This window comes from Tursiops truncatus, chromosome 18 (assembly GCF_011762595.2).
Source record: "Tursiops truncatus isolate mTurTru1 chromosome 18, mTurTru1.mat.Y, whole genome shotgun sequence".
Taxonomy (NCBI): Eukaryota; Metazoa; Chordata; class Mammalia; order Artiodactyla; family Delphinidae; genus Tursiops; species Tursiops truncatus.
This window is the reverse complement of record NC_047051.1, coordinates 43,580,236-43,652,324: the sequence shown is the minus strand read 5'-3', so window position 1 is coordinate 43,652,324 and position 72,089 is coordinate 43,580,236. Positions and strand designations below refer to the sequence as shown.

Here is a 72,089-nt window from a genome sequence, read left to right as displayed (position 1 = left end):
ATTGAAGTTTTCTTTATGATTAGCAAATGTGTGTGTGTATACATGTAATTTTTAAGCCATTTTAGTAGTTAAGGAAAGCCAGTAAAGAAAGCATATTATCTGCTTATAACACAGATTGGAAGAACTCTAGCTATTAAAATATATGTCTATGATTTTATTTTTAAAATCATCTGTGCTCTTGCTTTTTGTCTATCTTTTCCTCCAATTCTAAGAGTTGTTAATGTTCCACTATCACTTGAATTTATTTATTTGGTGCTATAATGCTATTTATGGTGTTACCTTATCAAGTATTGATGTTTGAAAGAAGTAATTTCCCCAAAATGAATTGAAAACATTGACAATATTGTATTCATTTTGGAATATTTTATATAGCATGAATATTTAATGCATGCTTATGTATTTATTGCAAAAGTTGTCTTCTAAACATATAAGAGGTTCATTTCTGCTTAAACTTTGCTTTGAATTCTAAGATATATGGTTTGTTTCTTATACTTACACCAAAGGAGAATTAATTTCAAGATACCCTAATTGAAGTGGGGGGTTATGGAGAGAAAAAACACTGTGTGATTGAATGAGAAATATTCTCATCATCTTTATAGTGAATTTTATAGGACTGTGTTTTTAGATGTCTTCAATATAACCTGATGGCTTCATATCAAATTGCAACTCAGTAAAAGCAGTTTTATGGGAAGCCAATACAATCTAATCAAATGTGGGTATGAGGGTCCAACAAAGTGTTCTGTTCAGAAAAGCTGCCTGAGATTTACAAAAAAAAAAATCTAATCTGTGCTTTTGCAGAAGGGAGAGCTGTCAGAATCATGAGCAGTGTTTCCTTAGTCTTCTAAAGATTCATTATGGTCAGCTGTTTGGGGTTCAGATTTACATGAACATGGTTATTGGACTGGAGTGGTCCAAAGTGTTTTTTCTGATAATTTTCTGCATTCTATAAATCTTTGAAATTCATAGATTGAATTGTTGAATACTAGAAATCATTCACTCTTATTTTTGCTTTGACTGCCTTTATTATGTACATAACCTTGCACATTTCTCTTAGTGCACATTTATACCAATTTCTGTATGACTGTTTCTAAGAGTGGAATTTCAGGCTCAAATATTGTTATCTTACCTTTAATGTATGATACATAAATAATTTCCAAAAGATGTACCAATTATATTCCCACCAGCAGGGTATGAAAGTTTCTATTGCTTTATATCCTCAGCAAAACTTGATATTGTCAAGTTTTAGTTATAGCAATTCTGGTGGGTGTGTAGTATTATCTCAATATATATGTGTGTGTATGTGTTTTCCAGAAATATAATCGAACATGCTTTATTGTGTAAGAATACTATATAAAATACTATTGAAAATACCATTATTGAATTCTTCAGAAGTTTATAATTTTATTCAATTTTTGAACCCAGAAATCTTATATTTTTTTCTTATGAACAAAGATAACAATCAGTATTTGTGTTTATTGTTTAATGGTATGCATTATAAAACTCATTTACTCCTTTAACTGGGGAAAAATGTATTTTAAGATTTCTAAACACAGAATGGTTTGCATAATTTTTTTTTTTTTTTTTTTTTTTTTTTCTGTACGCAGGCCTATCACTGCTGTGGTCTCTCCGTTGCGGAGCACAGGCTCCGTACGCGCAGGCTCAGCGGCCATGGCTCACGGGTCCAGCCGCTCCGCGGCATGTGGGATCTTCCCGGACCGGGACACGAACCTGTGTCCCCTGCATCGGCAGGTGGACTCTCAACCACTGCGCCACCAGGGAAGCCCCATAATTTTTAATATATTATGATAACCACTTTCTATATGTTATAGAATTCTGGCATTTCAACATTATCATATTTAGCTTCCTACTACAGCACTATTTAAATCAATTCCATATATAGCTCTTAATTAATATAATATTAATGGAGAAAGCATGTTTAACACTATTAAATCATTTTTTATAAGGTTTTAAATGAGAGGAGTTTGTATTTCACTCTGAAACTCTAAATTTATCAGAATATAGTTCAGGCCATCAGTTTTATTTTCAGAAGCTAATTTCAAAGTAGGATATTAGTCTAAAGTGTTTCCAAAAATACAATTTTCCTGGGACTGAACAAATCAAGTCAAACCTTTCTATGACTAGTTGTGGAAGCCCTTTCAGAGAAACGTTGTAAAGTCAACCAAAAAAGGGATTTTTACCTTGGAATTTCTTTCAATAGTTCAAAACACCAACATAGTATCATGCCACATACCATGATACCCAGTCCTTCTGTAGTACATCCAACTCTCATGTTGAGACAGGCTGAGACCTGAAACCCTTAGTTGCAATGCTGCAATGCTTGCACCTGGACAAATGTCTCCTCAAGCTACAAATTACAAAGAAACTCTGTGGGACTAAAAATAACTGTGTGCATGCACAGTTGAGGCAAATTATGGACAAAAGACAAAAAAACCCCAAAAAACAAAAACAAACCCAACTGCTACTTCTGAAGAGCTGGGAGCAAAAACAGGATGTCGGGAGCAAAAGGCACTCCCCTTGGGGAGTGAGCAAGGGAACATGTTATTTGTTCTCGCTCCCTCCTGCTGCAGCAGGGGCTCCAATAAAGCGTTGCCTGAATTTCTTGACCGGCCTCTTATCAATTTCTATTGATTGGAGAAAGCCAAGGACCCTGGGCGGTAGCAATGTCATGCATACATTTGGTAAAAGACAGCATTAAACTTCCAGTGGTTCAATACTTTAAGTGAAAAATACCTGCCCAGCCATTTCCACCTACAATAGTAATGTGGTGTGCTGCCCAGATGTCTCCCTTCAGGAAGGAAGAACTGACTGCTTGGAATGTCGATGGCTGAAGGCTGTCTGCTTAGTTCTAAGTTCTCTCCCTGCAGTTGACCTTATCTGAAGAGAGCTGCCTTGCCCATAATTATGCTCACACCCTGGAGTGACCTGAATCCAATGACTGTCCAGTGTGGAGTAACAATATCCATGTCCCTTGCCCTAACTACAAGGAACTCTGTATGACCATCCCAGCTCCAGAACTCCCTGTGGGACTGACTGAAACTTTTTTTTTTTTTTTTTTTTTTTTGTGGTACGCGGGCCTCTCACTGCTGTGGCCTCTCCCGTTGCACAGGCTCCGGACGCGCAGGCTCAGCGGCCATGGCTCACAGGCCCAGCCGCTCCGCGGCATGTGGGATCCTCCCGGACCGGGGCACGAACCCATGTCCCCTGCATCAGCAGGCGGACTCTCAACCACTGCGCCACCAGGGAAGCCCATGACTGAAACTTTTATTATGACTTCATTCGAATTCAACTTCTCTCTTTTCCAAATCTTGTTTTCTTCATTTTTATAGGTAATCTCCAGTAACTTCCTACATGAATCTCCTTCTGAGTCTCCTTCTCATGGTTGGACCTAACCACTAAGTTAGCTGTGGGAGAGGTCCAAGAAAGACTCTAAACTAGGATTTTGAAGTTAGATCTTTGTCAGTCAGCTGACAATGAGGGCCCCATCACACTAGTCCTAGGTGTCATGTTCAGACTCCCTGGTATGTGGGAGCAGAACAATTATTCAAATGGTCACTGAACTAAGCTGCCATAATGGTAGAAGGAAATGTGCTGGTTGAGGCAACATATTGGGCATTTGAGTTGTATTAGGGGCACCAGAAATCTTAGTTAAAATGACAGTGGAATTAGATAGCTGTCACATAAAACTTTTGGAGAAAGACAACTGGAGGGTGAAAGCCAGAAGGCTTCCTTGAAATCTACAAGGAGACTCATTTCCTGCACCCACAGGGCAGAAAAAAGTGAAGTCTGGGCCTGGGCCTCGGTCATAGGAGTCAGCAGGAATCCACAGAAGCTTGAATCCTCTGTCCTGACAGGCCAGGGACTTGACTGAGAAGTAGAAGACTAACACATGTGATAGGAATATTTTCGTTGGTTTGAATTTCCAGATTTTCCTGAGAATCAAATTTCTCTACAGGTATGACCCACATCTCACTGTTAAAGCCTCCCCCTTTTTGGAAGGCAAGACCAAGACCTCTTCCTTGCGAGATACAAACTATTCCCTATTCTCAGAAACTATTTTCAATATTTAAACCAATAAATAGGATTAAGTAAAAAATAACCTTCCCAGCATAGTGAAAGACCTCCCAAGGAAGGAATGAATCTGTATCCCAAAAAAGGTACAGGAACTAGCCAAGATGCACCCATAGGAGTCAGAAAAAATACATATGGGACTGGACTGTGCAGGTGCTGAATCAAGAAAAGATGTGCAGAAAACAAAGTTAAGGGAGATTATCAATACGGAATTGAATATCCCAGCAAAGACACTTAGAGACGATGCTCTTAGGATGGCTACTAGAAGCATGAAGAAACAGATGGGCACACTAAATAAAGTAAAAATACCAGAACTGCTATGAGAGATGGTGGAAGAAAGACTCTAAAGGCCCAGATAATTGGGTATGTTAGTGTGGACTTACGATGTAAGGTTAAAAAACTCACATTATGACTATGTTCTGTGAAAGGGTCTGGAGAACATTGGATTTGTAAAATCAAAAAGAGATTGTTTATTAAGAGGGGCACCAACATCACTAAGAAAATCAGAGGTGGCAGTTCTCTCTAGGTCAGGGCTGATGGTAAGAGCTGCAGTAACTGGGTTCCCTTACTAGTCATGAGGATGATAGGAATTGGAAGTAACAGAGGCATTTTATTTACTTTTATTTTTATTTATTTATTTATTTTTTGCAGTACGCGGGCCTCTCACTGTTGTGGCCTCTCCCATTGCGGAGCACAGGCTCTGGACGTTCAGGTTCAGCGGTCATGGCTTACAGGCCTGCGGCATGTGGGATCTTCCCGGACTGGGGCACGAACCCATGTCCCCTGCATCAGCAGGTGGACTCTCAACCACTGTGCCACCAGGGAAGCCCAAGGCATTTTATTTTTTTAATTTTTACTTATTTAGTTTTTTAATATCTTTATTGGAGTATAATTGCTTTAAAATGGTGTGTTAGTTTCTGCTTTATAACAAAGTGAATCAGCTATACATATACATATATACAATATCTCTTCCCCCTTGGGTCTCCTTCCCTCACACAATCCCTATCCCACCTCTCTAGGTGGTCACAAAGCACCAAGCTGATCTCCCTGTGCTATGTGACTGCTTCCCACTAGCTATCTATTTTACATTTGGTAGTGTATATATGTCCATGCCACTCTCTCACTGCGTTCCAGCTTACCTTTTCCCCTCCAGATGTCCTCAAGTCCATACTCTAGTAGGTCTGCATCTTTATTCTGGTCCTGCCCCTAGGTCATTTATGACCTTTTTTTTTTTTTTTTAGATTCCATATATATGTGTTAGCATACAGTATTTGTTTTACTCTTTCTGAGGTACTTCACTCTGTGTGACACACACTAAGTCCATCCACCTCCACCTCACTATGAATAACTCAATTTCATTTCTTTTTATGGCTCAGTAATATTCCATTTTATATATGTGCCACATCTTCTTTATCCATTCATCTGTAGATGGACACTTAGTTGCTTCCATGTCCTGGCTATCATAAATACAGCTGCAATGAACATTGTGGTATGTGACTCTTTTTGAATTATGGTTTTCTCAGGATATATGCCCAGCAGTGGGATTACTGGGTCGTATGGTAGTTCTATTTTTAGTTTTTTAAGGAACCTCCATACTGTTCTCCATAGTGGCTGTATCAATTTACATTCCCACCAACAGTGCAAGAGTGTTCCCTTTTCTCCACATCGTCTCCAGCATTTATTGTTTCTAGATTTTTTATGATGGCCATTCTGACTGGTGTGAGATGACATCTCATTCTAGTTTTGATTTGCATTTCCCTAATGACTAATGATGTTGGGCATCCTTTCATGTGTTTGTTGGCAATCTATATATCTTCTTTGGAGAAATGTCTATTTAGGTCTTCTGCCCATTGGTGGATTGGGTTTTTTGTTTTTTTGATATTGAGCTACATGAGTTGCTTGTAAATTTTGGAGATTAATCCTTTATCAGTTACTTCATTTGCAAATATTTTCTCCCATTCTGAGGGGTGTCTTTTGGTCTTGTTTATGGTTACTTTGCTGTGCAAAAGCTTTTAAGTTTCATTAGGTCTCATTTGTTTATTTTTGTTTTTATTTCCATTTCTCTAGGAGGTGAGTCAAAAAGGGTCTTGCTGTGATTTATGTCATAGAGTGTTCTGCCTGTGTTTTCCTATAAGAGTTTGATAGTGTCTGGGCTTACATTTAGGTCTTTAATCCATTTTGAGTTTATTTTTCTGTATGGTGTTAAGGAGTGTCATAATTTCATTCTTTTACATGAAGCTGTCCAGTTTTCTGAGCACCACTTATTGAAGAGGCTGTCTCTTCTCCATTGTATATTCTTGCCTCCTTTATCAAAGATAAGGTGACCATATATGTGGGGGTTTAGCTCTGTGCTTTCTATCTTGTTCCATTGATCTATATTTCTGTTTTTGTGCCAGTTCCATGTTGTCTTGAATACTGTAGCTTTGTATTATTGTCTGAAGTCAGGGAGCCTGATTCCTCCAGCTCCATTTTTCATTCTCAAGGTTGCCTTGGCTATATGGGGTCTTTTGTGTTTCCATACAAATTGTGAAAAAATTTTTTCTAGTTCTGTGAAAATGCAATTGGTAGTTTGATATGGACTGCATTGAATCTGTAGATTCCTTTGGGTAGTATAGTCATTTTCACAATACTCATTCTTCCAATCCAAGACCATTGTATATCTCTCCATCTGTTTGTATCATCTTTCATTTCTTTCATCAGTGTCTTATACAATTTTGCATACAGGTCGTTTGTCTCCTTAGGTAGGTTTATTCCTAGGTATTTTATTATTTTGGTTGCAATTGTAAATGGGAAGGTTTCCTTAATTACTCTTTCAGATTTTTCATCATTAATATATAGGAATGCAAGAGATTTCTGTGCATTAATTTTGTATCCTGCTAATTTAACAAATTCATTCATTAGCTCTTGTAGATTTCTGGTAACATATTTAAGATTATCTATGTATAGATATATCATGTCATCTACAAACAGTGACAGTTTTACTTTTTCCTTTCTGATTTGGATTCCTTTAAATTCTTTTTCTTCTCTGATTGCTGTGGCTAAAACTTCCAAAACAGTGTTGAATAATAGTGCTAAGAATGGGCAACCTTGTCTTTTTCCTGATCTTAGTGAAAATGGTTTCAGTTTTTCAACATTGAGGATGATGATAGCTGTGGGTTTGTCATAAATGGCCTTTATTAAGTTGAGATAAGTTCCCTCTATGCCTACTTTCCAGAGGGTTTTTATCATAAATGGATGTTGAATTTTGTTAAAAGTTTTTCTTCATCTATCGAGTTGATCATGTGATTTTTATTCTTCAATTTGTTACTATGGTGTATCACATTGATTGATTTGTGTATAATGAAGAATCCTTGCGTTCCTGGGATAAATCCCATTTGGTCATGGTGTATGATCCTTTTAATGTGCTGTTGGATTCTGTTTGCTAGTATTTTGTTGAGGATTTTTGCATCTATGTTCATCAGTGATATTGGCCTGTAGTTTTCTTTCTTTGTGAAATCTTTGTCTGGTTTTGGTATCAGGGTGATGGTGGCCTCAGAGAATGAATTTGGGAGTCTTCTTCCCTCTGCTATATTTTGGAAGAGTTTGAGAAGGACGGGTGCTAGCTCTTCTCTAAATGTTTGATAGAATTCGCCTGTGAATCCATCTGGTCCTGGGCTTTTGTTTGTTGGACGATTTTAATCACAGTTTCAATTTCAGTGCTTGTGATTGGTCTGTTTATGTTTTCTATTTCTTCCTGGTTTCGTCTTGGAAAGTTGTGCTTTTCTAGGAATTTTTCCATTTCTTCCAGGTTGTCCATTTTATTGGCATATTGTTGCTTGTGGTAATCTCTCATGATCCTTTGTATTTCTGCAGTGCCAGTTGTTACTTCTCCTTTTTCATTTCTAATTCTATTGATTTGAGTCTTCTCCCTTTTTTTCTTGATGAGTCTGGCTAATGGTTTATCAATTTTGTTTATCTTCTCAAAAAACCAGCTTTTAATTTTATTGATCTTTGCTATCGTTTCCTTCATTTCTTTTTCATTTATTTGTGATCTGATCTTTATGATTTCTTCCCTTGTGCTAACTTTGGGGGTTTTTTTGTTCTTCTTTCTCTAATTGCTTTAGCTGTAAGTTTACATTGTTTATTTGAGATGTTTCTTGTTTCTTAAGGTAGGATTGTATTGTTATAAACTTCCCTCTTAGAACTGCTTTTGCTGCATCTCATAGGTTTTGGGTCATCTTGTTTCATTGTCATTTGTTTCTAGGTACTTTTTGATTTCCTCTGATTTCTTTTATTTTTTTAAAAATAAATTTATTTATTTATTTTTGGCTGCATTGGGTCCTTGTTGCTGGGTGCAGGCTTTCTCTAATTGCAGCGAGCGGGGGCTACTCTTCGTCATGGTGCTTGGGCCTCTCATTGCAGTGGTTTCTCTTGTTGTGGTGCATGGGCTCCAGGCACACGGGCTTCAGTAGTTGTGGCTCACGGGCTTAGTTGCTCCGCGGCATGTGGGATCTTCCCAGACCAGGGCTCGAACCCGTGTTCCCCACATTGGCAGGCAGATTCTTAACCACTGTGCCACCAGGGAAGTCCCTCCTCTGATTTCTTCAGTGATCTCTTGGTTATTGACTAGTGTATTGTTTAGCCTCCATGTGTTTGTATTTTTTACAGATTTTTCCTGTAATTGATATCTAGTCTCATAGCATTGTGGTCGGAAAAGATACTTGCTACGATTTCAATTTTCTTATATTTACCAAGGCTTGATTTGTGACCCAAGATATGATCTATCCTGGAGAATGTTCCATGAGCACTTGAGAGGAAAGTGTATTCTGTTGTTTTTGGATGGAGTGTCCTATAAATATCAATGAAGTCCATCTTGTTTAATGTATCATTGAAAGCCTGTGTTTCCTTATTTATTTTAATATTGGGTGATCTGTCTATTGGTGAAAGTGGGGTGTTAAATTCCCCTACTATGATTGTGTTTCTGTCAAGTTCCTTTTTTATAGCTGTTAGTATTTGCCTTATTTATTGAGGTGCTCCTATGTTGGGTGCATAAATATTTACAATTGTATATCTTCTTCTTGGATTGATCCCTTGATCATTATGTAGTGTCCTTCTTTGTCTCTTGTAATAGTCATTGCTTTAAAGTCTATTTTGTCTGATATGAGAATTCCTACTCCAGCCTCTTTTGATTTCCATTTGCATGAAATATCTTTTCCGTCCCCTCACTTTCAGTCTGTATGTGTCTGTAGGTCTGAAGTGGGTCTCTTGTAGACATCATATATATGGGTCTAGTTTTTGTATCCATTCAGCCAGTCTATTTCTTTTGGTTGGAGCATTTAATCCATTTACATTTAAGGTAATTATCAATATGTATGTTTCTATTACCATTTTTTAAATTGATTTGGGTTTGTTATTGTAGGTCTTTTCCTTCTCTTGTGCTTCCTGCCTAAAGTAGTTCCTTTAGCATTTGTTATAAAGCTGGTTTGGTGGTGCTGAATTCTTTTGGCTTTTGCTTATCTGTAAAGGTTTTAATTTCTTCATCAAATCTGAATGAGATCCTTGTTGTGTAGAGTAATCTTGGTTGTAGGTTTTTCCCTTTAAATATGTCCTGCCAGTCCCTTCTTGCTTGCAGAGTTTCTGCTGAAATATCAGCTGTTAACCCTATGGGGACTCCCTTGTAGGTTATTTGTTGTTTTCCCTTGCTGCTTATAATATTTTTTCTTTGTATTTAATTTTTGATTGTTTAATTAATATGTGTCTTGAAGTATTTCTCCTTGGATTTATCTTGTATGGGACTCTCTGTGCTTCCTGGACTGGATTAACTCTTTCCTTTCCCATATTAGGGAAGTTTTCATCTATAATCTCTTCAAATATTTTCCCAGTCCCTTTCTTTTTCTCTTCTTCTTCTGGGACCTCTATAATTCAAACGTTGGTGCATTTAATGTTGTCCTAGAGGTCTCTGAAACTCTCCTTAATTCTTTTCATTCATTTTTCTTTATTCTCCTGTACATTAGTTATTTCCACTATTTTATCTTCCTGGTCACTTATCCAACCTTCTGCCTCAGTTATTTTGCTATTGATGCCTTCTAGAGAATTTTTAATTTCAAATATTGTGTTGTTCATCATCGTTTGTTTGCTCTTTAGTTTTTCTAGGTCCCTGTTAAACGTTTCTTTTATTTTCTCTACTCTATTTCCAAGATTTTGGATCATCTTTACTATCAGTATTCTGAAATCTTTTTCAGGTAGACTTCCTATTTCCTCTTCATTTGTTAGGTCTGGTGGGTTTTTACCTTGCTTCTTCATCTGCTGTGTGCTTCTCTGTCTTCTTATTTTGCTTAACTTACTGTGTTTGGGGTGTCATTTTCGCAGGCTGCAGGTCTCTAGTTCCTGTTGTTTTTGGTGTCTGCCCCCAGTGGATACAATTGGTTCAGTCGGTTCTGTAGGCTTCCTGTTGGAGGGGACTGGTGCCTGTGTTCTGGTGGATGAGGCTAGATCTTGTCTTTCTGGTGGGCAGGTTCACATCTGGTGGTGTGTTTTGGGGTGTCTGTGACCTTATTATGATTTTAGACAGCCTCTCTGCTAATGGGTGGGAGTGTGTTCCTGTGTTCCTAGTTGTTTGGCAAAGGGTGTCCATCACCGTAGCTTGCTTGTCGTTGAGTGGAGCTGCGTCTTGGCGTTGAGCTGGAGATCTCTGGGAGATTTTCGCTGTTTGATATTATGTGTAGCTGGGAGGTCCCCGGTGACCAATGTCCTGAACTTGGCTCTCCCACCTCAGAGGCACAGCCCTAATGCCTGGCCGAACACCAAGACCCTGTCATCCACATGGCTCAGAACAAAAGGGAGAAAAAAAGAAAGAAAATAATAAATAAAATTAAAAGTTATTAAAATAAAAAATAATTATTAGAAATTTAAAAATATTTTAAAAGTCATTAAAAAAAAAGAAAGAACGAAGAGAGCAACCATACCAAAAAACAAACCCACCAATGATAACAAGCACTAAAAACTATACTAAAAAAAAAAGAAAAAGAGACCAGAGAGACGAAACCTAAGACAAATGGTAAAAGCAAAGCTATACAGACAAAGTCTCACACAGAAGCATACACTTAACACACTCACACAAAGAGAAAGAGGGAAAAAATATATATATATATCGTTGCTCCAAAAGTCCACTGCCTCAATTTGGGATGATTCACTGTCTATTCAGGTATTCCACAGATGCAGGGTACATTGAGTTGATTGTGGAGATTTAATCCACTGCTCCTTAGGCTGCTGGGAGAGATTTCCCTTTCTCTTCTTTGTTAGAACAGCTCCTGGGTTCAGCTTTGGATTTCACCCCGTCTCTGTTTGTAGGCCGCCTGAGGGCGTCTGTTCCTGCTCAGACAGGACGGGGTTAAAGGAGCAACTGATTGGGGGCTCTGGCTCATTCAGACCGTGGGTAGGGAGGGGTACGGATGTGGTGTGAGCCTGCAGTGGCAGAGACCAGCATGACATTGCAACAGCCTTAGGCACCGTGTGTTCTCCCAGGTAAGTTGTCCCTGGATCACAGGACCCTGGCAGGGGTGGACTGCACAGGCTCCCAGGAGGGGAGGTGTGGAGAGTGACCTGGGCTTGCACACAGGCTTCTTGGTGACTGCAGCAGCAGCCTTAGCGTCTCATGCCCATCTCTGGTGTCCGCACTGATAGCCGTGGCTCGCGTCCATCTCTGGTGCTCATTTAGGTGGTGCTCTGAATCCCCTTTCTTTCCGCACCAGGAAACAGAGGGAAGAAAAAGTCTCTTGCCTCTTCGGCAGCTCCAGACTTTTCCCCGGACTCCCTCCCGGCTAGCCGTGGCGCACTAACCCCTTCAGGCTGTGTTCACGCAGTCAACCCCAGTCCTCTCCCTGGGATCCGACCTCCAAAGCCCGAGCCTCAGCTTCCAGGCCCCACCCCTCCCCTGTGGGTGAGCAGACAAGCCTCTCGGGCTGGTGAGTGCCAGTCGGCACTCATCCTCTGTGCGGGAATCTCTCCGCTTTGCCCTCCACACCCCTGTTGCTGTGCTCTCCTTCGCGGCTCCGAAGCTTCCCCCCTCCGCACCCACAGTCTCCGCCTACTAAGGGGCTTCCTAGTGTGTGGAAACCTTTCCTTCTTCACAGCTCCCTTCCACTGGTGCAGGTCCCATCCCTATTCTTTTGTCTCTGTTTTTTCTTTTTTCTTTTGCCCTACCCAGGTTCGTGGGGAGTTTTTCTTGCCTTTTGGGAGGTCTGAGGTCTTCTGCCAGCGTTCAGTAGGTGTTCTGTAGGGGTTGTTCCACATGTAGATGTATCTCTGATGTATCTTTGGGGAGGAAGGTGATCTCCACGTCTTACTCTTCCGCCACCTTGAAACTTTTCCTAGAGGCCTTTTAAAATCAGCTCTATGTTATTTAGATGAGGTTCCACCTTTCTTTGAGCACTTTATTTTCTGGTGCATATTTTCCAGGTCCATCTTATATTTTTCTTCCCTAACCTAGGAATCAGTCGTTTCTCTCAGAAGTGCTGTTTACTTTTAGTATGCCAAATCAAATTTAGAAACCAATATCTGGATGCTAGGTGTGGGACTATCAGTGCTCCTCTGTCCTTTTAGTGGGCAGAGCAAGGGAATATATATATATATATACATCTACATTAACATCTGTGCTTATTTCTATATTGAACTACATGAGTTCTAACTGATTAATTCTAATGCAACATGACAGAAATTGTTCTTGTTTTTTCTTTTCTATATATGTAACTCCAGTAGTAAAATACCTGGCTCCCATTATCCTTAATATATTTACTTATTCATCAATCCAGCTCTATTTATTCAATCTCCCCTTGCTGAAGTTGTCCCTTCTCCTTACCACCCAGAGTTACTTTTTTCAGCCCATTTACACTCTGACAACTCATAACAGACCACCACCTCAACCTTTCTACATGACCCATGCATGTTCAGTTGGATGTTCAGTTACTCTGCACTATGATGCAATAGTTACAGTATTACAATATTACAGTCTTGAAAGGGTGATCTTTCATCAGTACATCATTATACAGACTTTGTGTGGTGTAACTAATGCCTTTGGTGGGAGAACTAGATTTGACTTTGATGTGGATGAAGTCATGTCTTTCCTGAGGGTGTACGGGCAGCTATCACCTTCATAGGAGGTGGGGCTGGAGATGCAGGACCTAGAGATGGATCCCAGTGTGAAGTAACACTTCCTTCTCCTTAGTGGCCATCACTACCCTATCAGGGGTGGGGTCTGATACCAAGTTGTTGGAGCAGAAACCACGAAGTCTGGGCCTGAGCTGGCTCTGTTCCCTTTAAGTGTGTGTTTTCCCCTCTCCCTTCACTGAGACCTTTGCCCCAGAGAGGTGGGAATGCTGAAGCAAGTGGGGTCTGTGTAAGCTCTCGGCTCATGGTGGCAACAGACAGAGGTCCAATGCAGCACCTGTTCAGCACCATGCCTGTGCTCAAACACAGCCTCAGGTCCAAGTCCCCTTTGCTCCTCACAACCAATCACTATCCCCAGCCTCTGCTGCCCTGTTGTGGAATCATTCAACAGGTCAGGCAGGGGGGCCTGTGTGGTCTCTCATCATGTATGGAGGGATGGTGAGCTATGGTGGAGGAGCCACCCACAGTCAGAGATCTGGGCTGCTTCTGAGGCACTGCTTGAGTAAGGGCCAACAATGACTGCTGAAGTCCCACCCAGATTCATCCCTGGTAGATTCTTTTCCCAAGAAGAAGAATCTTATCTTCCCCAGATCCAGTGCTGCTCTGTGCTGCTCTGTGGTGTGGAGTGAGTTGGGGCCTGAGTGTTCACTCGGCTCAGACTGGGGTTTGCAGTAAGGCTGGCCTGGGAAACCTGGCAGCATCTAAAGCAGGTCTTTCTCCACCGTACTTTGGGGCCAAGCCAGCGCACACATGCTCCTCACAGGTGGAGTCCAGGCTCCCCACAGCCCTCCTATTAGTCCCAGCTGTCCTCCAACTAGCCAAGGGGTCCTCTCTCCCCCACTTAAGACCCCAGGACTGGGGTGTCTAAACTGTGGTTCAAACCACTACTCCCCAGAGAAGGTGTCCCCACCACAACCTTCCTTTTCCTCAGAGTCCCGTCCCAGGGCACATGTGCCAATCTGATCCCTTTTCTTCCCATCCAACCAGATTACGTGCATGTATTTCTTACAGCCTTGGTCGTACAAGAATCCTTCTGTGACTTTCTAGTTAGTTTTTAGTGAGAATTGTTCCACATGTAGATGTAATTTTTTTTTAATGTTATGAAAGCTTGCCTTATTGGTCCAGATTTTCTGTAATTAATTAATTAGTTTATTTATTTATTTATTTTTGGCTGCATTGGGTCTTCGTTGCTGCGCACGGGCTTTCTCTAGTTGCGGCGAGCGGGGGCTACTATTTTTTTTTTTTTTTTTTTGCGGTACGCGGGCCTCTAGCTGTTGTGGCCTCTCCCGTTGCGGAGCACAGGCTCCGGATGCGCAGACTCAGCGGCCATGGCTCACGGGCCCAGCCGCTCCGCGGCATGTGGGATCCCCCCCAGACCAGGGCACGAATCCGTGTCCCCTGCATCGGCAGGAGGACTCTAAACCACTGCGCCACCAGGGAAGCCCCTGTAGATGTAATTTTGATGTGTTCTTGGTGGGTGGGTGGGTGGGGTGAGGTCCATGTCCTTTTACACTGCCATCTTTTTTTTTTTTTTTTTTTTTGCGGTACACGAGCCTCTCACTGTTGTGGCCTCTCCCGCTGCGGAGCACAGGCTCTAGACGTGCAGGCTCAGCGGCCATGGCTCACGGGCCCAGCTGCTCTGCAGCATGTGGGATCTTCCCAGTTCAGGGCATGAACCCGTGTCCCCTGCATCGGCAGGAGGACTCTAAACCACTGCGCCACCAGGGAAGCCCCTGTAGATGTAATTTTGATGTGTTCTTGGTGGGTGGGTGGGGTGAGGTCCATGTCCTTTTACGCTGCCATCTTTTTTTTTTTTTTTTTTGCGGTACACGAGCCTCTCACTGTTGTGGCCTCTCCCGCTGCGGAGCACAGGCTCTAGACGTGCAGGCTCAGCGGCCATGGCTCACGGGCCCAGCTGCTCTGCAGCATGTGGGATCTTCCCAGTTCAGGGCATGAACCCGTGTCCCCTGCATAGGCAGGCAGACTCTCAACCACTGCGCCACCAGGGAAGCCCTTACTCTGCCATCTTGATCTGAACTCCCCTATTCTCTGGATTTAGAAATCTAAGTTGAAAGTCATTCTCTTTTATCATTTATATATATATATATATATATATATATATATATATGCAGATATTCTGTCCTGATTTTGTCATTGGTAGCTTTCTTGCTTATTACCAATTCAACATGTATTAAAAATTTCAGAATGTACCTCTCCCATAACCTAGTGTTTGTGAAATATACCTAATACTAAGGAAGATGTTTACTCTTTTATTGGGCTACTGACTAAAATGTTAAATACAGGGTCTAGGGTCATCCCTGCTGGATTTTTAGGTTTTTCTATTTTTCTTCATTTGACCCTGATTAAGAGCTATGTAAAAAGAGACAAAATCTTGTGGTGTGAGGGAAAGGGTGAAAAATTATGGTATTGATTTTGTTCTAATCACAAATATTCTTTATGGAATGAGAGGTTTACTTACTATAACCACTAAAAGTAGTGTATTCAAATAAAGTGATTTATTTACATTAGCATTGCTTCTTCACACTGTAATTACTCAAAGTGTAATCCATATATAAATCAAATTAATTAATACCTTAAAACAATAGCCTAACAATTCCAATTTTTCTAGCAGTCTCAATCAATAATATGAAAATGAGGAAACAAATGAAAGTATAAAACCAGCATCTGTCAAAAGAAAGTAAGCACAAAAATACAGAAAAATCAATTACCATAAAAACTTGATTTATTCAGTAGGTGACATTTCACTATTATATTTGCTTAACTACATAAAATTAATAACTGTAAGCAGAGTAACTTAAAATAATAATGAAAATATATAAATAAAATGTTACATTATTGTCCAAGCTCTTAACTGTTATTAGAAAGAGAAAGAAAGAAAGAAACAAGAGTTAAAGACACTGAGAGAAACTGAGACAGAGGGGAGGGAGGAAGAAAAGAAGGAAAGGTGGAAGGGAAGAAAGAAGGAAGGAAGGAAGGAAGGAAGGAAGGAAAGAAGGGAGGGAGGGAGGGAGAGAGGGAGGGAGGGAGGGGGAAGGGAGGGAGGAAGGAAAGGAGGAAGGGAGGAAGGAAGGGAAGAAATTCACCTAAGACTTTAATTTCTGAACATTTCAAGTTTAAATATTGTATAGCTGATATTTTTTGAACTTTCTTTAGAATTCTCAAAATATCTGCATTATTAAATAATATTAACTATTTATCAGTGTGGACCATTTTATATCAGAGCTTGTGTATTACATAAAGAAATAATTCCCCAAATTAAGAATCTATGTGAAATCTCATTAAGTAGATCTGTCTAGCTTTTAATCATACTCCCATTTGCTAGGTATGAAAGGCTGAATCTTTATGGAGTTACTTTGATTTTAAATTTAGTTCCTAACAAGTTCCTTCCTGAATCATAAACATTTCATTACTCTAAGCTGTTGTTAACAAGTAATTATCAATTATCCTCTTTCTCATAAATGTTAACTTCCTTTGTCCAACTGAGTAGTTCCTATTCAAATCAAATTTGAGGCACTTTTAATGGCCTAAGTGTGGTCTTACCCTAATAAAATCGCTTAATATGCATAAGTTAACTCTCTTACTGTATCGTTTATTTGGTTTTATCTATATTATTATTTTTATTTTTATATATGGAAAATACCCCTGAAATGAAAAGGCCCTAACTTTGAATAATTGTTTTATTAAAGATGAAAAAACTGGAACTATATTACTGGTGTTAAGAGATAAAGTCCTATATTTGAAACTGTGTTTTACATCTCAGTAAGTGTTCAGAATGGGCTGGATTTGTCAAAATATATGCTAGAGGAAATACAAGCACATGATTGGTGATGTTTGTGAGGATCTGATCTAAGATGGATTTAAGTTATCTCTGATAACTGTTTGTAAATAATCAAATATTTGCTCTGATGCCTATGAAAAGTACTATGAAAGATAAAATGAAACATAAGATTTGATCTCAAGTATCATATAGTTCAGAGGTTACATGGAAAGGTAAGACATATGTTTGTTTATAAATTTATATAAATAAAATCCTGATTTCAAACAGGTTAAAGATGTATCCAATGAAAGCTATAAAATGTGTTATAGATTTTTTTTTTTTTTTTTTTTTTTTTTTTGGTGTATGCGGGCCTCTCACTGTTGTGGCCTCTCCCATTGTGGAGCACAGGCTCCGGACGCGCAGGCTCAGCGGCCATGGCTCACAGGCCCAGCCGCTCCGCGGCATGCGGGATCTTCCCAGACCAGGGCACGAACCCGTGTTCCCTGCATCAGCAGGCGGACTCTCAACCACTGCACCACCAGGGAAGCCCTGTTATAGATTTTTGAATGAAAGATCTTCTTTCCAAGTGGGCTATTCAGTGTAAGCTTCTTGGAGGGGGAGAAACCTCAGTTTCTTAGGGAGTACTTGGCTCAGGTCTGTCTTAGTTTGCAGATGTTTGATATTAGAACTGAATCCCAGGAATCAGATCTTGGTTAGGATGTGTAATGGTAAAATGGTAGAGTGAACTTTGTCACATAGCTGAAGTGTTTCTGTAGAAAGTAATGATGGCATAAGTAAAGATATTAACATATTCTTGCACACCAAAATGTTCACAGGAAGAAATGATGACAGAAACAAAGGGACTAGAAAGGGTAATAATACAAGAAGTCTCACCCCTTATGTAAAAATTAGCTCAAAATGAATCATGCTTACAAGTACAAACAGTAAAACTATAAAATGTAAATGTAAATTTTAAAACTATAAGTTTTTTATAAAAAGCATAGAAAAAAAATCTTTGGAATTTAGGTCTAGGCAAAAAGTTCTTAGACTTAACACTAAACCATAATTCATTAAAAAAGAAAAAAGAAAAAGTTGATGGTTTTGACTTAATCAAAATTAGAAACTTTTGCTCTCCGAAGGACTCTGTAAAGAGCCTGGAAGAAAATATACACAATCACATATTTAACAAAAGGTTAGTATCTGGAATACATAAACAACTCTCAAAATTCACCAATAAAAACCCAAAAGATCCAATTACAAAGTGGGCAAAATACATGAAGAGACATTTCCCTAAAAAATTATACATATGGCAAATAAGCACATGATAAAATCCTCAATATCATTGGCTGTTAGGGAAATGCAAATTAAAGCCACACACCTATGAGATATCACCACACACCTATGAAAAGAGATAGAATAAAAAATAGTGATGACACTAAATACTGGTGAAAATGTAGAGCAAGTGGATTTTTGCTTACGGGAATATAAAATTGTATAGTTATTCCTGAAAACTGATAGTTTCTTATACAACTGAACATGCAACTACCATCTGATCCAGTAATTGCACTCTTGGATATTTATCCTGAGACATCAAAATTTATGTTTACATAAAATCTGCTCATGAATGTGTTTAGCAATTTTATTCATAATAGTAAAAATATTAGAAGAAATGAACAGGATGTCCTTATATGTGTGAATGTTTAAACAAACTGTGGTACATCCATATTAAGTATTACCACTCAGTAGTATAAAGCAATCTGGAACAGATACATAATGTATGGTTTTAATTATATAATATTATTAAAGGACAAAATTACAGATATGGATAAAAGCTTAGTGGTTGTTGTGGTTAAGGAAGGAATAGGGGTAGGAAGGAAATTGATAAGGCTTATAAGGGCAACATGAGGGACCCTCGTCCTGATGGAAATGTTCTCTAGCTTACTGTATCACTGTCAATGTCCTAGTTGTGGTGTTGTCTTATAGTTTTACCACATGTTACCACTGGGGGAAACTGAATAATGGGGGCTACAGGAGTTCATGTTACCAAGGGAATTTAAATTGCTTACTTGATAATTCAACAGTCACACTAATACTCACATACTGTTCTAGATGTATTTCAGCCTATGTCTGCCATAGACATTTGCTGTGGATTTGATTTTCTCAGATACTTGACAAAGTTTTAGGCAAAACTTGGCATCCATTTTTATAGGATGGTTGGACATAGAGATTATCACACTAAGTGAAATAAGGCAGACAGAGAAAGACAAATATATGATATCACTTATATGTGGAATTTTAAAAAGTAATACAACTGAACTTATTTAGAAAACAGAAATAGACTCACAGACATAGAAAAAAAACATATGGTTATCAAAGGGGAAAGCAGGGGCAGGGATAAATTGGGAATTTAGGATTAATAGATACACACCACTAGAAAAATAGATAAGCAATAAGGACTTACTATATAGCACAGGGAACTATATTCAATATCTTGTAATAACTTATAAGGGAAAAGAATCTGAAAAAATATTATATATATATATATATCACTTTGCTGTACACCTGAAACATTGTAAATCAATAAATTTTTTTAATTTAAAAAAATGTTTTAAATTTCAATAAAATTTTTTTCAATACTTCAATAAATTATTTTTTTAAAAAAGAACAATAGTTCGTGTGTCAAAAAATGAAAATTAAAAAAATATAGAATGGTTCTTTTGCCTTTCTATGTCAAGCTTAGAATAATCTTTTCTATACTTACAACAATCTTTGCTGGGATTTTGACATGAATTGCATTAAACTGTATGTCAGCTTTAAGAAATTGACATCCATTTTTATGTTGACTCTTCTAATTCATGCACACTGTATGTCTCTCTATTTGTTTAGATCATCTTTGGTTTCTTTCACTGGTGTTGTACAGTTCTCAGCAGACAAGTCTTGCATATGTTTTGTTAGATTCGCCTCTATGTATTTGATTTATTGAATGATTGCATGTTCACATCTACATGTTCACTGGTAAAATATAGAAATACAATTTGTTTTTAATATTTCATATATATTATAATTATTTTATTATATATTATAAAATTTGCCATTTTATTCTTTTAAACAATACAATTCAGTGGCATTAATTCAATTTGCTGCTTTCTAAATAAGCTACAAGTGAAGGAATTTCCAAAGGAAATTATAAAATATTTTTAACTAACTTAAAAGAAAGACATTAAATATCAAAATTTGTGAGACATAGATAAAGCAGTGCTTCAAGAAAGTTTATAGGAATAAGTGCTTTTGTTAGAAAAAGCAATGGTCTAATATCAATAACCTAAAATTGCAACTTAAGAACCTGGGAAAAGTAAAATAAATGAACATGAAACTTAAGAACACAAATCATTAAGATAATAAATTAATGAAGTTGAAAACAGAAAATCAGTTTAGAAAATCAATGAAACCAAAAGTGGATTCTTTAAAAAATTCAATAAAATTGATAAGACCTCTAGCAAGACTGATAGAAGAAAAGACATAAATTCCCAATACCAAGACTGAGAAAATTCTCTACAGACCCAGAGACATCAAACGAATGATAAAAGAATACTGTGAAAAACTCTACACACATAAATTCAACACCTTGAATAAAATAGAGAGCAATAATTTAAAAAGTACAAATATACATAATCTGAATAACCCTAAACTGTTAAAGAAATTTAATTCATAGGTAAAGATCTGGGAAAAAAATCTCCGAGTATAGAGGATTTCATTGGTAAATTTTACCAAATCTTTAGGGAAAAAATAGTATCAGTTATATGCAATTTATTCCAGAAAGTAGAAGAGGAAAGAACATTTCCAAAAACATTTTATGAAGCCAGATTTACCCTGAAATCAAAATTTTAAAACAGTACAAAAAATAAAAGTATAGGCCAGTATCTTTGAATAATATAGATACCAATATCTTCTACAAAGTCTTAGCAAATAAAATCCAGAAATATATAAAAAGAATGCACCTCACCAAATTGAAATCCTTGCAGTTATGTACAACTGGTTCAGTTTTCACAAATCAATCAATATGATACACAATGTTAGCAAATTAAAGAAGAAAAAGCACATATATCAACAGGTGCAGAAAAACATTTGACAAAGATTCAACATCAATTCATGATAAAAACTCTTAGCATCCAGATTTAGAAAGAAACTTCTTTAACCCAATAAAGGGTATTGACAACATTCTTACAGCAAATGTCATACTTAATGGTGAAAGACGAAATAAATGCTTTCCCCCTGAAATTGGGAGTAAGACAAGAATATTCATTCTCACCACTCCTATCTAACACAGCAATGTATGTCTTAACCAGGCTAATAGACAAGGAAAAGGATTTAAAAGCATAGGGAATGGAAAGGTAAAAATAAAACTGCTCCTATTCACAAATGACATGATTTTCCATGTAGAAATTTCAGGAATTACAAAAACCCTCCTAGAAATAATGAGTGAGTTCAATAAGGGTATGAAATACAATGTGAACACTCAAAAATTAATATTTCTAATAGTCATATTTCTATAATCAAGCAATCAACAATTGGAAATCAGAATTTTAAAATATATATTCCCTTCACAATAACTAAACAATACAAGACAAAATATTTCAGAAATCACAGAGCCTATATAAATGGAGAAGGATTCCATGAGAGACTCAACATAACAAAGATGTCAGCTTTTCCCCAAGTGATAGACTTAATGCAGTACATATCCAAATCTCAGGATGATTTTTTTAATAGATATATAGAAATAGAATCTAAAATTTATATGGAAAACAAAGGAACTTGACTAGCAACAATAATTTGAAATAGAACAACCTTTGAAGAAACACACTACCCAATTTTAAGAATATTTAAGAATAAAGGTACTGACTAAAAAAAATAGTGTGGTATAAACACATGGATAGGTATATAGGTGAAGGGAACAGAAGAGTCCAGAAATAGACCAACACAATTATGGTTATTTGGTCTTCAACAAAAGTGCAAATTTAGGGGCTTCCCTGGTGGCGCAGTGGTTGAGAGTCCGCCTGCCGAGGCAAGGGACATGGGTTCGTGCCCCAGTCCGGGAAGATCTCACATGCCGCGGAGCGGCTGTGCCCGTGAGCCATGGCCGCTGAGCCTGCGTGTCCAGAGTCTGTGCTCCGCAACGGGAGAGGCCACAACAGTGAGAGGCCCGTGTACCGCAAAAAAAAAAAAAAAAAAAAAAAAAAAAGTGCATATTTAGGGAAATTTTAGAAGACGTGGCAAAGCTCTCCACTTGCTCACCTGTCACTGGGATATGAGGCATGTCTCCAGGGTTGTCCAAATTATCACCAGGCAGGACATCATCATTGGAGTGTTCTAGAGGTTGTCTCTAGAGAGTGTCCTGAGCAGTAATTCTATATTCTTGCTTTTTTTTTTTTTGGCCACACTCTGCGACATGCGTGAACTTAGTTCCCCAACCAGGGTTTGAACCTGTGCCCCCTGCATTGGGAGAATGGAGTCTTAACCACTGGACCACCAGGGAAGTCCCAGTAATTCTATATTCTTAACAGTCTAAGATCAACAGTGCAACTGATCCAGAAGTTCCTATGTGCCATGTAGAGGGAACTCAGAAATGCAGAGAAAATCTTCATTGGAATAGGCCTGGAATTGAGATAAGAAGGATCAAATTTGGGAAATTTCTTGAATAAAGACTCCACAGGGCTTTCAGATTTCAGTAACAGCTGCCATCACAATGCCCCCATATTAGGCAGGATCTGCCACACTGTTGTAATCCAGCACCAAAAACACTGATAGAGTGGCCTGAGGCATATCTTAGCAGAGGCTCGTGAAGACCCAGAAAACAGCAATACAATAAGTGGATGATCCATGCCTCTCCCTTGTCCCTCTATGAACGTACATAAACTTTCTTCTGAATCTATATGTTACTTTGGGAAGCTGGGCAGGGGAAAGAAGAGGGGAAACCTTTCCAATGGAAAAAATAACACTGATAGGTTTGAAATTTGTATCAATATCCTGGCAACATCTGTTTGAATCTGTTTCCTTACAGTTTGGAGGAATCAAATAGTAACATGATAATATAATTTGTGCACTAAATAATATGCGTCATACAGTTATTATTAAAAATCACCCACCAGAGTAAGTTAGTAAGTTAAAAGCAATATTTTCTTAGGGTTAAATTTGATTGTAATCATATACATTGCTAAGAGTCTATTTTATTGATTTCCACAGCTATTACAATGAAAGCAAATGAAAGCAAAAAACTTTTTTTTAAGCTTAAGCTTTTGTTTTGATAGACAATTTATCAAAGTATACAACATTTTAAAACTTAAACATGAATTAAATCACTTAAAGCAACAGTTTTTGGACAATGTGAATGCCAATTTATCCAAATTATATTTCAAATAAGTTAAAAGAAAGGAATTTTTAAGTATATTTTTGTTTCAGTTACTGGAACTTGAAAAAAATGAAAAAATATTTGAGGGGGAAACTTTACCTTTTCAAAGATAATCAAATTAAATAATCCATTTAAAATGTGCTTATATATTGAAATATTAGTAACGATATCAGGTGTCTCAACTGTGTAATACCACATACTACCACCAGATGGAGGTAGACAATCAACTAATATTAAATATCATTCATATAGTTGTGTTCCTGGCAATGTTTTAAGTTTTTGATCTTTTCAGTCTTTTTCATATCCAAATATTATGAATAATTTCCAACTTCTGTATAAATATCAACTTCTAAATATAGGACTGAAGTTACTGGGACCTTAAGTTTCCTAGACATAAAACAGTAAATAATAGAAGGAATAATTCTCAGCTTTTAAATTTTTAAAAAGCATGAACAAGAACACTTAGGAAAGAGGATTAAACAGCTAAGCAATCATTTGCTAAGTTTTCTCTTATTAAAAATATTCGGGAAAATATACTATGTACTGTATTTACATGTGCTATATATATTCTTTGTATTATGTATAATGTTCATAAAGAGAATGAAAGGATTTATTATGTGGAAGTGACTTATGAATGTACAAAAAGTTTGAAATGATTTTAATGTTATATCAATAATTTTATATGCAGCATTGCATAAATAATTGTTTCAAAGCATAGAAAGGCTTTGTAACATTTTCATATTGGGTACAATATGCACCAGTGACCCTGTTGGGAAGAAATGTGAGTGAAACGGAGAAAGTGTCAGGCTATACACTTCCAGGGCAGGCCTTTGTCTCAAGTAAATATGAATTTCATATTTTCTGACTCTTCCACTCTTTTTAAATTATTCCTCATTTTGACACATATCTATAATTCATGATTAACTTACTCCATTTAAATTTTTAATTGTCTTCACAGATCTGTTCATATAAAATTTTAGATGTTTAAAATTTTTTCAGTGTAAAATCTGAGGTTCTTGAGAGGATTTTCTTTTCATTTGCCACTTAAATTTCTTTAATATGTTCATTGATATTATCCTCAAGAATAAAAGAAAAATTATTGCAAGAGGTTTTTTTTTTTTTTTGAGAACTATCCAGTGCATTCTAGAGCAAGTTTTTTTTAGTTCTTTTTTTTATTGTATACTCTTATAAAACAGGATGTTTTAAATTTTCAAGAAGTTTCTTTTTTATATTTTTATGTTCTCTATGGACAAGAATATTCACAAATTGATCAGCTTTGGTCAATGTTCTGACAAAGAAGTTTGGGCAAAAATAGGTCGTAAAAAATAGGGTATATTTCAGATTTTACACTCTATGATATAACAGATGAGACTCATTTACATATTTATGATACTTTCTGATAAGTTTACATTTAATTTCAATAAGAATGTGTTTAATTTTATTTTAGTTCAATTGGACATGTGAAAATGATATTTGTATCATTAATCTACTGATAGAGGTATGGATATTGCCCTATATTTCTGATAAAACCTTCAAGTAAACAATAAGTATTAAAATATAATATTCCATTTCAAATACTTATATTTAATTAGCCAACTAACTAGGGCTTGACGGAAGTATTACAAACAACGGCCTATTAAAAATGAGGTGGGTCTAGATTTAAACTAGGTTTTATCCCATAAATGTAGAATAAAAAGCACTGAAATTTATTTGTCTTTGGCAATACCCGCCTTTATACCTAACTCTCCTCTTCCTTTTTATCTTTATTTTATTTTGTCTTTCTCCCATCACTATTTCCAGATACCTCCAAGCCAGCACTACATTCTCACCCCATATTTCTGTTCTGCAGCAATGTCCCATCCTGTTGACAATTTCAAACTTTGAGTCAGTGGCTCATAATGCAGACCATTAACCACTGGGCATATTTCAGTCCATCTTGTAAATGCTGCAGATAAAAATAATGTAATAATCCTCGTTTATCTTTTTTAATAAAAAAATTATCTATAAAAATGCCAAGTCTGATTTCTGCATGACAGCTATCAGCTTAGAGCTGAGTAGTTGCTGCCCTATTTAGATTGAGTATGTCTGACTAGTTCCTCAAACTTCTTATAACTGCTTTTTGGATTTCTGAAAATGGTCCTATATGTCAGTTATTACTTATTATCACGTTAGTGGTGTTACTCTTCCCTAGAGAAGTGAATTCTTTCTCTGTCCTTGTGTCTCTCTCAAAAATGAATGATCAAGAAAACACAGTAGCAGAAAAATGAGAAACAGCTTATGAATTTGTGTCAGTGAACAATATTTCTGTGCACTTAATATCAAGGTAACTTCTAGGCCCCCTTAGGAACAGAAATCTGTGACTCTTATTTAAAATCTATCCAACATGATACACTTCTTCAAAATTTTTTTGTTCCAGGAAAAGTGATGTGCCTACATTTTCACTTTAAAAAGTATAATTTGACCAATAGTTCCTAAATTGTTACTTGAAAACTCAGGGGTTACAAAAATACTTCTGTGTACCTCTAGGAATTCTTGGATTCTCAATTAACGAATATCTTTTCTCCTTCATATAACAAGTAACATATACATGCATTTAAACAGTTGCTTTCTAAGTAGATTTTGGTTCCCGTTCTAAAAGCATAACTATAATAGAAGATTTCAGGTACAGTGACAGGCCCATGAGATGTCTTGTAAAAAAAATAATCATGGATTTTCATTGCATATAAGACGTGCCAATCAACTTGGAATAATATATAGGGTTCTTTATTCCTTAGTGCCAGTCTAACTCTTTGAATTTTCAAGAGCTCCTGACCTTTAAAATGCATTCTGAGCTCTAGCCAAACTACTAAATAATCCCCAGTCATGACATATACAATCATATCTTCAAGAATTGTCTTCTAGTTCTTGAAATCAGAAACCTTCCTGAATTTCTACTAACCCTTCAAGATCTAGTTCAAAGATTGTTTTCTCAAAAGTTGTTCATGTTTCACTTCCAAAAATTAGTTGTTTTCTATATGTTCATAAGTGTTTTATCTAATTCTAATTATTATAACCTTTTGCTATATATTTACTTATATAAATGTCCAGCTCACATTTCACATTATAATTTCCCAGCACTGAACATAATCTTGGGCACATGATAGTGTTTAATAAACTTCTGATATAGGACAAGGATATAATAGTACAGTAATTTATGCATCAAAATAGATTTGAGACAGAGAGGAGAAGAGGCTGTATAATGTAAAATCTGCATCCTCAGGCTTTCTGCTTGTGTAGGAGGTACAGGCTCCAGGGCCTGACGGCCTAGGTGAAAATACTGACCACTCGTCTCTAGGTGGTCAATTTTCCTAACATTTCTGTGTTGCTTCTTATTGATAAAAAGATGATAATGATAGTCTTTACCTTTTAGAATTGTAATCAGACTTAAAATATTAATTTATGTAAAGAGCTTAGACAATACCGAGCAGTAATACATGCATACAAGTATTTCCTATTATCATTAACATGGAAAAAGCTGCTCTATAAAGCAGTAAGGATTTTTCTCCCCAATTTAAAATATTAATATAAAAATAAAATATTCTGAGAATCCTCGTGCCCCCCAAAAAGTGTTATTTTAAAATTAACTAAGATACCATGGATTACAACTCAGGGATAAAAAGGAAAAATCTATTGATGTGTGGAACAACTTGGATGAATTACCAGAGAATGATGTTAAGTGAAAAAAGCCAATCTCAAAAGGTTAACTACAGTATGATTCCATTTATATAACATTCATATAATTATAAAATTATACACATGGAGAACAGATCTGTGACTTCTAGGTTTAAGGACGGGGCTAGAATGAGGTGTGTTTCATGGTGATGGGAGAGTTCTCTATCTTAACTGTGGTGGTGGATATACATACATGGACCAAACATGTGACAAATATGCATAGAATTAAGTATACACACACACACACACGCATACATACACCACATACCATGAGTACAGATAAAGCTGGGAAATCTAAACAAGATTGGTATCTGTCAACTGTATCAATGTCAATATCCTGGTTATGAAATTGTACTGGTTTTCAAGATGTCATCATCAATGGAAACTGGGTAAAGGGTACACAAGATCTCTCTAAACTTTACAAGTACATGTGTATCCACAGTGATCTCAAAATTAAAGCTAAAATTAAATTATTTAAGGTTGGACTTACGTTTGGATCCAAAAGTAGTTATGGCTAAATATCTATTTCCAGCTAGCGATTAACTTTCAGGAAGTTCTATGTATAAACAGGTAGGATCAAAACTCTCATCTCATTACCATCTCTCTTATTTTGGTTGCATTTTCATGAACAATAAAGACTAGAAAAGATAAATTTAATCACATTTATATACTTCATTAAATTATGTTATTTTAAAATAACAACCCATATTTATTAGACTTAATTTAAATACAAAGTAATCTTCTTTCCTGCACTTGTCTAGCTGATTAATTCCTTTCACATTGTACTTTTATATGAGACATCTTCACCTTTGCAGTGTGATATTTTCTCTTCTACATTTGAAGTGGGAAATGACGGAATGAAAGCTAATCCCAGACAATGGCTGGGTAGCACACAGCAGGCAATTGTTTAGAACTTAAACCAACAAAAGATTATTCTGGATGAGGAGTATTTTATTACTGACATTGTTTTAAACTACCAGGTCAAGGTGAAAAGCAGACCAGCTTTTCCCTGATTTTATTGTTGTTGTTCAATTCTGCACAGATGACAAATGGTGCCTCCACACCCCACGCCCGGCCCCCATCCTCTCCCAGACGTAGACCACTGAGTCTTGCTCCCACTCCCTTCCCTGACCTCAGTGTGCAAATGGTCCTAGATCAAAACAGGAATCCTATCTGTCCTAGAGTCAATATAATCGTACTGTGGGAGACAGAAAAGGAATAGCAGATGCCTGGGCAGGAGTAGCAGATGCCTGGGCTGAGTAAAGAATGTGGCAATAAAAAGGAAAGAGAAGAATTTAAGTAATTAATTAAAAAGATTTAAAATATTACCTAAAAATGTTATAAGATCATGGGACATTTTTAGCTTTACCAATCAGGTTATAGTCATTATGCTTTCGAGTGTTGCCTCATTCTTTGAGTCATAGACTGGGGAGATTAATGACAAATTCAGAGTTAACGAATGCAAACTCCAAACTTGGACTCAGGTCCTTTACTGTCACTGGTTCGTACCCTCTCTTTGTGCTTAGAACATGGACCTCATAAATAAATGCCATCCTATGTTTTCATATTGTTTATTCATGACACAACAGAATCAGAAAAAAATATGCTTATTAATTAACTTATTTTACTGTTGTTTTGATTACATTTGCAAACAAATACTATCACTAACTGGAGAAAGAAAAGCTCACCTACCCCTTCTGTCCTTCATCACCTGTTTATTTATTATACAGCCCCCAAGGGAAGTCTCCTTTCCCTCCTCAGTGTTCAAAACACTGACTTGCTTCAGAGCCACTTACACTTAGTTTTTTTGTCATTTGTCCCCCTGTACCTCGTTGATCTAAGTTCCGAACTAAAGTCTCCCCAATAAAACAAGTTAAAGGGTTTTAAGATCCAGAAAGACATAAATTAAATGTGTGTTGCCTCCATGGGGCAATAAAACAAGAGCTATTTGACTCTATACATTTGTTGACCTTTTGATCTGCATTTGCAAAGGAAGTGCCTCTTAGTTAGGGTTTGGTCTTAGAATTTGCCTTTGAAAGGGGCCCACTGAACCTTTAATATTGCATTAGAACTTTCTGCTACTTATTGTATGTATACATCTCTCAAGCGGTTAGAATAATTCTATGTGTGAATTTTATTTAAGTGCTCATAAAAATGCTTTTTTGCCTTTAGTTTTCTTCAAAGTGTTCTTATTTTTTTCTTAGGGTTGGTGATAACCTGCAAGACAGAAGGGGTTTATATGCTTGAATGGAGACGATATTTCTGCGATAAAATAGAAGTTCAAGAAAGAGCTAACCATCATTTACTGATATAAAATATATAAGGTCTTATTTTTAAGCATTAAAAATTGAAACAGGTTCACTGCAGGATTCCAGATAAGTTCACTTGAGGTTGATCTGTTTTAGAGAAAAATGTGGTAAAGAAATGCATCCTGAGATCACCTACCTCCATTATCAATTTTTTAATCATTAAAAACCAGTGTTTTCAGAGGCTTCTCTTGACATTTTTATAAGAACGTGGCCATAATTGACAAACAGAATAAAGGCTAAAAGTAAAATTCCCCGTGGATTAAAATTTTTAGAAAAAGTGGGTATTACCAATGTGTTAAAATAATTTTTAACATCAAATTGCCAACACCATGGAAGCAACTTAAACTTTTATAAGGTCATTTGGTGTCATTCTCTATCATGATTGAATGGTCATACCCTCAGTGCAGACCAACAAGCTGAAAATAAAACTGGACAAAAGGTCTATGTTTCTGCAAGACAGTTCCAGAGATTTTACTGTTTTTTTAATCCTAGATATATTATAAATTATACATATATTAAAATTATACATATTACACAATGCATAATTATACTATTAATTTTCAAGTGAACAATGCAAATTAGAGTAGATATACAGCTCCCTGTCCCAAAATAAATTATTAACATAGTTAAATTCAAGAGGGCTTGTGTGATTCATAGATGGATCTGGGAGAAAGTATTGCAAAAGCTTTTTTTTTTTCTCTTCTAAATTGGCTTCTCTGCTATTCTTCAAACATCTAATATAGTCCAATATTAAAGAATGCAGATATTTTTCAAAACCAATTTGGAAGGTTTTCCTGATTTTTCTTATTGTGTCATGCCTTTTTTGAGTCATTGAATTGAAATCAAATGTTTATCTTTGATATAATTCAATGCAATGAGCATAAGTAGCATAAACACTATCATTTCCTACGGTGGTATTCATTCATTCTTCCACTTAGTCTTCCATTAATTTATTCAGCACCTATATCTTGGGTGGCCACTCTGTGTCAGGAATTGTGCCAAACATGAAGGAGACAAAAAATTAGGCTGTCAAGTTCTCTTTTTTTTCATGCAGCTTCTGATATAAAAGTGTAAGCAAACTCAACAAGCAGGTAGTTTGCAGTATACGTAATAATGAAATTCAAGGGTGCTATAGAAGCAAATATGCAAAATGACTGTTGGAAATCACAAAAGGCTGACCAAAGAAAGAGGAGTCTAAGTTGGCAACTGAAGGATTACTAGGATTCTAGATAGTCAATGCTTGGGAAGAGTGTTTCAGGTAGAAAAAACAAAAACTCAAAATAAAACAATAAGTGGGAAGACACAAAGAAAGATAACTATGGTTTAAATCTGGATTTTTATGGAGGAAATGGTGAAGGCAAAGAGCAAGGGCCAGATCACAATTATTTTGTATGAACTTTAAGGCAGGAACGATTAATTAAATACACAGGAACTTAGGAGAGTATGACCTTTCATTCAGCTAACAGGTACACACATTGGGCCACTTGTGTCTGTGATACACGTACTACACATGATATTTAAATATCACATTGGCATTGAGAAAACACACATCTATCCAGCATTCTACATTGCTAAGTGGGAAAAAAAATATCCCTTCAGGAGCTTAGCTCTAGGTCAGCCTTTGAAAGCTGAAAGTTCCATTTAGAGGTACCAAAGGAGAAAGATGGAAACAATAGAAGAAAATTCTTAGAAAAAAGTAAGGCATGCTAGTACCCAGATCAACACATTTTTCTTTCACATTTTTTTATATTATTTTTTTCTTCTGCAAATAAAAAGGCAATTAGAAAAAAGATATTTTTTATCTCCTGGATTCTATTTATTTCCTCCACGAACCCTCCACTATTCTTGTTTTTATAGTTATATGCATAATTCATTTATATATAATTATATAATGTATATTATTTATATAAAATCATATAGATATATAGAGAGATGTATGCAACATTTCGTAGATATATGCAGACTTCAGGAAGGGAAAACTGTCATTTGAATTAGCTGATAAGAAATAAAACTTATCTGTTCACTATGTTTTGGGGAATAAAATATTACAATTTTAAACTTTTATTAATTTAGGAGTTGTAAAGTACAATTTTTTGAAACTGATTTACAGTGATATGTCCAGCATTAGTGACAATTCAGTGTGCAAATTCAGAAAGCTCACTTTATAAATTGTCCAGAGTTTTTTCATTTTGTAACTTAAAGCTATCTATTAGGGCTATTGTCAGGCTTTTTTGGTTTTACCTAAGGCTGCTTCTAACCTCTATTTTCAAGACTCCTGGAATTAGACAATTAACAGCATTAGTATAGTTGATGGTCTTGTCTGCAGGAATGGTAATAGGCTTCAGAAGATTAATAACATGAGTAAGGTTTTACAATGGAACATCTGCAGAATAACCATTAAGCATATTTGTCATGGTAATTTTATTTGTGGCTCCTATAGCGGAGTTATCAGTAACCAGCTAATACTTTGTACTGACCAAATATGTATTTGAAAACCTGGTTTTCCCATGGATATGTGCTACAGAATGAGGCATTTGTATTTGGGTTATGAATAATTCAAGCAGAACATAATTGACCATTATAGTAGTAACATTACAATTTCAATTCACCTGTATTGTGCCTTGAATTGAATATTTAACAGAACCCAATAAACTTAACTAGCTAATTAATACTAATCAGTAAGAAAATTATATTAACACATTAATTCATTATAAATATGAACTGAACCAATATTTTAATGTTTTCTGATAATTTTAACAAGGGAAATATACTTTCAAGGTGAATTACATTTTCATTTCGTTAGGAATATAGATAGTAGCCACACCTTATATGATCCTTTCAAGCTCAGTAGGGTACAGTGATGCATGGTACCAGACAACACAAAGTAGCAAAGCCTCCATTTCTGAGCATCCCAAGTAATCACTGATGAATCCATTTCACATGTCCACCTGCAGATGAAAGGTCTGCCTTCACTTGAGTCCATTTTTTCTGTTTCAGTTCAATAGTAGAAGCTGAAGTTAATCAGCAGAGAAAATGACTGTGGTAGTACAGGAAGCCTCATACATGAACACAAATTCTAATCCTTGACTCTCATTTTGTCTTGGGTCCATATTTGTGGCTTCCCAATAAGAGATATGTACCATTTTCCAACACCTTCTTAGTTTCCTTGTGAAGTCACAAAATGTATTATCTGGGAGGAGATATTTGAGCTGAGTCAGCCTTTGCAGTGGTAAATCCAGATTCATGAAGTACTGGGTAGGTTTGTGAGGGTGATGAGAAGTTCAGTAGGGTGGGGTGACTCTGTGAGTGGTAAGTTGAAGAGAGGATGATGGCATGGTAAAGAGTTTATGATAAAGAGGTGGGCTGAGTGTAGAATATGAATATTTCTCTTTGCTGCATTAATGGGATTTGATATTAACTTGGAGGTAATGAGCATGATTATAAGGTAGGGTATTAACCATTCTGGTGGCTATATGAAAAATGACCTGAGAAAAGATTAGTAACCAAGAAAAATTTTAGGAAACTGCTGACCTCAACAAGATTGTAAATTGGAGAGATTGAGGGCCTAGGAAGGCAATAAATAGGGATTAAGAGATTCTAAGGCTCCTAGTGAGGTAGACTAGATAGGATTTGATGATGTAGGAAGTAAAAGTGAGGAATGGAGAATCTAAGATGCAGACAGTTTTTCCAGCGTAGGAGAGAGTGGAATGATCACTTTACTAGTATAACTGAAATTATAAACTGAAGAAAATGCTTAAGTGAGAGAAAAATAAGTTTGGTTTTTGATTTCAGTTTGAGGTCCCTATATAGAATATTTAAGTAAATAGGGACAGTTAATCCTATGTGGCAATGAAATTTGGGATAAAGATTGGATACTGAGATATAATCACAGCCATGGGAATGGATGACATCTTCCAAGAAGAACCAAGAGTAAAAACAGAGGAGTGGGAAATTTCACCTTAAATTTCACCTTGAAAGGGTGGGCAGAGGTAGGGGAACAGAAGGGGAGACCATGGTAGAATAGTCAGAGGTATTGAAGTAAAGGAGAAAAAAACTACTTTGAAAACAAAGAGTAGAATAAAGACTTTTAGGAATAACGTGAGTCAATACTGTTAGAGACTCTTAAGTCCTTTAGGATAATTAAATAAAACACAATTTTAGCCTTTGGCTATAGTAATTAGCAGAAAATAACATTAACAAAAACATTTTCTGTAAAGTGGTGATGGCAGTCAGTCGGTTTTTATCTGACTTATGGCTTCTAGCTTCTTTTATCAAAGAAAATTGTGAAATTTCTTTTTCAAATTAGACACATTGTTTTCAAAGCAGACACATGGCTCAAATAAACTGAATTATTTGGAATAGTTTAGATAGACATGGGAATAATTCTTACGCTTACCAAGGACTTATCTTGTTTAAATTTACCTGTTTGACAGTCTAGGACAATACAAATGATTTAAATAATAATTCAACCTTTTGTGTATTAGAGCTGACTTGATATTTATAGAACAAGAATGCCAGAAAGTATCAATAGGCCATTCCCTATGTCCCTATAATATGGCACAGCTAAGCAATTTGTATGCACATTACATTGACTTTTAACCTTGCAAAATTTATTTAGCACATTTATCAAACTAGTAGATGAATATACTACCTGAACTACAAGAAAGACTTTAGAATTAAAAACACAGAATGTTAAGGAATAAAAAGAAACTGAAAAAATCAACTTCCCAAAATATCAGATGTAGAAGGTTTAATTTACTAGATTAAGGGAACATATTTATTTATGGGAGAGTCAGACCTGGAACCTACATTACTACCCTTCATATGTTCTTATTTCTTCTAAAGAAAAGATACAAATCTTGGTGTCCCAATCAAGTTATTTAATTTAATACAAATGATTTTCTTCCACTCATTTGCACAAATGTGTATCATTTGTCTTAAAAATGCTTAAAAGTTAACACTCACTTTCTCAATGTACTTCCATTTTTTAAAAGGTGCTCTAATAGCAAAGTACTGTGATTTTAAAGCAAATTTAGATCAAAGTATTGACCAGTAATGAAAGACTACCTTTGCATAAAATTTACCAAACTAGAAATAGAGGTATAGTGTTAATTCTGTTGTGCTAAGTCTTCAAACATACAGAGCTGGAGAATATATCCAAAAAGTTTAAGGTGCAAATAACAGAGTATGAGATTTCCCTAGAGTGCAATGCTTGAGTCACCTGTTTCCAAAAATATCAAGAAGACCCAGTGTCTCTATTTACCCACTGTCTCTGTTTACCCCTTTCCTATTATGAACTCAGGGTTCCCATAGTACTTATAAATGTCTTGAAGGGGAAATTAATTCAGCTCAATTCTATCTTAATACATGTTCTGGTGAAATAGAATTGGCTACTAAAGAAAGAGGCAGGCAATGGTCAATCATGTCTAAAATCACAAATTTCCTTATGCCGTCCCTGTTCCAGTAGAACCATGGATTGTCTCCTTGTGGTCATGAATCTTAGAGGGTGGAATTCCTACTCACCAGTGTTATATTTACTGGATGAGATCTGAGTCTGACCAACCACAGTACCATAAACAAAAGAGGAAAGGAGGCCAGCATCATTTAAATTCCAGCTCTGTCAGTTCCCTTTATTACAGGAATAAGAGGGCAGGGACTGGGTTTTGCCAAGCCTGTTGCACTGTGTCAACACGGTAGATGATATCCAAAGTGGCTCAGGAATGTGAGTTTGACTGTTGCTAGGAGAATTCCAGATCCTTGAGCAGTTAGGGCATCAATTAATTTAGAGCAAGTGTCTGAGGCCCAAGGCTTCAAAGCTACCAGGAGGCATGGGGAATGTTGTTGACCAGGGTTCCTGGCCTCCTTAATGAATAGAAATTGATAAGAGACCAGGCAAAAAATTCAGGCAAGGCTTTATTGGGACTCCTGCTGCAGCAGGAGGGAAGGAGAACAAGCAACATGTTAACATGTTCCCTTGCTCACTTGCTCCCTGAGGTGGGTTGAGCTGCCTCCTTATATGGGGTGATGGTAGGGGTGGGTCTGGGAGTCGAGCTGGAGGTCTACTTAGGTAGTTTGCCCAAATCATCAGTGATACTGTGTGCAGGGTGCATGTACAGTGCCCTGCTTTTGCTCCAGGCTCCTCAGAAGTGGTAGAGTTTTTGATCTTTTTGTATCTTGTTGTTCATAATTTGCCCCAACTGGGCATGCACACAGTTATTTTTAAGCCCTTATAGTTTCTTTGTAGTTTGTTGCTCAAGAAAATGTTTGTCCCGGTGCCAGCACTGCAGCAAATGGTCCCAGGTCCCAGCCTGCCTCAGGAACACTCTTCAGAGCCCTGTTCATGTTGAAGCTCCTATGTCCTCATGAACATGAGCCTAAAGTGTTTCTATCAGTTTTAATAATCACCTTCTTCAGTTTACATAGAGAAACATTGGTGCAAGATTGTCCCTGGTCTTGGGCCAGACCAGATTCTATGTTACCAGTCTACAGATTCTGAAGGATGATTTTTATCTTCCTCTCAAAAGACTACACAACACATTCAAGAGGTACAGTGGCTTTTGAAATAGCTTGAATCACAAAAGGACTTGTTACACACCCATCTCCCAGAGGCATGTTCCACAAATATGTAAGCATAGATCAAGAAAAAGCAAAAGCAGCTTCTTCAATCCTAAAATTAAGGGAAAACATATCAAAATAAATTATCAGTAGGCATTAGATGCAGAGTCTTTCTCATCCAAGATCTGGAAAGACATACAAGCCCACATGTAAAAAGGCCACAATGGCAGACAGCTAACATCAGCATAGCTCTTGAACAGACCCTACTCAGTGTCTGTGCCAGTATCACCCTCATAAGGGTCTGAACCTCATTGTGTCCTATTGTCTATATTTTTAAATCATTTTCTCTGATTCACAGCTTTGTTTCTTAATTGCTTTATTCTCCTCTGATTTGCATAATACAAATTGCCAATACAGCAATTGACTTTCGTCTTCCAACTCTCACCCCAATCTGAATGCTTATTGCTTATGATTAAACAAAATACTTTGAAATCATCTAAAATACACTGGTTGAAAACTTGCACTGAATAATTAAGGTTATATTAACAGAATGATTCAAAACTTACAATAAAATTCTTCCCTAACCCTGCTTATTTGGAATAATGGGTGTAGAACTCTGCAGATGAAAGGAAAATAGTTATGATAAATGTTTTCTAGTTTTTAACATCTTTATTGGAATATAATTGCTTCACAATGTTGTGTGAGTTTCTGTTATATAACAAAGTGAATCAGCTATATGTATACATATATCCCCATATCCCCTCCCTCTTGAGCTTCCCTCCCACCCTCCCTATCCCACCTTTCTAGGTCTTTCAAAGCACCGAGCTGATCTCTCTGTGCTGTGCTGCTGCTTTCCACTAACTATCTATTTCACATTCAGTAGTGTATATAACTCCATGCTACTCTCACTTCGCCCCAGCTTCCCCCTCCCCTCATCTCCTCAAGTCCACTCTCTATGTCTATGTCTTTATTCCTGCCCTGCCACTAGGTTCATCAGTACCATTTTTTTTTTTTAGATTCCATATATATGTGTTAGCATACAGTATTTATTTTTCTCCTTCTGTCTTACTTCATTCTGTATGACAGACCGTAAGTCCATCCACATCTCTACAAAATCTCAATTTCAGTTCTTTTTATGGCTGAATAATATTCCATTGTATATATGTGCCACATCTTCTTTATCCATTCATCTGTCGATGGACATGTAGATTGCTTCCTTGTCCTGGCTATTGTAAACAGTGCTGCAATGAACATTGAGGTACATGTCTCTTTCTGAATTATGGTTTTCTCAGGGTATAGGCCCAGTAGTGGGACTGCTGGGTCATATGGCAGTTCCATTTTTAGAATTTTAAGGACCTCCGTACTGTTCTCCATAGTGGCTGTATCAATTTACATTCCCATCAACAGTGCAAGAGGGTTCCCTTTTCTCCACACCCACTCCAGCATTTATTGTTTATAGATATTTGATAATGACCATTCTGACCAGTGTGATGTGTAACCTCGTTGTGGTTTTGTTTTGCATTTCTCTAATTATTAGTGATGTGGAGCATCCTTTCATGTGTTTGCTGGCAATCTGTGTATCTTCTTTGGAGAAATGTCTATTTAGGTCTTCCACCCATTTTTGGATTCGGTGGTTTGTTTTATTGATATTGAGCTACATGAGCTGCTTGTATATTTTGGAGATTGATCCTTTGTCAGTTGCTTTGTTGGCAAATATTTTCTCTCATTCTGAGGGGTGTCTTTTCGTCTTGTTTATGGTTTCCTTTGCTGTGCAAAAGCTTTGAAGTTTCATTAGGTCCCATTTGTTTATTTTTGTTTTTATTTCCACTTTTCTAGGAGGTGGGTCAAAAAGGATCTTGCTGTGATTTACGTCATAGAGTGTTCTGCCTATGTTTTCCTCTAAGAGTTTTATAGTGCCTGGCCTTACATTTAGGTCTTTAATCGATTTTGAGTATGGTGTTAGGAAGTGTTCTAATTTCATTCTTTTACATGTAGTTGTCCAGTTTTCCTAGCACCACTTATTGAAGAGGCTGTCTTTTTTCCATTGTATATTCTTGCCTCCTTTGTCAAAGATAAGTTGACCATATATGTGTGGGTTTATCTCTGGGCTTTCTATCCTGTTCCATTGATCCATATTTTTGTTTTTGTGCCAGCACCATACTGGCACAAAAGACAGGCCCCTGTCTTCCCAGGTCTGTGTGATGCGGCCTGAGACGCGGTGGCTCAGCCAGGGCTGCGGCCCGCGTGCCGTGAGGGCCCCTGCTGCCCCTGCAGGAGGAGAGTCTCTGGGGCACGTCCAGCCTCCTGAGGGGGCTGAGGGAGGGAGCGCAGAACCAGCCGGCACGGGGCTGCCACGCGGCTCATGCTCAGGTACACGCATGTGCTCACGGGGTCCTTTCAGAGAGCACACGCTGTTTTGTAACTCCACAGTGGTGACCAAAATGAGACTCTCCTGGGTACTGTCACGTCCTCCCGTGGCTCTAAGACTTGTTCTTACGGGCCGTGCCCGCAGGGTAGTGTATCGGCCTAAACGCAGACATGAATTTAGCAGCTTGAGACGACGCACACTGATGACCTCCCGTGGTTTCTGAGGGCAGGGATTCAGAGCAGGCGGGCCAGGGGATTCCGGCCGAGGGTCTCTCAGGAGGCTGCAGTAGGGGCTTCAGCCGGGGCTTCCCCATCCGAAGGCCGGACCGGGCGGGATGCCTGGCTTCCAGGAGGCCCCTCCTGTGGCTCCTCTGCACGTGGGCCCCGCAGGGCTGCTGAGGCTCCTCAGTGCACGGGGCCCGGCTCCCCTCAGGAGGAGTGTGACGCGGGAGAGCGTTGGTGGAAAGTTCTAGACCCCCCTCCTCATCCTGTGGCTACCTCAGCATCTTGTACACTGTGCTGTGTGTGTTTGTCTCTGAGCAGACCCTGCGGGAAGCGTGGCATCTTCTCTGCTTTCAGTGGGTACAGGAGCCTAGGGAATTCAGGGCTGCCAGGACTGTCTGTCTGGACTCACTGAATGTTGTGGACCAGGAACAGAGTCTGTCGGCCACATGAGTGTCTTAGATGCTCAGTATTTTCCTACTGAGGTGGAGGTGCTTTTAACAATGCCTCGCATTTCCTCCTATAGATTGTGTTGTAGTTTTTTGTTTGTTTTTTGTTTGTTTTTTGCCGCGCCGTGCAGCTTGTGGGATCTTAGTTCCCCAACCAGGGATTGAACCTGGGCCCTCGGCAGTGAAAGCACAGAGTCCTAACCACTGGACCGCCAGGGAAGTCCCTGTTGCTGTTGTTGTTGTTGATAGCTATTTTGAGGTGTAATTCCCACACTCTTCACCTCATCCACCTAAAGCGTGCTGTTCCCTGCTTTGTAGTGTATTCATTGAGTGCACTCGTCACTACTACCAATTTTAGAACATTCCATCACCCCGAGAGGAAACCCCATCCCCATTAGCATCCCTCCCATCCCCCTCCCCAGCCCCTGACAACCAGGAACCCACTCTCTGTCTCTGTGCACTTGCCTGTTCTGGACGTTTCCCATCAATGGAATCACACACCCTGTGTGTCTTCCGTCTGGCTCCTCTCACTGAGCATTGTGTTCTCAGGGTCCATCCATGTTGTAGCGAGTGTCATTGCTTCACTCTTTTTCGTGGATGGATAATATTTCAGTGTGTGGAGGGACACATTTGTTTATTCATTCATCTGTTGATGGACATTTGGGTGGTTTCCACATTTTGGCGGTTGTGAATCACGCCTCTGTGGACATTAATGTTCGGGTTTTTGGTGTGGTATTTTTTTGGCTGCGTTGGGTCTTCATTGTTATGTGCGGGCTTTCTCTAGTTGTGGCGAGTGGGCTCTAGTCTTTGTTGCAGTGCGTGGACTTCTCGTTGCAGTGATGTTGTGGAGCACAGGCTCTAGGCACGTGGGCTTCAGTAGTTGCAGCACATGGGCTCTGTAGTTGTGGCACATGGGCTTCGTTGCTCCGTGGCATGTGGGATCTTCCCGGACCAGGGCTCGAACCTGTGTTCCCTGCACTGGTAGGCAGATTCATAATCACTGCGCCACCAAGGAAGCCCAATGTTCAGGGTTTTGTGTGGACGAATATTCTCATTTCTCTTGGGCATGACACCCAGGAGAGGAATTGCTGGGTCATTTGCTAACTGTTTAACTTTTGAGGAGCTGCCAGACTGTTTTCCAAACCCAGCTGTCCTCACTGTTTTCTGTCGTTTGCCAGGAGGTCTTGGGGCCGATTGTTCCCATCAGTGGTTCTTCCCCAGGGTTTCTGGGTCAGCAGTGGTGCTGAAGCTGCGGGTCGGTTCCCCCGTGTCGGGAACCACTGGTCTGCAGGGCTGTCCTGTGCTGGACCGCACATGCTCCATCTCCCGCCCCCGGCCTTGTCTAAGTAATATGAGTTCAATGGATATTTACTGCTCCGTCCTTGGTAAGTTGGAGGATATTATTAAGAACGATAGAAGATTGTTTTTTTCCTTTGCCTTAAAAAATAAGATTCTGGGCAAAAGGTCACATACCGTAATTCTATTTACAAACGTCCAGAACGGGCAAGTCCACAGAAACAGAGAGTGGATTAGTGTGGGCAGGGTCCGGGGAGGGGATTGGGGCACGTCTACTAATGGGGTGATGGGATGTTCTGGAACTAGATAGAGGGGGTGGTTGCCCAGCTCTGAATGTATTAAAACCCACTGAACTGTATACTTGAAGCGGGGGCCCATTCTGTGTGAATTATAGCTCAGTAGGGCTGCTGTTGCAAAGATGAGGCTTAGGACACAAAGGGTGTTTCCAGAGTTGTTTGACCTGTTAGGACCGCTGCACCGTGGGGGGCCCTGTCCTGGGACCTTCCGGGCATCCATGCCCTGGCCCGTAGGGGCTCTGCCCGCGTTGCCGTCCTCCACTGTGAAGCGTGGAAATGGTGGCCTGGTCTGAGAGAGGCAGTCGCTGTCCCGGGGCAGGGCTGGCAGCTCTGGGCCTGACCATCTCACCTCCGGCTTCAGCCCGTGCTCTTCGCGGGCCCTCCTCTCGCTGTGCATCCTCTTCGAGACCCCTCCTCACCGCGATAGGAACCTTCACCGGCGGGGCGGAGGTGCAGTCTAGAGTTACAGACCGTCCACACGATGCATCGTCCTCACTTGGTTTCTGCGAGGTCTTGGGTTAGCTGGCCGCCAAGACCCCGGCAAAAAGCCAGAGCGACCCCTGACGTGCTCCTCGGGGAAAGTGGCGAGGCCAGCCCTCGGGTGCAGTGAGGCCAGGAGAGCGTCGCCGTGGCCGGGAGGGAGGACCGCTGCTCGCCCGTTCCCGGTGGTTGCACGAGTGGTGTTTCCCCATTTTACAGATGGAGACCGAGGCCTGCGGCAGTTCAGGGACTCAGAGGCAGGCCTGTGGCTTCCAGGCTGCAGGAGCGCCTGGGGGAAGTCCTGGGGCAGGCGGGTCGGGGGCTTAGAGTCCTTCCCGGTCCCTTCCCCGCAGCCCGCTGGGCGGCAGGGCGCTGCAGGAACAGGCGCTCCCGGAGCCAGCGTGTCCCACGTGGCAGGACATGGCCCCAGCGCTGTGGGTGGAGCTCTCTGGTAGGTCCCGCGGGTCGGGGAGTCCCGGGGGCTGCAGCACCTGCCTCCTCTGGTCGCCCCCATCACCGGAGCGGGGAGGGACGGCTCTGAACCCTGTCCCGTTGTCTTTCAGGACAAACTCCACGATGCCGCTCACGAAATCATGGAGACCATCTGGTGAGTGTGGCGCCTGCTGGCGCGGGGCCTCGGGGTGGGCCAGTCCTGAGTGCCCAGCAGCCCCCAGCCGTGCAGTCCCCCATTCCTCCGTGCCAATCCGCGTCAGCATCGTCAGCATCGAGGAGGCTTGGGAATCGGCGCTGTGGGGTCAGGGGTTAAGTCTTCTAAGTGTGACCCAGGACAGGCCTTGGTGCTTCGTGAGCTGGCTTCCTGTGGAAGAGGCTGGAAATCCTGAGTGGCCAGCTTCCAGAGGGACCCCTCCCCTCTCCCCTCATCACCTTGGTTTACTCTTCTCCTGTGGGGTTTGGTGTGACCTTTGGGTTTGGGCCGCTTTTCCCTCTGTGAGCCTGCCCCGTGCTGTGCAGAGGAGGCTGGGTGCCCGGGAGGCTGACCCGGGTGAGATCTGGGAGGAGGGCCGCCTGCTGTGTTCTAGTGGGCTGTCTCCTCACGTGGGACCTGAGGGTCTGCGACGGCCTCCAGAGTGCCCTTGGGGGCCCATGCGCAGAATCCTGCGACTGCTCTTGGCTTTAGAATGTTTCACGTGTGTGACCGTGGCCCTGGCATCTCGCTGCATTGTGCCTTAAAATCCTTAGCTGTGTAGCCACTGCCTGGGCCACACGCCATTATATCTGCTTGAACCTGGGGCAGCCGGGCTGGCAGCAGCACAGAAGGCTGTTTGGTACATAGGGGTGGTGCTCCCCCCTCTCCGTCCTGTCCTTCCTGCGACAGGCAAGCATGTATCAGTTTCTTCTGTATTGTTTCAAATTATATGTATGTATATATTACTGTAGTATATTAGTATAAAATCTATCGTAGGGTTCTCCAGAGAAACAGACCCAGTGATGTCTGTGTATATGAGATTAATTTAAGCAGCTGAGTCACACGACTTCAGGCTGGCGAGTCTGAAATATGCAGGACAGGCCAAGAGAGGCAGACTCAGGGAAGAGTTGATGTTGTAGCTCAAGTCCAAAGGCAGTCTGGAGGCAGAATTTTATATATACACATACAGATTAATTCCATATAATATAGTACAGAGGGGTTCTGTGTAGTTTACCCAAATTTCTCCAATGGTGACATCGCACATGACTGTAATAGCAAAACCAGAAAATGGACATCGGCATAATCTACAGACTTTATTCACTGTGCATGTATGGTCATGTGTATGCACGCATGCATTCTTGTAACCTCCACCTCAGACAAGACATAGATCGGTTTCATCACGACAATATTTTTATCCCTCTTAAATACATAAATACAGATATCCTGGAGATGGCAAGTGTTGTGAACTTAGGGAAGTAGTGTACTAAGGTATTCATCAGAGAAGAGCTGGTGTCCAGTTTAGGTTGTAATCATCACTTCCTGATGTGAATCCCAAATTACTCCTTTGGTTTTTTTCTAGTGTTAACAAATTCCTGACATGAGGTGGATCTTTGACTTTACGTAGCATCACTAGATGACCTGTAGTGCACAGACGTGTGCCGGGACAGCTCCTGGGCCTCTCTTTGTTTTGAGGGTGGTGGGACATCAACACCAGACTGAAGGTTGCCCAGATCTCCCCCAAACCGAGATTACCCCAACCCCTGTTTTTAACCACGTCAAATGTATTTATTTAATACTTTGACTCATGCTTTTTTTTTTTTTTTTTGTGGTACGCGGGCCTCTCACTGTTGTGGCTTCTCCCGTTGTGGAGCACAGGCTCCAGACACACAGGCTCAGCGGCCATGGCTCACGGGCCTAGCCGTTCTGTGGCATGTGGGATCTTCCCGGACTGGGGCACGATCCCGCGTCCCCTGCATCGGCAGGTGGACTCTCAACCACTGCGCCACCAGGGAAGCCCTTTGCTTTTGGTTTTGATCTTCTTTTGAAATATTGTTTTTCTCTTTTTCCCTTCTCTCCACATAGGAGGAAAAGAGACGTAGAGTTACATCCGGAGAACGGTAAGAATAATAAAGCTTTTTTTTCTATGCAATATGTAATCGTGATGACTGAAATTACTTTTCTGAAGTCTTTTAAAAAGAAGAACTTTATAGTGAGTTGCCAGGGTGACCATAGATAGTTTAAGGATGCTGGGTTTGCAGTCAGGTTATTAACCTTGTGATTCAGGTAGAATTCTCTTGCAAAGAGTGAATTGGGGCAACTGGCAGTTACCAGAACTACATCTAAAGGTTGTATTAAATATTAAATCTTGAGGTAATATGTGCCTTTTAGGGCTCCTGAGATGAAGATTGATTTTTGGGGGGGTGGGGAGGTGTGTAGGTAAGAAGGAAGACCTTTTGAAAACTGCCTCCACGGGAGGAGTCTGTGATAGTCATCCTTAGGGTGTGTGATTTTGCTTGACAGGGTTGCTGGACCGCTCCCTGCAGAAGAACCAGGAAGAGTAACACCAGGAACACACATGGAAGAAGAAGAAAGAGATGATAAAGTAAAGCCTGGTCACCCCCAGGTTTGTCACTTCCACTTTAATCTCAGAACCCATTTGGTTCTAGGAAGGGGGATCAGGGTGTGGGCAGCGTGTAGGAACAGAATGACTTTCACTAATGATCAAAATGACCTTGAATTTAGCTAAAATCCTCTTCAAACTCATTTTTCTGCTGGTTCTCTATGTGGAAGGTGTGTTACGTGGCTCTGGTGATAGTAAATCAGCGGTAGGCCTGGAAGTCAGCTGGACCTCTTCTACTTGATCAGTCAGTCACAGAGCTTCAGTCTGTCCCCTCTCCTGCCTGCGTCTCCTGCCCATGAGGTCTTTGTGAAGATCTCTTTCAAACACATGAGGTGCTAAAGTGCTCTAGTATCGTCCAGGTGTAAAGTTGCATTCTTAACTGAGAACAGACGAGTTCTTTCCCCAGACCTCCAGCTCCTTTGTAAAATCAGAGTTTCAGGTTCTATGAAATACAGATGTACCCAATGAACCCCCATAGGAGGGGGTAGGAGAAGGGATTGGGGATCTGATAGTGGAAGCTTTACCATTAAACAGCACTGCCCCATATGACTAACATTGGGCTAACATTGGTCGGGCACAGGTGGTAGAACAATATCACGTCCCTTTTGGTTTTATTAAGACATTGATTAGAGGTTTCAGCTCAGCAGAGGGGCAGCACCCTGGGTGGGGACTGGGCCTCCACCATCTATGGCTCTTCCCCTCCAGCACCCAGGCTAGGTACTCAGTTACCAGCAGCCCAGAGGGCAGGAACAGAGCTCTGCCAGGCTGGCCTTCTCAAAGGGCAAGTGTAAGCAGCACAGCCAGGAATGCGAGCGACAGGCTTTGCTGGGTTGTCGGGAAGGAGGGCGACGTCTGGCTCGGCATGGCTGGAGTCAGCGCTAGCCTCCCCTCGGCCATGGGCACTGGGCCCCCGGGGTGGCGCTCAGACCCTCCACCCAGTCCACCCTCCTGCCCCAAACACCAGCAGGTCAAGCACCACTCAGAGAAGGGGGCCTTTAAAAGGCTTTAGAAAATCTTAGAATCTGGATGTGGAAGCTACTATGTTTCACTTCTGGGTGAGAGCTCTGTTCCCAGAGCACAGGATGGCCCAGAGGGGCGAGATGGGAGGGTATCGCTGTGACCCCCGCAGGCACTGCTGGCCTTTTTAGCCACATGCCTGCATTCCTTGGAAATACATTTCATTAACAGCCAAACGGAACACCCTGAGAAACGGGAGGAATTATTGGTTCGTTTCAACCCTTAGCAACAGGGAGTTTTCACCACCGTGTGTGTACTTCGTCTGCTCTCTGCGATGCGCTGGAACTTACCTTTGGGCAAAATGTGCCTCAGCTGTCCACGGCACCCGACACACTTGGCGACTCCGCCTGACCCGGGAACGCCCTGAGCCCCAGGGACAGGGTCCCTCCTTCCTGACCACCCCCTCGTGGGAGTGCTGAGGCCGGTCAGCCCCCAGCCCTGGGGGCTCAGCGTCCCCTTGGAAGTGACTGCGAGTCAACCTCCCCACCGACCCCCTCCCCCCTGGTCTCCCTCCCGCCAGGGCCGCTTCGTGCGCGGTGCCGGTCTGACCCTCCTCAGGGGCTAGGTGTCGGGGAAGCCCCGAGGGCGGGACCTCTCCCGCACCCTCACGACTCGGTGCTGCTACGGGTGGATCCCGCGGCCGGGGGGCAAGAGGCGCGACGGGGGTGGGAAGGAGACGGTGCCACGGGAAGCCCACCCCGGGCCAGGGCGCAGAGGCAGGAGGCGGCGAGAAGGGCCGGCCCAGCCGCGAAGCCCGTGCCTCCGCTCCGCCCGGCCCGAGCGGCCCTCAGACCTCCCTGCCGGCCCCTGGGCTCGGAGTGGGTGACGGGCACGCCGAAGAAGCCGTCCCGCTCGAGCCGTCCGGAGAGGCCGGCCCAGGGCTTGTGCCTGTTCCCGGCGTGGGGCGAGCACCGGGGCGTGAGGGTGTGGAGCTGTCCGGCCGCAAGTCACAGTCTTTGCCTGTTGGAAGGGAGGGCTGCGATGGGCCTGTGCCGACGGAAGGGGAGGATGGAGCCGCCTACAGTCCCCGTTTGCCAGGCAGAGCTTCATCACGGACCCTGTTCTCAGCAGCCGTGCGCCAGGGACATCCAGGCCTGGCGAGTCTGCGCCCCACCCAGGGCCGCTGGGTTTCTGCGCGGCAGCCCCGGCATCTCCTGCTGAGAAACCCAGGAGACCGTGCTCCTTCCCCCGAGCCCACCGCTCCGCTGCAGAGCCCAAGGGGGCTGGGGGCTTCACCCCAAACTTGAGGAAGCCACACCTGGGGGCCAGGACACAAGCAGGGGTCCCACATTTCCCGCAGGAGCAGACGCCGCGGAGGGTCTATCTTTTGGAAATAAATTTAGACTAACAGGTTTTACACACAGAATCTTAGAGCTGGGAAAAGTCCTTTGTGTCATTCATGTAGCTTCGTAAGATTTTTTTTTAATGAGAGGATGGATTTCCTTGAGCAAGAGTGAATTTCCAGGAATGGGTCCCTGGTTACCAAGGGCTGTTTTCGGGAAGAAAGATGAATCTATTCTGTGAACGCCTTATAGAACTTATTCTATATTGTCGTTCTCTCTGGAAACACATGTACCGTTGATCTTTGTAGCAGCCCTTAACATCCTCAAGAGAAGCTCTCATTTCCCCGTTAGTACTTGTTATAGACTGAATATTTGGGTCCCCCCAGCATTCACATGTTGACACCCTACCTCCAGTGTGATGGTATTAGAACGTGGGTCTTTTGGGATTTTATGAGCTCATCGGGATGGAGCCCTCATGATGAGATTCTTACCCTTGTGAGAGTTATGAGAGAGCTGGCTTTTTCTCTCTGCTCTCTGCCCTGTGAGGACACAATGAGAAGTGGACAGTCTGCAACCTGGAAGATAGTCCTCACCAGAAGGCGATGATCCCAGCACCTAGATCTCAGACTTCCAGCCTCCAGGACTGAGAAATACATTTTTGTTGTTTACAGGCCCCCACCCCGCCCCGTTTATGGTACTTTGTGACAGCAGCCCAAACTGACTTAGCACTCTTTTCTTCAAGTACATCAAAGAATTTGTGGAGCCCATCCATTTTATGATACAATTTCCCAAATAACCAATATTCTCTCTATACACTGATTTGTCAACTTTTTTATCAAAATTGTTATTAAAAAAAGCTTCCATATTTTTTCCTAATAAATTTCCAATCCAAGTTGTCACTGTAATGGTTCTATGATATTAGTAATTTGAGCCCTAATACCCTGCTTAAAATAATCATTCATTTGTCTTATGAATAAGTTCAGGGTTCAAATGCAAAAGTTTTAAAAGGATATACTGTGTAAAACATCTATGTCATCCCTCTGAAGGAAAAACGGAGGGAAGAAAGGAAGGAGGGAAGAAGGAAGGAAGGAAGGAAGGAAGGAAGGAAGGAAGGAAGGAAGGAAAAAACATTGAATTTGCCCTCAGTTTAGCTGCCACTTCCTAAGGGAAGCCCTTTCCAACTCCAGACCCCCAAGCATCACAAATAAGCTCTCATGGGACACTGTCCATACTGTTGCATGTCATGTTTCCTGAAAAGCTGCTTCTGAGACAAGGACAAACTTTCAGGAAGTTTCTTGGGGTGTGTTTTTTGGGATAAACATAGAATTACCGTATGACTCAGCAATTCCACTCCTAAATCATTGAAAACAAACACTCAAATCTACGTACACACGTTTATAGCAGCACTATTCACAATAGAAAAATCATGGAAATAACCCAAATGTCCATCATTGGATGAATGAATAAACAAATTGTGGTATGTACATACAGTGGAATAGTAATTCAGTCATAAAAAGGAATGGAGCCATTAAATATCAGTTACACGGCCAAAAACATTTTTTTAAGGAAGGCAATACTAATACATACTACAGTGTGGGTGACTCTCACGAACATCATGCTAAGTTGAAGATGCCAGACACAAAGGTCATACACTGTATGATTCCATTTATCTGAAATATCCAGAATAAGTAAATCCATAGAGAAAGAAAGCAGATTGGTGGTCTCCAGGGCCTGATAGAGAGAGCGAAGTAGTATCTTCTCAATGGGTACAGAGTTTCCTTTTGGGGTGATAAAAATGTCTGGGGGAAAAATTTTTTAATTGGAAAATGATTGATTAAAAACAAGTCTGTGGGGTATTTCTTGGTACTGCCTTTCCCAATTTTGACAGTAAATGGTCAAGTACACAGTAAATGGTCAAGTACAGCAGCCATGGTTTGAGAAAGAAATGATGACCAGGGCTCAGAACACTCACTCGGGGACGAGCGTGAGGGTCACCGCACGAAGTAAGCCATCCATTTTAGCAGAGATATTATCCAAGGATGAGGGGAATTGAGAATGGATAGCACAGGAGGGAGACAATGACTATCAGTTGTGGCCTTGAGGCCACCTACAGTAACAGAAGCTATAGTTCGACCCATTGACCCTCCTTTCACTAGTAGTTCATCTCAACTCACCCTCTCCCCTAAAAACGATCCATGGAAACTATGAAAGAGTTGTTTCCAGAACTTATGCAAAGACGTTGATCCAAGTAAAGGCAACAAAAGCAAAAATAAAGTGGGGCTACATCCAACTAAAAAGCACAACAAAGGAAACTAACAACTAAATGAAAAGGCAACCTACCGAATGGGAGAAAATTTTTCAAATCATATATCCTATAAGGGGTTAGTATTCAAATTATATGAAGAACTCATACAAAAAAAATAGAAAAAATATCCAACTAAAAAATGGGCAGAGGATCTGAATAGACATTTTTACAAAGAAGATACAGAGATGGCCAGCAGATAGTTAAAAAGGCACCTAAAATCACTAATCAGCAGAGAAATCAAACCACAAAGAGGTGTCACCTCATTCCTGTTGGAATGGCTAATATCAAAAAGACGGGAACGTGCTCGCTTTGGCAGCACATATACTAAAATTGGAATGACACAGAGAAGATTAGCATGGCCCCTGCACAAGGATGACACGCAAATTCGTGCAGCCACATAGCACAGGGAGATCAGCTCCGTGCTTTGTGACCACCTAGAGGGGTGGGATAGGGAGGGTGGGAGGGTGGGAGACTCAAGAAGGAAGAGATATGGGAACATATGTATATGTATAACTGATTCACTTTGTTATAAAGCAGAAACTAACACACCATTGTAAAGCAATTATACTCCAATAAAGATGTAAAAAAAAAAAAGACAGGAACTAACAAGTGTTGGCAAGGGTGTGGAGAAAAGGGAAGCGTCGGACACTGTTGGTAGGAATGTAAATTGTTGCAGCCAGTATGGAAAACAGTATGGAGGTCCTCAAAAAATTAAAAATAGAACTATCATACGATCCAGCAATTCTACTACTTGGTATTTGTATGAAGGAAACAGAAACTCTTAATTCAAAATGAAATCTGTACCCCCATATTCATTGCAGCATTATTTACAGTAGCCAACACTTGGAAACCCCTGTGTTCATCGATGGATAAAGGACATTTGGCATATATATATGCCAAATTTTATATATATATATATATATATATATATATATATATATATATATATATATAAAATTCAGCCATGAGAAAGAAGCAAATCCTGCCATTTGTGACAGCATGAATGGACCGTGAGGGTGTTATGCTAGGTAAAATATGTCAGGCAGAGAAAGAAAAATCCTGTATGATCTCACTTTATATGGAATTTTAAAAAAAGCTCATAGAGGCAGGGGGTGGAGGGTGGGTGAAATGGGTAAAGGTGGTCAATATGTACAAACTGCAGGTGATAAAATAAATAAGTCCTGGGGATGTGACTATAGTTAATAATACCGTATTGCATTTTTAAAATTTGCTAAGAGAGTAGATCTTAAAAGTCCTCATCACAAGAAAAAAAGATTTCTACCGTGTATGGTAATGGATGTTAACTAGACATACTGTGGTGATCATTTTTTAAATTGAAGTATAGTTGATTTACAGTATTATATTGTAATAACAATATATTAGAACACAGTGATTCACTATTTTTATAGATTATACTCCATTTAAAGTTATTATAAAACATTGGCTACCCTTATAGCTTATTTATTTTATGCATAGTAGTTTGTGCCTCTTCATCCCCTCCCCTACCCCTATCTTGCCCCTCCCCCCTTCCCTCTACCCACTGGTAATCACTGCTTTGATGTCTACATCTGTGCGTTCATTTCCTTTCTGTTACATTTATTGTTTATTTTTTAGATTCCACATGCGAGTGATAACATACCGTATTTGTCTTTCTCTGTTTGACTTATTTCACTAAGCATAATAGTGTTGCAGCAAAAATAGAAATGAAGTTTTTCCTCTCCTGAAAATAAGGAAAGTAAAGGGGACAGTGAACAGGCTAGAGAAGACACATAAACTGGCCTGAAAGGGTTAATCGATCCTAGTTTTATTTAAACTGTTACTAATCTGTAGTGTCTGTAACTAGATGTGTGTTTCACAAAACTAAATTACATCCTGTTCCTATCACTCCCTAGCTGTCAATGTAAATTACATCCTGCATCTTGTGCTTAAGCTCCCTGCACTGTCTTGTAGCAAATCACCCTGTGTAGCTGTTTGCATTTCAGGAAGCAGATGGCAGGCAGATAACGCAGAGGCAAATGAACCTAATTACCGGTCCGCCGGACCCAGTTACCGGACTGCCTGACGCCAGCGATGCAGGTTTTGAAATAATGCAAGAAGAAGAATGCAGGACCTTTACCACTTTGATCCTTATTACCACTCCCTGGACTGCGATGGCCGCCCGAGGGGCCGGGAGGCCAGCCGGGGCTTCCAGGCGTGTGTGGGCATCGTGTCTGCAGCCAGTGTCCCCGAGGCCGCGCTCGGCCCATCATCACTGAGTGAAGCTGCGCCACGACAGCGCGGCCGACTTTCTTCTGGCTCTGTGAGGACCTGTGCGCATTGCAGGATTCGGTGCCTCTGCCCGCCGTGGGCGACTCCCTGCGGGAGGGCCTGCTGGACTTCAACGCCCACCGCCTGCGCGGGGTGGACTGGGTGCCGCCCCTGAGCACTCTATGCCCCCGATCTGTATCCAGAGCTTCTTCCAGCCATGGCTTGGCGAGACGGGTTTGTACTTTACACTTCCAGGGGCCCTCATGTGGGCGCTGCGAAGCGGAGTTTTAGATGGTACAAGGTGGAGGGTGGGCACTAGAACCGGTGCCCAGTGCCCGGGTGTGCGTGCACTAGACGGGGCATGCGGCCTAGGACTCCTGCCGGCTCGGTGACCCCGGCCGAGTGCCTTAAGGCTTCTAGGTCTCAGTGTTCTCATCTGTAGCATGGGCTTAACTGGACTCACTCTGTATGGCTGTTAAAAGGTTACACTCTGTTAATGCTTGTACACTCTACAATGTAGAACACTTAGCACAGTTTGGAGCATCGTTCATTGTTCCACAGATGTTACCTGGTCTGTTGAATGACTTTGCCTGCTACACGCCAAAGCGATTAGGAAATTGATATATCCCAGCTTCATTTCCTTTTCATTAAAACAGGGCTCAGGAAAAAAAAAATTTTTTTTCGATAGTCCTATCCTATAGTGGAAACAGCACCGGTGTGAAGGCAGCTTAGGGTTTGAATTCCAGAGTTTATGCTCTCTGTGGCCTGGGCAGGTTTCTTTTGCACTACAATCCCCACACGTGTAAAATGACATTAAAAACCACTCTTTCTGTGGGTTCTTAGAATTAATTAAGCAGGTTATGTGTGTAAAGTATCCTGGCACTTAAATGAGTTGTCAGAACGAAGGGATGCTGGAGAGGATGATTCTCCCCTAAGTACTCTCCCCTTCTACTGGGCGGCAAGTAAACACAAGCACAGTAGTCAGTGCTCTGGAAGAAGTGAGTTCTGGTGCTACAGAGCACAGAATCTTGTTTTATTTAATTTAATTATTATTTTATATTGGAGCATAGTTGATTTACAATATTGTGTTAGTTTCAGGTGTACAGCAAAGTGATTCACTTATACATATATCCATTCCTTTTCAGATTCTTTTCCCATACAGTTTGTTACAGGATACAGAGTAGAGTTCCCTGTGCTATGCAGTAGGTCCTTGTTGATTATCTATTTTATATATAGTCGTGTGTATATGTTAATCCGAAACTCCTAATGTATCCCTCCCCGCCATCTTTCCCCTTTGCAGAGCACAGAATCTTGGAAGGGAAAGTTCAGGGTAGGCTTCTTGGAGGAGGTGCCATCCTTTCTAAGGTTATGTAGAAGCTCCTGGGGTGGCAGGAGGAAGCAGTGTGTGTCAAAGTTTGAGAAATATAAAAAAATATGGCAAAACTCAGGTACAGGACTGGAACTCAGGGTTTGGGAAAGCAATGAGAGTTGATACTGGAAAGCTAGTGGGGCCCCACAGAAAGGGGCCTTGTTTGTCATGTCAGAAGTTTGGATGTTTATCCTGAAGGCTGTGGGAAACACCAAAGAACAGTGAGATGGACTTCTGGTTTAGAGGCTCACTGGGACCTCCATGTGGAAAGCAGTTGATTGGGTGCAGCGTGAATTGTAATCAAAGGGTCCCACTTAAGTTATAAAAGGTGGGACTGGATTTTTCAAATCTGAGAGAGAATGGGTGAGGCCTGGTGACCAGTTAGAAAAGGGAGGGCAGCAAGCGTGGGTGACAGTTTACAGCTGCATCTTTTTGTGAGATACAGAGCACAGTAGGAAGGGATTGGGGGTGGGGAGAGGATCTTACTTCATCTTCAGTGCTTTAGAGGGGCCTGGTAGAGGGGCCAGGTCTGGGTCCAAGATACAGATCTGGGCTTTTTGGAAGGACAGGTGTTTGAAGGCATGGGAGAGATTTAGGTTATCCACAAGAATACCCAAAGAATCATAGGTCTGAGAGATTTTTAAGTGGGTATATTTGAGGATGTTTATAAGCTGAGAGAAAGTAGCCAGCAGAGGAAGGGTGTGAAGATCTAGGAAAGGAAATGATTATTCATTTGTTTTCGAAAAGCTGAGTCTTCTCGTGTGCCTGGCCCTTTTCTAGGATCTGGGGTTCACACCATCTGTTATCTCTCCTGCAAGGACAGTTAATTCATCCCCTGGTGAACAGAAGTCAGATTATTCTTTGCATCCCATTCAGGTGTAAGAACTGTTCTGTACCTCTGAAGGGACTTTACTTAAGCAGAGTAATAAGTTAGAAATCAAAAGAAATTAGAGCTGGAAGGGAACTTAAAGGCCACTGTACTTAATTTTGCCACATAGTTTACATTGAATGTAAGAAAAATTTATTGTTGAGCCCATTCTCTTCAGAGTTCCTTCACTGAACTTCCTTTACGTCTTGCATCCAGTGGGGCTAGCTTGTAGATTTTGGCCTCCTCTTAAATTTGCTTCTGCATCCATATTACATTTTGCCCGGACTATGGCAGAAACTCCTGGGTGGTTTTGCAGCTCCTGGGCTCAGTTCCTCTAAGTTCATCTGCCTACTCGTGTTGAGTGATCTTGTAACATAAAAAGCTATGCTTCACATAATGCTGCTAATGGCTTGCCCACACAGAGTTAGTGCATACTAGCCGCCCAGTGTTTGCCCTGCCCAGAGGCGTGTAGTCTGAACTGTGCTGGGCCAAGCCTCACCGGACACGCAGGCTCAGTGGCCATGGCTCACGGGCCTAGCCGCTCCGCATCATGTGGGATCTTCCTGGACTGGGGTACAAACCCGTGTTCCCTGCATCGGCAGGCGGACTCTCAACCACTGCGCCACCAGGGAAGCCCCGTCCTGGGGCTCTTTGGCCCTGAGGAAGGGGAGCTTTTTGTGATCACTCCCTTTATCTAATTGGTCCTTCAGCAGCGGGTCACCTTTTTCTAATCAGCGGAGGCACCCTTACTCAGCCAGTGGTAGTCCCAGGCCTCGTCACCTGTGGGACTCAAGCCACGCTCTCTCCCAGGCTTGCTTCGGCCAGCATCTCTATTTTCCTTTGTGTCTCTCCTCACACTTGGACCCCTGGCCTTTAGTCATCGCCACCTGCAGTATTTACAGTGCCCGGCAGGAGTCAGGCTTGAGTGTCTTTTCACAGATGTTCCCTCTGCCGTTAATGCACCTCCTACTCCAACTCTGCATAGCCTCATCTTTCTAGATTCCACTTCAGGGTTATCATGAAGCCGTCACTTAGATATAACTTTTTGCCTCCATAGGCACCTCTGTGCATAAAGGTTATGTTTATTTATCTCATGTGATTGAAATTTTGAGTTTATCCATCTTCCTCCTGAATGAAGGCTTTAAGGGCAGGAGTCGTTTCTAATCCTTAGCACAGAGCAGATGCTTTTTTTCTTTTCACTTAGGTGCTTTTTAATGATGATAAAATGTATGGTTTAAATCACTCATTTTATAATATTTTGCTTTAGGTTGTGACAGAAATGAAGTTTACAGAAGTCGTGTTCCTGCGATAAGAAATAAAGATGTGACCTTCCAGTTTTGTAGAGCTCATAAATGCTGTGTAAGTGCGTCGGGTGCGCTAAGGAACCTGGAACTAAGTGGGCTAGTTCTGAGAGAGAGAGACTTAACTGTGTTAACAAAGGTAAGCCTTCATTGTGTCCTGCCAACCTTTGATAGTTGCTTTTGGGGCAAACTAAACCAATAAAATTTTAAACTGTTCCTCCCCATTAAAGGGATTGAATATTTGGCCGCTTTGGTGCACCTGTGTCTTGTGAATTGTCCAGTTGGAGATGGAGGTTTAGAAAGTGAGTTTCAGTCTTGTTTAAGTCTCTTCCCATCGGACTGGTCTCGTGATTTCCTACACACCGTGTCTGTCTACCTTTTCCCGTCTACCTTTTCTTGGTGGTGTTCATGCGTGGATTGTCTCCTGTACCTGCTCAAACCTTGGTCCATTCTCATTTGTACCATGGAAGTTTGTCATGCTGGATACTGTCAGAATTAATCTTACTTAAGTTTGTGTTAAGCCACAAACCACGTGTTTTCTATATTTTCTGTTTTTTGTGTGTGTTTATATTTTTATGGTTTCTCTTCAAGAAATAGTATGGGAAGGGAAATAGCAAGACGTAAAGAGCAAAAAAGTCATCATTCTCTTTAAATTGTTAGAACGTCTATATGCAGTCATAATTATAATGCACTGTGCTATGTGTTCAAATAGGAAATATATGTAACGTCCTGTAGGAGCAGCAAATTCAGCGGTGGTGAGGGTGTGTCATGGAAGTAATCACAAAACAGGTGACTCTTCATTGGGGTCCTGAAACATTAGCGTGCGTGCCCTATGTCCAGTAGTGGTCTGGAGGGGTCAGGAAGCCTGCCTTTCAGTTTGAGGGAACAGAGGGTTTCAGGTTCTCTCTCTTCTATTGCTCTAGTATACTGCATAGCAGCTAATAAAATACTGGGTTTATAGTTGACATTTAAGTCGCTGATTGATCATCAAGATTGGCATGTATCATTGGAACTGAAAATCGGAAGAGTCTTATGCTTTTTAGGTTTCTCTTCTTTTTCCTCTGTCTCAAAAGTATGTCGTACTTTACTGAGTGGTTGGCAATAAAGTTTGCAGTATTCACTGTATTCAGTTTTAGTACCTAAATAGAATTAAAGTGTTGCTGTAAACTGGAATAAGACTTTGTTACTGACAAGTTTTAGAACACATCAGTTCATCAATTACCTGTTTGGGAAGATTGTTGTTAATGATTTTAAAAATGTGGCTGTAAACCTCCAATTGACTCAAGAAAAGCAAATAAGTCAAGATTGACAAATGTATAGGCTCTTCATCTTATTGTGTGTGTGGTTTTTTTTTTTTTCCTTGTAGTTTTTTGTCAAGATATAAAGAACTCTATCACTCTTAAGACAGTAAACTTCACGGGCTGTAATCTGACATGGCAGGGAGCAGATTACGTGGCCAAGATCTTAAAGGTGATTTTATGTTTAAACTTTCCTGAAAACATATGTGATTGAAGCACATTAATATGTTGACACAGATGGCAGTTAATTTTTGTCTTTTGATACCTGTGAGTGCATCTTTCATTTTGTTGAAAGAATATGACCAGTTGTCAGTTTGGGATTCTACCATTTAGTTAAGGTAGTCCAGTTAATTTTAGAAATAAGAGATTTAATATACAATACATAATAATACTTTTATGTATTTTTAGTTACTGAAAACACTGATTGTGATGCTGTGCAGAAACTATGCCATTAGAGTCTTCAAGATTTAAATGAATCAAGTGTCTATTAGCTGCTGTAGTTTATAAACTAATAAAAATTACTACATCAGCAACTTGTAAATACAATTTTTCAACTAATGCCTTAACAAGTTTACAGTGGTTATAATTACTGTATTTAGGCCTAAATTATTTAATAATTTGGCATGAAGCCTTTTTAGTAGTTTGCTGGTGCAGATCAGGGATAGGTAAACTATGTGGGCCAGATCCAGCCTGCCACCTGATTTTGTAAAGAAAGTTTTTTTGGAACATAGTCGCACCCATTGTTTACATGGTAGCTATGGCTACTTTCAGCCTACACCAGTGGGGTTGAGTAGTTGCAACAGAAACTGTATAGCCCACAAAGCTGGAAATGTTTAAATTTAGATTTTAAAAATTGAAGAATTCTTTGAGCCTCTACGGGGCAAGTCCACTGACCCCTGGGGGAGAAAACAGTCAAGAACTTGGGTGCTGAAGCCAAATGGCCTGGGTTCAAATTCCCTTTCTCCCTTTTCATAGCTAGTGATCATGGACAAATCACTTAACTCTAGGCCTCATTTAGGTTTAAGTGAACTCATTTGTATAAATAGTGCTTGGCACATACTAAGCACTGTGTAAGTGATTGCTGTTATTTCTGCTTGGAGCTCTTATAAGCTATTGTTAATAGGAAAATGACACTAATGATTTTCCTTTTAGAGTGTCAAAGGCACTTTGAGTCTTTTATTTTTTCAAGAATGTAACAAGACTTTTCTCATTTAAAGTCAGTGTTCCCTGTTACCAGAATCTATTTTATGAATATAAAGAATTGAAAGTCTTTAAGACAAGACTTGTGGTTAAATGTCAAACCATTATTTTCCCAAGGCACATCAGACTGGCTGTGCATAGTCCAGGCCTCTGAAGTTTGTGTGCATACCCTAGGTAGCATGTGAGATCCATTTTGTGAATATAGTTTTTAAAATAATGCCTGGGAATTCCCTGACTGTCCAGCAGTTAGCACTCTGCGCTCCCAATGCAGGGGACGTCGGTTCGATCCCTGCTCAAGGAACTAGATCCCACATGCAATAAGTAAAAGATCCGGCAGGCCGCAGTTAAAGGCCCGGCACAGCCAAACAAACAAATAACTAAATATTTTTTCAAAATAAATAAAATAAAATAATGCCTTAGGAGTTAGGGCAAGAAAATATTAGAACCTATTTAGCTTTGTATCATGAAAAACTATCTGTGTAGTTTATAATGTATGTAAGTTAAATGTATAGAACTTTGTGTATATAATTTGTTAAAAAATAAGATGCATATTAAAAAGTTTTCTTATGGATTGCCCAGTCAGGTGTTTGGAGACCTTTGGAGGACAGAATGATGCAATTTAGAGCCTCAGCAATGATAGAATTTAGAACCAATTCCCTGACTTAGAAGATAAGGAAAATAATTCCCAGACTGTAATTGAGTTGTCCAACTTTACATAACTGTTCAAAAACAGGTCATCCAGTGGCTGGAATCTAATCACTGACCGACTAGAATGTGGGTCACTGGACTCGTAAAGCAGAACTGACTCTTTAATTTCTCAGCTTGATTCTCCTGGCACATATGCTTGATACGTGTGTGTGTAAATCTCTGACATAATGAGCCATACTCAGTAGGCACACCCTGTTTCCTTATTGAAGCATCTTAATTTTGTCCCATTAAATCTTTGAAGTATCAGACTATCAGAAGGCATGAAGAAACCTGGGCAGAGAGGCTTCGTTCCAGGAGACCTGATCTTGACTGTATGCCTGGTTGGAGGCGCATCACTCTGAACTGCAACAAGCTCATTGGTGACCTGGGTTCGTGCTTTTGCAGAATCTCTTAGTGAGGATTTATGGCTTGGAGGTAAATTCTAAAATTGAAGATATTGAGTTTTTAATATAATATATGCTTAGCTTTTGGCATGATACTGTTGTGATAGGATTTTTTTCAGAGCCTCATTTTTCTGATAGCTTTTATGTTGCTTTTAAACTTTCTCTAAGAGTTGCATGTATTCTTTACAGAAAATACACAGTAACAAGAGAACAATTACCTATAAGCTTAATACCCAGACATAAGCACTGTTCATTTTGGTGTATATATTTTCAGGCCTTTTTTTTTATATATATAAATATATTTATACACTTAGGGATTACTAAAATAGAATTGTAGTATACTTGCTATTTCATATCCTGCTTTTTTCACTTAAGGTATCATGTAATACTCCATCATATTGATGTCCCATAGTTTAATCAATTCTTTGCAATTATATTTAGACAGTTTGCTTTTCCCTGTCACAAGCAATGTGAATACGTTGTATATACGCCTCTGTGTCCATCGGGCTTACTTGTGTAGAATAAGGTAGTACACGTGGAATGACTAAGTGTGACATATTTTTAACACTGTTGATACACATTGCCAAATCACCACCCAGAAAGGCTATGCCAATTTGTAGTCCACCCCAAGAGTGGATGTGAAGCCTGCCTCTCACAAACACTGGCTGGTAGCACTTTTAAAAAACTGAAAGACTACAAAAATGAGTACCTCTCCCTTTTTTATGTAAGTGGGATTACTCCAAATTTTATACTTTTTTTCAGTTAATTTAGTATGACCATCTTAGCAAGTCAGTAAATTTGCATCTACTGCATCATTTTTTGTGACTGTTCAATGTTCCGTTATATGAATATGCCAGGGTACACATAGCTTATCCAATCTTGTATAAAAGGTATGTCCAGTTTTTCAGTTACAAAAAGTACTCTGATATATATCCTTACCTATATCTCTATTTCTTTTGGTTAAATTCTTAGAGAGTTGTTGCATCAAAAGGGTATAGACATTTTGAAGACTTTTCTTACAGAATCGTGGCTTAATCTGATAGGACAATAACCACATTTTGTTTTATTTTGTATTCATTCGAATTACTGGTGAGGTTTACTGGCTGCTTGTATTCATTTGGCTAGTTGGTTAATGACACCGTGTGTCCATTCTTCTGTAGTGACAGTTTGTAAGGGTTGTATCATATCCTGTCAGATCCATATGTCTGACTTGCTATTTTTGTATGTCACGGGGTGTTGAAAGACTCCAGTTATTTTAATGTGCTGGTCCACACAACACTTAAATAAATGACTCATGATAGTTTCCTTTCATGTAATAGTTTTTAATACCTGTGCTTTTGTGATGATTCCTTTTGTTTGAATGAGTAGGTTGTTCAGCCCCAGAACTACTAGAAGTCATGATCATTTGTTCTGGTTTTTGTCTGACGTTTTACCGCGAGAGTTCTTGACCGTCATACTTTGATGAAAGGTTCTTAGTATGTATTCTCTATTCTCTGTCATTATTTGTATCCTAGAAAACGGTACTTTTGGGCTTCCCTGGTGGCGCAGTGGTTGAGAGTCCGCCTGCTGATGCAGGGGACACGGGTTCGTGCCCCGGTCCGGGAAGATCCCACATGCCGCGGAGCAGCTGTGCTGTGAGCCATGGCCGCTGAGCCTGCGCGTCCGGAGCCTGTTGCTCCGCAACGGGAGAGGCCACAACAGTGAGAGGCCCGCGTACCCCCCCAAAAAACCCCCAAAAAAACAAATAACGGCACTTTTCTAATGTTGTACGTCCCTTATGTTTTTAGCAGATAATTTACCAATTAAAGTGAGTTATACTTGTAAATTGTTCTCGACACTACTCAGAAAGAGGTGAACCTAGATACTAAGCCTGCTTCCACCAAGAGCATTGTTTCCTTCTTGTGCGACCTCTGAATTCTTGCAAGGAGTACTTTATTCATTTGTCAGTTTCACAAGTAATTATTTTAATACCTATTGTGTGCCAGATATGTGTTTAGGCACTAGGGATAAAGCAGTGAACCAGACACACAAAAGTCTTGCCCTCATGGAGCTTACATTCTAGGGAAGGAGTTCAGATAGAAATGAGTAAACAGATAAGTAATATAATTTTAGATAGTAGGAGGTGCAAAAATATCTTAATGTAAAGAGAGTGAGCAGGGGCAGGTAGGACTCCATTGGACAGGTTTGTTAGGGGACAGCTTCACTGGAGAAGTGGCATTTGAAAGGAGACCTGAATGAAGAGAGGAGCAAGCCATGGAAGATCTGGGGTAAGCACATTCCAGGACAAGGAGCCCATGAGTATGCAGGCATATAGGTGGGTGGAGTATTTAAGGAAAAGCAAGGAGGCAATGAGTATGCAGGCAGGTAGGTGGGTGGAGTATTTAAGGAAAAGCAAGGAGACCAACATGGTCAGAGGACTGAGTGCAGAAGATGTGGTATGACATGAGGTCAAGGAGCTAGCCAGGGGTCTGATCTTGTAAAGTCTTGAAGGCCAGAGTAAAGATTTGGATTATTCTAAATGAGTAGAGGGTTTTGAACTTGTAAATGGCATGATCCAAATAGTATCTGAATAAGGGAACCTGGTATAGAGGATGGACTTGGGAGGATAAAGAAGAGAAACAGGGAGAGCAGTTAGGAGACTATCACAGTGGTCCAAAAAAGAGATGTCTATGGCTTAGTTTAGGCTGGAAGTTTGGAGCAAGTGAAAAGTGGTTGAATTCAGGTTGTGTTTTGAGGGTGTAGCTAACAAGGCTTGCCGATAGATTAGATGTGGGGTATGAAGGGAATAGTAACAAGGAGACAAGTCGTTGATGATTATGTGTGCAACTGGGTGGTATCACTTAGAAAAGGGGAGCTGATGGGAGGAGCAGCTTTTGAGGGAATATCAGGACTTTGGTTTGTTATCTTAGATGCCCTTTAGGTATCTAAGTGTCTGGACAGTGCTCAGACTGTACTTTCTATCCAAAGGTATCCAAAGCCACTTTAGATGCAAAATGTTTAAAGTTGACCTTTGCTGCTGCCAAAATAGTAGCCACTGGAGGCAGTCTGCAAGATGGCATCTTAGGTTTCTGAGGAAGAAAACTAGAATACACAAAGGGGGAGATAAGTGTATAATTACATAATGTAGATTTCATATTTAAATTTATGGGAAAAGCAATAATTAGTTGGCTTTTGGTTTTAAATGGAAATAGCCACTCATTGGGAACTAATTACTCTAACTTCAATTTATTTTACTTTAGATCATTGTGTGATGAAAGCAGTTATCAAAAAAGTTCTCCAGATGGAAGGAGTGCCAAGTCAGAGGTATATCACACGTTTCAGTTCTCTCGGAAGAATTTCTCTTTAATGGCTTGTTTTTCTTTCTTTCTTAAAAGAAAATTATCAAGGTACTTTCTGCCATCTTAAAACTAAGTTTTCAGTCAAATGAAATGGCTTTTCTGTTTTTGAAAATGTTGTGTGATGCTTTAATTTAGGTTCCCAGAAATGCAGATTGAAAACCTTTTATTAATTTAAAGTATCTTAATTCCCAATGAAGATCAAACCCTCCTAAATTACCTGAAACTTAAATGGCATATTTATCATTTCTGTCTCAGTACCAGTGGATAACTTCTCCATCGTGAAGGAACCATCCAAAGCTGCTAGACAGAAAAAGAGAACTCTTAACTTGGGGAAGTGATCGAAAAGGAAAAGCTACTATTAGAGTTGGTAACTCTTTCTGAACTTATACCCCTTATGTTTTCTGGTGTGCTAAAATTAAAGCAGCCAATATTAACCACATGCATATTAGGAAGCCTATGATTATTTTGAGACTTATGAGAATTTATAGAATATAGATATAATAAATGAATTTAAAGAGATGTTAATATTAACCAACATTATTGTTTGGATCTCATAAAAACTTCGTTATTTTGAAAATATTTCCTGGTTGATAATTACTTCTGACACTTTGCAATTGAAATTTGGGGTGCACTTTGATGATAATTTTAGTAGTGGTGCTTTTGAGGAATGATTTTTTTTTAAATGCAGAATTACCTTTTGCGCTACAAGAAACAAAATTTCTTCTCAGTTCCAACCTTCCCATTGTTTCCTGCTTCTTTCTTAGAAATGCTTACCTAAATTTTTGAATCAGGTAATATCTTGTTTCTCTGAATGATTAAAAAAAACTTGAAATATGTATGACCCTTATAAAAGACTTCTACAGACAAGTTTATTTACCTAGATTGGACATTTTAGAAAACCATTTTCTAAATGTTTACTGTAATGTATATTTAATTTTCCAAATGGCAGTTAACCCAGGATTTTACAACTAAGCCTATTATTTTGTTACGAAATGTAATTGTAATGAAAAGCTTTTAAAAGCCTTTAACAATCAGTGGTGTAAGTTTCACATTCTCCTGAATATATAAATTTCCTAGAATTCACTTCTACTGATAACGTTTGTATTGTTTCTAAGAGACCTTAACTTATTTTCTGGAACATATTATGGTTAGTCACAAATTGTCTTTTTTTGTTGGTGATAAGAATGAATAGCAGGAGCAGCATTTGTGAAACCAAATCTAATATGAAACTGACTCTTTCTTGTGAGTAACTTTGAATTTTGAAACAGCAGAACAATAAGGTTGAATATAAAGCAAAATAAATGTTTTATGTTTATGATCTGCCAATTTCCCAGAAAGAGTTTTGTGGTGACTTTAGTTATATACCAGATACATTAAAATCCCCAATGGACAACACATCTTTTATTCAGGTGCCCTCTGAAAGTTTTAAAAATTTGTTGACTTAATATCACTGAACGGTCCACTTTAAAATGGTTAAAATGATAAATTTTCTGTTTTGTGTAGTTTACCACAATCTTTTTTAAATGTGTTGTTTGAAGATTTGGGGGTTTTATAAAGGTATTGTATTAGCGTAAAAATGAAAAATTTAAAAGATCACCTCTAATCCCATTGTCCTATCAAGCAATATTTACATTTTTCTTTTCTCTTCCTGCTGTCTATAAACATAATTCCCCATAGCTTCAATATAATTTGCCATTCTTGTTTTTTCATACTACATTTAAATTCTATGATTCATAGTTATACTTTTTAACATTGTAGTCACAAGGTTTTAATTGAGTTGGTCAATTTTTTAAATTGGTGAAAAACTGGAAATAACCTAAAATAAACTATTGTAAACATCTTCATAAATACAACTTTTTTTTTTCTACTTAAAGATGTATTTTTGTTTTTGTTTTTGTTTCTTGCGGTACGCGGGCCTCTCACTGTTGTGGCCTACTCCCGTTGCGGAGCACAGGCTCCGGATGTGCAGGCTCAGCGGCCATGACCCACGGGCCCAGCCGCTCCGCGGCATGTGGGATTTTCCCGAACCGGGGCACGAACCCGTGTCCCCTAGCATCGGCAGGCGGACTCTCAACCGCTGCGCCACCAGGGAAGCCCAATGTTTTTGATTCTCTATTAATCAACTTGCTTGGACAATAGCGTATTAAATAGAAGTTCTTAAGAGTGTTTATGAAGTCAAAAAAAAGCTTATGATCGTCTGCCAATTGTTATTTCAAGAGAGTGATATTTTAATAATGAAATAGTACATACAAAGAAGTTAAGATTTGTGGTATCACACTGATTAGATATTATTATTAAAAATTTATATCATGTGTAAAGTATTCTTAAAATAGCTAAGTTGACTTTTGCTATGATATTAGAAATGGAAATATATCCAAATAAAGCATGTATATTAGGAATTCTGTAAAATTAGTACCTGGCGGTATATAATAGGGCATCATGGAATGAGAAGAAAACAGTTAAACTTTTTTTTTATTTAGCATGATTAAACAAAGTGGAAATGTAACTGAAATATACAAACTCATTGAGCTATTTTAAGAGTAATTTTATTTCTTGGGCTTTTTTTTTTTGTATTTGCCTCAGTTATTTGGAGACATAGAGGTAAGCCAAATCAGTATCTGGCTATATACCTAGGTCCAGGTGAGTGTAGGGGTGAAATAATGGTTTGAATTGTGTCACATTTATATTGTAATTATGTATGCCTAAAAAAAAGATGGGAACTTTTATTAGAAATTTTTTTTATCTTCTAACAAGAAAAGTGTAATTAAAAAAAATTTTAATACAAATGTATTTGCATTCGTTTTTGAAAGTAAAGGAAGGGTATACACATACAAACCACATGCATACAAACATTTTTTTTGACGCTAATTAAGTTAAAAAACACAATAAAATAGCACAAAATTAACTGAGCTCCTATATATTTTTAAGAGGCATGTAAATCACACAGGATCGTGTGGTGATTATCAATGAGCTACACTCTATGAAATATTTGTCCTATATTACCACATACACTCCATTTTACCCTGCATCCTAATGCTGCTAAAATATAGTAGAAAGCAACAGCATAGCACAGGGAGATCAGCTCGGTGCTTTGCGATGACCTAGAGGGGTGGGATAGGGAGGGTGGGAGGGAGGCTCAAGAGGGAGGGGATATGGGGACATGTGTATGCATATGGCTGATTCGCTTTGTTGTGTAACAGAAACTAACACAGAATTGTGAAGCGATTATACTCCAATAAAGATCTATTAAAATAAATAAATAAAATAACACAAAATATAGTAGCTTTGAAGGATAAATATAACCCTTTTAACCTATAATGTTTGTTTTCAGTAAATTCAAATTAAATATTTAAATGTGAATTTTAATATGTGGCTTGTTCTAAATAAAATATTAACATGTAGGTCTAGTTTTTGCAACCAAATATTTCATATAAAGATACTTGCCTCTTTACTACTGAAATATAGGATAAGTCTCCACACTTCACTCTTTTATCCCGTGGGTTTCATTTGTATTTTTTGTGTATTTTCTATATGAAATCAAAGGAGCAGTGAAGGTTGACAGGCTTATCGGAGAGTAACATTGACTCACCTACCACCCAGCAACTTGCAGCCTTACAACTCTTATTGTTTTTACATAGAAAAATTCATCTTAAATTGAAATTTTGGTCTAATTCTGAAGATTCTGTTTGGCCGAAGTCATGGGTATATCTGTGTTTCTGTGTCCTTGAGATTCAGAAATGCCAAAGGTGTTCTAAGATTCAGTAAACTTGAGTGTTTCTGCATAATATATAAAATGTATCATACTTTGGGATTATTTTAAAAATTTATTTTTGCATTTCTGCACATCACAATACTTCTGTTTTAGTTAAAATAACTTGTTACTGTAGAGAACTTACATTTTTTAAAAATGCTGGCTTATGTAAAACCTTTGTACAAAACGATCCTCTTTTTTTTAATGGCCTTGGCATCATTGTCAAGTGCCTGTTTGATTCCTTTCGAAGTGTACATGTGTGACAGTTGCTCTGTAGACCTTTGGTGCATCTTGATTCCTTCTTTTCATGCTTTGTCAAACATAGGCTTGGCCGCAAAGCAACCTGTAAGTGATGGAAGGAAACACTCTGCTGGTAAGGAATGTTATGGTCCTGAACGTCTACCACCTGTTGTGTCTGGTTTCTGGCCGTGGCGTACTGCAGAACGTGCAAAAAGCAGCAGGTAACGTGCTTGGATTCCCTGTCTTTTTCAGTCGTTCAGAATCCTTTATTTTGGAACTGCTATTATGTGGGTGGTCTCTGGTGCTTTCTATAGAGGAAAAAATATAACTCACACATGGCTTCTGCCTAATGAACACTCTAAGGAAGAAAAACCAAATGCAATTGGGAGCTTCAAGTTGTTTCTCAAGTGTCACAACACAGGTAACCCCTTGGGAGTCTTGAGGAGACTAAAATTATCTCCGATTGTGCAGGTGAGGAAAGTTTCACTAAAGGCAGATGTAGTTGTGCGAAGCCCTACAGCACAGAAGTAGGAATTCGGATATGTACGAATGGGAAAAAAGACATTTTAGGCATGGGAAATAGTTTAATGCAGAATGGATGAGAAATATGCATTAGACCTATTCTAAATCAACAGGCTTATTAACTCAGTAAATCAGATTTAGTGAGTCAAACTAGCTTTAGCTGATTACTTATCCAGGGGATAGCTGTTCAGAGTAATTTTTGTCACAGAACAGTAAATAAAATTGTTGAACTATAGCTTTAGGCTTGCTAAGTGAAATAGATTGCTCTAGATGAGTTTCAAGTGACTTACTTGGTAGTATTCACGAAATTGGGGATTAACAATTGCTTAAGAAAACAAAGAGAATTGATTTTAAATAGTACTTGAAGTAGTTACTGTGTAAAATATATCTGTTCAGTTGCTCATGTTAAATGGATGTTTATAATCCCCATTGGACAACCGACTACTTTTTTGCAAATGGTAATGTGAATTGCTGTTGCATAAACTATAGTGTTGAATCCCCAGTCTTTGCACTTGAGTTTAACACCTCTGTGGTTTCCTGTCTTCTTCTTGAGACACTTAATCTCAGGTCTATCCTCGTCACACAGAGTGGTAAATTAGAGAATGATTCATATCACCATTTAAAGAAGTGAGACTGAAATCTCAACCATCCTGAACATAGGAACTGAAGGGGCCTCTCAGCAGTTCACAGTTATTAATTACCAAGCCAGTCGGCTGAATTCTGTTCAGTTTTCTCTGCAGCAGAGCCCTCCAGGTCCTTGTTTTGAGCTTATTTATTTGTATACACAATTCTGTATGGATACTGTACATAATACTAAATAGTTGTATTAACTGGGTTTAACTGGTGATGTATTTACATCAAGATCTAACTTTGTTTTGTTGATATCTTTTTAGGGGCTTTGCATTCATCAAAGCTTGTGATGTATGTAATCAGTTGCTCGTGTGTAGCTATCATATTGATGATACATAGGGCGTGAATTGGGAAAGGTGGATGGGCATTCTCCTTGCTTTTTAAACTGACAGAGCCTTACAAGAAGCATTTCCCGCTCTGAAATAAATCCATGGAAAGTATGTTTGGTCGCTCTCCCAGTGCAACTGTTTAGTTGTGTGGATTTGGCACACAACTGGCAGCCTTGTGGTTATGTCTGTAAACAAGGAAGCCTGTTCTCCGGTCCGCAAATCGGCTGTTACCCAGTGAAAAGAACTTGACTGCCATTTCTGACCCCTCACATGGAGCTCTCACACTCAAGAACGTTCACATGTTTGCAAGAAATGTTGTTTGCAGGCTATGTGTACAAATTTCCTGATCTGAAAGCCAATATAAAGCAACATCTCCCACACTTCTGCTCTCTCACCAAGGCCACACACATTTCCTCGCTTATGGCCTCATGGCAAGCTAATACTGTCAGTATCAGATTCTCCTTCCCAGTGGTTCTGGGAGACTGCATCGTTGCTCTGTGAAAGGCACCACTGCTGAGGTTGAGAGAAGAGCATCCTGGGTGTCAGTCCTGCCCTTGCATGCCCAGAGAGAGGGGTGTGCACCTCGTTCTCCTGTTCAGATTTTCCTATGCTGCAGGTTTGCTGCTTGTTGTCAAAATGATGTCCTAGTGACTTGTCTTCTGCGTAGTTACATAATCCCAGCACACTTCTTTATGATCTGTAGACTTTTATGGGGTTGTGGCCAGGTCAAGTTTTAAATGTTTGGAAATGTCCAATTGAACAACATTGCAGTGGCAGTGAAGCTTGACAGGAGAATTGTATTACTGTTACCCTAGTTTTGGCTTCAGGGTGATGAGAAGATGAAATTTTTGATGGGTCAGTTTTAGTTATGTATGTGTATGTGATTTCTCGTTTTTAAATGGTAACATCTATTATACACAGCTTACATATGTTGACTTTCTGGTTATTCTTCTGATTCTTTGTCAGTCCCTTTACTGATGTATTTTCCTCCGAAAAACTACATTTTCTTCCAGACTGTTTTTGTCTGATGGTGGAAAATAAATTTTTCATTTGCAGTATAAAGTTGATCTGAGAAAAAATGTTTACCTTGGCTCTTCACTTGGCTTCTGTGAAAGAAACTTAATAAAATAATATGGGCAATTCCCATTACTAATCCTAACCATGTACAACAGAGGTCTGTGCAGTAACATAGCAAAAATAAGTTCCTGTAATTTTACTTAGTTTACTTAGCCTGTTTTAGACTAAGGAGCAGTGAGAGACGTTTATAAATAATGATACCTCAGATCACTTTTGTTAAATGTCCTCTAATATTTGGATATTCGGTATCTGGCTTGTGTTATGTTTTATACAATCTTGTTTTCTTTCTTTGCCCTTTAGTTTAACAACTCTGTGGTTTCCTATCTTCTTCTTGTGACACTCAGGTCCATCAGAATTTCCTGCGACTGTGACAGTAGAGAGTCCTTCCTCCTCAGAAATCAGAGGTCGATGATTCCTCAGAAAGTGTTCAGGAAGAGCCAGAGAAAATCCGTTTGAAACAAGAAGCATTGCTGGGACAAAGTTATCACTTGAAAGCTATAGAGAAGATTATTTTTCAAACAGAAGCCTGATTGCAACACGCCACAGCTTGTGTGAGGGTTCTGTTTTCCCCTCCCATCTGCATTGTATCCCCGTGAATGGTTCCTTAAGCTTAGACCAGGGTGAATGGTGGACACTTGAACTCTAAGAAATAAAAATCAAAACATGTCGTTAGTACTATATTTTCCTTTGCTTAGAACTTTAGTATATTAGATTTAGGGAGAACCTTAGTGATCATACGATAAAGAAATTGAGTTCTGAATGAATGTAGTCAGCTGATTCAGTGCTCTTGTTTTACAGATGAGAAAATTGACAGTTCTAGTTGAACTCTCTTTTTACAAGAGGAAAATATGGCCTCATTTTAAATAAAAGTAAAGTTGAAAAAAGTTTTCATGTTGATATTCTCCTTTCCTAAAATAAAAAATATCAAGAAGCTACATTCTATTACCAAATAAACCTGACCTCTAATGTCATTCCATACTTTTGTTTGTATGGACAGAAAAGAAAAATTGATTTTCATAAGAAATTTTTGTACCTCAAAAATAATATATTTATTTTATTTCAACTGTAATGCAGAGCTGAACATTTCTAGTAAATAAAGGAACACCATTTGGGGGGACCTTGTCTTTGTGCTACAAAGTCCATGTTTAACTTTTTAAAATTATTTAATATGATTTTCCTTTTGTATGAAACATGAAACTTGACAGGTTTCAGAACTAATTATCCCATTATTGTAGGACTATGGGAATTACTCTTTGATTTTCAAAAGAGAAAGTTAGATTTTTGTTTTCTTAATTAAAATTAATGATAATGTAGAGAATTTTAAAAAAGAACTTAGAAAATTATGTTAGAGTAGGAGAAATCTATAGTTCATGTAGAGTTACCCCCTTTATTTTATAAGTGAGCACCTACAATTTGTAGCATGTAAGTGGTTTATTAGTAAATGGCAGAGTACGACAAGACCCTAGAGCATCTAACCCACCTTCCTTGTCATTTTAGATGTGATGTATTCATTTCCTTCACGAGTAGACCAGGAGATTGTGTTTCTAAAAGCAATGATAGACACTGGGGAAGACCAAGAAGTTTAAACACTGGGACCACAGAATAGCAGATTCAGAATGCACTGAGAACCCTTTCTTTCAGCTCTTCTCCGTTTTCACAAGACACTACAATGATGGTATCAAAGTGTTTAAGTATATAAGCCCACAACAATCAAGAGGTTTCAACATAGTTTTGAAAGACGGAAGACAAGTGGAAGAGTGTGAAACTGAAGCAGTAGAACAGAGGAAAAGCATCACCTAGAATATGCACGGGGACCACCTGAAACTGAGGAGGATTCTGACCCCACCTGCAGAAGTAGCCCCATGTGTGAGAAGCAGTCAGCCTTGCGAGCAGGCTGCGGACGTGCCAGGCATGCCGCCGCTGCTCGAAGGGACTGTCCCTACTTGTTCCCCTCCTTGTTCCATTCCATGGGAGATAAATCACCAGGGCCCAGAGATCAGAAAGAATGTAAAATGAGACAAGCAAAGCTGTCTCCCCGCCTGCACGTGCAGGTTATTTTTGATGATTGTGGGTTTATCGGTTTTCTCCCAGGGAAGTTAACCCTGAGCCGAGACAGTCTTTATATGATGTAAACCACTGTCTGGCAACCTTCCTTTTTCTAGTCTATATAATCTGCCACTGTAGCACAATAAAATTTGCCTTGCAACCGTCAGTTGTGTAAGGTCGGATCTTAACAAACGGCACGGCGAAACAGAGGAAAGCTTCAAGTGAGCTTTATTAGGGAGCGCTCCCGGGCGAGGTTCACTGGTCCGAGAGAAAGGGGGCCAGAGAAGTCGCGCCCAGGCAAGGGTTGGGCAAGATTTTATAGGGGAAGAAGGGAAAGGGGTGTGGTGAATCTGGGAGGGCGCAGGGTATTCCTTATTTGGTGGTCTTTTCGGGTATCCTGGGGGACCGTTAGTCCCGCCCCTCGAAAGGCGGGAAAGCTGGGCTGGGTTCAAAGTCCCCAGGTCAGTTCCTGGAACTGGGTGGTCCGGAATGTCTCCAGGGCAGTTTCTGGAACTGGGTGGTCCAGAGGATGCAACCTGTGAATCTGATTGTATTCCCCTGCCTCGGGCCAGTTGGCCTTACAAGTTGTCTTGGTCCTTCTGACCCCATTCGTCGGTGCTATGTCAGTTCCTTACCCCTTCCCTTCTGACCCTGGGTGGTGAGAGCCTCTTTTTCCGTGTGGTCCTCGGCAAGTGGCGCCCGAACAGGGACCTGAAGCGTGAAGGCAATTAAAAGAAAAAGAAAGGGCAGGTAAGAGAACCCTTATGCAAAATATGTGTGGCCACGAGTAAAAGTGAAACTAATAGAGGCATAAGGCAATAGTCAGAAGTAAAATAGGATGGGACAAAAGGTCTCAAAGGAGCGTGAATTATTTGCTCAGGTTTTACTTTCGATGCTTAAAGCTCGGGGTAATAAAGTTTCTACCTCACAGTTAACTGAGTTTTTGCAGCATATCCGTGATGTATCTCCCTGGTTTCCCGATGGCGGCTCTGTTGACATAGAAATCTGGCAGAAAGTTGGAGAAGATTTAAAAAATTATTCTGAGTCTCAAGGGCCTACTCATACTCCTGTTGTTATTTAGTTTGTGGAATCTGATCAAAGAATGTTTAGATTCTTCTCATGATAGTGTTGATTTGAATGTAAAGTCAGAAAAACAAAAGCCTTCTTCAGAAGATAAAACTGCCTTAATGGCTTCTACACCGTCACTTCCTAAATCTAGGGAACTGATTAATTTTAACATATCAGATGAAGAGGAACATTTCGATTTAACAGATGAGGCTTTTAAACACGGAAGAGAAAAAATATCTCGAGGGTGATTTTCTAATGGCTATGATAGATAAGTCAGTGAAAAAGCTGCAGGTTAATAAGGACTGTCTTCCTCAAAAATCTACATCTGTAAAAATGCTCAGTCCCTTGCAGCGCGCTGTACAAGGAGCAATAACACGAGGAAAAGATCCTATTTTCTGTTGTCCTGTCATAGAAAGACCTGATCCTAATAATCCTCAACAAGCTATTAGGGAGCATTGGGCTCTTCCTTTTAAAGTTTTGAAAGATTTAAAATCTGCCTGTGCTCGATATGGGCCCACTGCTCCTTGTACTACTGCTATGGTTGACAGGAGAAGCTATTGCAGGAGAAGCTCTTCCCCCCGCTGATTGGAAGTCTATTGCACGAGCTGGTTTAGATGGTGGAGATTATTTAATATGGAAGTCTAATTTTTATGAACGGGCTGCTGAACAAGCAGAAAAGAATGCTACCCATAATATTCCAGTTGATTATCGTATGCTGCTTGGGGAAGGACAATATATTTCTGTACAAGATCAATTAACTTATCCCTTTGTTGCTTATCCTCAAATACATCATTTGACATTACAAGCCTGGAGGAAATTACCTTATACACACACAACTGAGGATCTTTCAAAAATTAGACAGAGACCTGATGAACCATATGCTGATTTTGTAGATAGATTGTCACTGGCGGTGGGGGAGACTCATTTTGGATGGACCCACCGGTGCAATTGTAGTTAAGC

General features: G+C 39.9%; 1 protein-coding gene and 1 pseudogene across 6 annotated transcripts; both read left to right on the top strand.

The window, feature by feature from the left end:
- Positions 1 to 49,054: 49,054 nt before the first annotated feature.
- On the top strand, positions 49,055 to 49,144 carry LOC117308899 (U6 spliceosomal RNA; annotated as a pseudogene).
- Positions 49,145 to 50,804: 1,660 nt separating this feature from the next.
- On the top strand, positions 50,805 to 70,219 carry LOC117308862 (centrosomal protein of 78 kDa-like). 6 transcript variants are annotated; one of them, XM_073795285.1, is made up of 11 exons: positions 50,805 to 51,235; positions 54,506 to 54,678; positions 54,770 to 54,841; positions 55,906 to 56,009; positions 57,987 to 58,159; positions 59,643 to 60,395; positions 61,368 to 61,431; positions 61,722 to 61,829; positions 65,543 to 65,678; positions 68,360 to 68,566; positions 69,513 to 70,219. In XM_073795285.1, the coding sequence occupies exons 2-5, from the start codon at positions 54,591 to 54,593 to the stop codon at positions 58,137 to 58,139; spliced, it is 417 nt and encodes a 138-aa protein (XP_073651386.1). In that variant the 5' UTR covers positions 50,805 to 51,235; positions 54,506 to 54,590; the 3' UTR covers positions 58,140 to 58,159; positions 59,643 to 60,395; positions 61,368 to 61,431; positions 61,722 to 61,829; positions 65,543 to 65,678; positions 68,360 to 68,566; positions 69,513 to 70,219. The 6 variants fall into 6 exon arrangements, 4 of the variants coding, with proteins under 4 accessions (XP_073651386.1, XP_073651388.1, XP_073651385.1 ...); XM_073795287.1 differs by lacking the exon at positions 69,513 to 70,219 and having other exon boundaries at positions 59,643 to 59,828; positions 68,360 to 69,489; XM_073795284.1 differs by lacking the exon at positions 69,513 to 70,219 and having other exon boundaries at positions 68,360 to 69,489.
- Positions 70,220 to 72,089: the final 1,870 nt, after the last annotated feature.

Bases quoted from the DNA above. Each gene is read 5' to 3' on its own strand.
- LOC117308862 (XM_073795285.1), top strand. From the start codon at position 54,591: ATGCTGTGTAAGTGCGTCGGGTGCGCTAAGGAACCTGGAACTAAGTGG. The intron at 54,842-55,905 runs GTGAGTTTCAGT...TTTTCCTTGTAG, and splicing joins TGGAGATGGAGGTTTAGAAA to TTTTTTGTCAAGATATAAAG. The intron at 56,010-57,986 runs GTGATTTTATGT...AAATCTTTGAAG, and splicing joins ACGTGGCCAAGATCTTAAAG to TATCAGACTATCAGAAGGCA.